Genomic DNA, 72,089 nt, shown 5'->3' on the forward strand with positions numbered 1-72,089 from the left:
CTATATTAAAAAAAAATTAATTTCACTGAAAAAATTTTAAATACGGCAGGGGTGAGTGGGTGGGGGACATATAAGTTGGGTGCAGTGTGGACCTGATACAGATCTTAATTCAAATAAACCTTTTAAAAGTTATAACATTATGAAGCAATTGGAAATTTGAACTCTGACTAGATGTTTGATTACATTAGAGAATTATTATTAATTGTTTAGATATGATCATGGAATTTGGGGGATTCTTTAGAGTCCTTACTTGTTAGAGATACATACCAAAATATTTATGGATAAAATTATATGCTATCTGGGATATGCTTTGAAATAACGCAGGAGGGGAATGTGGGTGGGTATAGATGAAATGGAATTGGTCAGTGGGTAACCAATACATAAAGGTTCTTTATGCTATTCTGTTTACTTTTGTGTATATTTAAATTTTAAAAGGTTAAAAAAAAAAGAATGTGAGGTAACAGTAACAAGGAAATTTTAGCAATGATTTCCTCTATGCCCAGCCCCACATCTCCAGTATAGCCCATTAATGTTAAAAGACTCAAAGACTAGCAGTCTGTTTGGGCAATCAAGATTCAGTTTTCAAATTCTTCCTTAATAGAACTTTCCAGGCACACTACAGTATCCTATTAATTCTTATGAAAATGAGATAGTCTAGATTTAATTAATTATTCAGGCAACTAACAACGATCCCTTTAAGTTAAATGCTAATTATTTTATTAAACTTTTCCTAAATGTCTTATATCATGCCCTGTCATAGGAAATTGAGTTACTAACAACCTACTTTTTTTTGTTTTAATTTTATGACTCCAAGTCATTGTTGGGAAACCTCAGGCATTGTACTGGTTGTAAGGCAGCCTAGAAGGCTAATTATCTGGTGTTATTAGTGTAATTCAAAGCTCTGAGACTTTTATTCTTTTATTCTACCTGGTGATCTTCCTATTTCCTCCTTCTTGCTGTCGTCAGCATGTCAGCTTCACCCCCGCACCCCACCATGTCTGTAATTGGAATTTGCTCTCGGCTATCCCTTTTACACTCCTCATCAAAGCCTAGCAGGGTACCTTGGACACAGTAAGCATTCAATAACCACTTATTGAATTGGATTAAACCTGGGAAGAAGGGAAGTCTGCCAGAGGAAATCAAATAATTAAGCTTATTAAATCATTAACCTTCATTTTAGACACATCACTTAAACTGCTGAGTGTGTAGTTAGGGAATTCATACCTGAGCTCCAAATGGTTGAAGTTGCCAGGAGTCTGGCTGATGAATTAAATGGGATGTGGGGTGGCTAGGGCTGTATTACATATTAAAATGTATGTTTGCAGGCACCCATAATTGCTGCTAATTGTACCACAAGAAGTAGCAAGTTGATAAAGGAGTTCTATTTCTACTTCTAATATGAAGAATAGCCCTTGATTACCTTAAGATAACCCCTACCTTTATTGTAGATACCAGTGTATGAAAATATTATCTGTGAAATTCCAAGGTACTTGTTGAAATTAAAACACATTTTTATAAAAGCAGATGAAATATTTTGACTAAAACAAAGAATTAGTTAAATTATGTGGAAGGAAAAAACAACCCATAATCTTCATTTAATTGGTCTTTCCCACTAAAACATTTGATCTTGAACTATGAGATACATCTTAAGCACATTTTTAGTAGGCACTTAATTATATCTCATTAAATATAGTTTTGCTCAGGCACAAAAGCTTGGTGTCATCCTAGATTCCTCTTGGCATCCAATCTCATCCATCTCATCTTGTGGCACTCAATCCATCTGTAAGTGCTGCTGATTACCTTTGAATTACCTTTAAAATCCATCCAGAATCCAGCCACCTCAACACCTCCACTTCTACACCCAATCCAAGTCACTATGCCCCCTCGCTTGAGCTTCATTTTAGCTTCTGATCTGGTCTCCTACTTCCACCACTGACTGTTTTGGGGCCATTATTTGTAAGAACATATCTTACCATATCTCTTCTCTGCTCAGTACCCTCCACGGCTCCCAGGACACACCAGTCCTTCTCCTGTCTACTTGTGTACACAACATGGCCCCGCCTGCCTCTCAGAACTAATTTCCCTCCATCTCCCTCCTCACCCCCCCTGCTCTGATCACATAGGCTTTCTTGATTTTTAAACACACAATAAATATTTGTTGGATGAATGAAATACAATAGTGACTGAAAGAATGATTGAGTTCTATAGTAATTATAATCAATAACAATCAGTAAAAGTTGTTATGGTAGCCCAGCCCAAGGAGATGCTTTTTTACCCAACTGGTCTAAACTTGTGGTTCTCAGACTTTACCTGGGAATAGAATCACCTGGAAGGCTTGTTAAAACTCAGATGATTGGCCCCATCCCTAGAGTTTCTGATTCAGTAGGTCTGGGGTGGGCCTTAAAATGTGCATTTCTAATAATTCCTAGGTGGTGCTGATGATACCCGTTCAGGTACATACTTTGGCCTAACTATTCTAGCCTGAAAGGCCGATTGACCATTCTGAGCAAAAATTTGGCAAATATTGTCCTTGTGTTCCTGTCTGCTTATTGTATCAAAAAAATTAATTGCAGAAATGTATGAAGGGGGGAAAATGCTGGATCTCATTTTTGGACACTTAGCCACAGGGTGGCCCCCTAGCTCCAGTAATGACTCCACTGGTTCCCAATGATTATCGCTTTTGTTAAATGGAGAATTTCCAAATATCACCTCTTAAAAAAAGAGGTGAATTCAGCTGTAGGACCAGTGGTTTGCTGTTCACAAAAGGCTGACATGAGACATGTGAGTGGCTTCCTCAGCAATGTAAGATTCTGTGCTGTGTTCGAAGCCACTACTGTCACGCAAATGGAAGTGACACAGGGGAAAGGAGGTTTGTAAGTGTGAGAAGACATGCCAGAAGATGAAAAGAGATTTTGTTGTGGCCACCAAGAAAGGAAGCATACGCAGCACAAATACCCACCTTAGAGTCCACCACGGCATCCTGCACACAATAGACACTGCATATGGTGGTCAGCCACTCACATCCCTTCACAGCCCTCCAAACCCCTCAGTACTGCAGTGAGGAGCAGGGGGCCTTTCCTTCAGCTGCCAGCTGCACTTCCATCATCTTCACCTCACTCACAGCCGGACAAGGGGGCCCAGACCCAGCAGGAATGGAGGCAAGGAGGGAGGAGGATTGAGGGCCTGGGCTTGCTTCCTTCCTGGGTATGGTCTTGGCAGCTGAGGAGGAGCTGGGCTGACAGCTGATGGGACAAAAGCGCGAGTGCTGAGGAGCTGGAGGGTGTGGGGAGGCAACAGGAGTGGACTCGATGTGTAGCTCTTCCCTCTTCTCCCTTGCACAACTGTTCTCTGGCTTCTCTTTCTTTGTAGAGTGAAACCTGACTTTATACATTAATAGTGTCTGGAAAATGCATTCAAGTGAGAATGCGCAAAAGTTACATGTAAATATACTCATAGCCTTCCACATTTTGAGGGGGTTTCCATTCCCACAAAGATAAACAAGACTACAAAATTTCTGACGACACATTGTCCATCAGACATATTATTAAATAATATAGTTTTAGCAGTTTAAATGTGTTCTTTCCATGTGAATAGGCAGTTGGTCTTTCTTCACAATAAGGGTCTCATTGAGGCTATAGATTGATTGCTTTGGGTGCTATTGGTAATCTTTAATCTTTGTTTCAGTTTTATTAAATTTTTGAGACCTGTGCTTCTTATCACAAATATCATCACTTTCTCTATTTTCTGCTCATTTGAGAGAAAAAAGGAAGAAGGGCAAATCAATAAAATACGCAAATGCCTGTAAAACACATATTGCTGAGCAAAGATAGTGACACGACAGAAACAGAGCCATTGGCTGGTGTGTAGCACTGTTAGAGGTTTTGAAGTATTCGTTCACTCATGAAAGTCTGCATTTGTCATGTGACAGACATTTAGGGGAATCCAGACCTTGTCTGGAATAGGGGGATGTGTCCTGTAAATGGGAGCTGTGACAGACCCTGCCCTCTGGCCTCTCAAGGCCCATTCTAACTCCTCCACCTTCCTGAGCTGTAGAGGCTAAAGAGCTAGAAAGCACTTTCCCAGACTTCCTTGAAGCTCTGCCAAACAGAGGCATCTGTATGAAACTCAGAAGAGAAGTCTGGGTAGGTGGAAGTGAGGAATATAGGGTAGAGCTACATTGGGAGGTCAGGTGGCAATGGCCTGGGAGGTGAAGGGGTTGGGTTCCACTGCCAGGTTCCTAGTGTCCCAGCTGTGCAGTGGTGGGCAATGACGGCAATGGAAATTCTGTTAGTACAGTTCTGGAACTCAGAACTCTTAGCTGCATTGTTCCTGGCTGTTAGCAACCCACCTGTTTCCCTATCCTTCTCAGAAATTCTGTCCAGTCCTTGTTAATACCCTGTAATCAATGCTTTTTTGCTTGTCGCAACTAGAATGGATTCTGTTGAAAACTTAGAATCCTTACCAAAAGATCACTCTATCCAAATCAAAACCCTTCAGCCCGGGCTCAAGGAGATCTGTTGTGATATTACTTTCTTCAAATCCCCTGAAGTTGTGACCTGTCTCCGATATATTCTCTTTACTGACTGTTCACAGTTTTGATCTCTTCCTTTCATGTTTGTCAGTCAGAGGGGTTCCAGCACTCCCTATCCAACTCTGACTTTTGCTATTTCCTCATCCGGTTCCTTGAAGGTCTTTATCTTGACATTCAGCCTTACACTCTTCCTTGAAACTTTTGTGGCACCTTCAGCACTGTCACGTGGATGTTTTCTGAGAGCTGTCACCATGAGAACACAAACACCATGGGGAAGTAAGCACAGTGACTTGCATAACTCAAAATAGGAAAACAAAGCACAAGGGCTCATTGATCCAGAACTTACAGTATGGCGTCCTATGAGCGGTCTCCTGGCTAAGGGCATGCGATAATACTCCATCTTCTGGCTAACGGGTACTGTAAAAAACAACTCCTCTGGGTGGTGAACATACAATGGGATTTATAGAGGATGTCATACAGAATTGTACACCTGATATCTATGTAATTTCACTAACAATTGTCACCCCAATAAATTAAAAAAAGAAACTAATATAACGTTACATGTCAATTATATCTCAATAAAAAATAAGTCAAAGTTAAAAAAACAACTCTATGTTAACTTTATTCTTCAATACTGTAATTCCTCATGTTAATGGCACTACCAGCTTCAAGTGTAATACTAGGGTAGTATACTTTTATTGTACAAAAAGGCAGATGGCAAGAAAGTAAATACAGCGACTGAAAGCCACCTAGAGGTGCTTCTTGTCACTAGCACTAACTAGACAGTGAGAGAAGGCACCGGTGTTAACAAAGGACCTAAAGTGGCTAACTGCAATTTTATCTAACACTACCAAACTCTAGTGTGTGTGGGAAACCTCCCACATGACCACGCAATTCTCCGACATCAACTCAATTCTGACACTATCTACCGGTAGGTATCACCAGCTCCCTCAGGTTAAGGGCTCCATCCCACAATACTGCCTCCACTTCTCATGCCAATTGCAAGCCCAGGTTGTCACCTGTGCTTCTGACTGACTGGCTACAAATCATGGGTTCCCACAACCCCATCCTTGGGTTCGATTAATTTGCTAGAGTGGCTTACAGAAATCAGGAAACCTGTTTACTCACTAGATTATTGGTTTATTATAAACCATCCACATGGAAGAAATGCATAGGGCGAGGTCAGGAAGCTTTCACACTCTCTCTGAGAGCCCCACTCTCCCTGCGTCAATACGTGTTCACTCACCAACTTGGAAACTCTCCCAGGCTCATCCTTTTGGGTTTTTTATGGAGGCTTCATTACATAGGCATGATTGATTAAAGTATTGGCCATTGGTGATTAAGCCAACCTCTAGCCCCTCTCCCAAGGGGTCAAGGGGTGGGACTGAAAGTTCCAACCCTCCAATCGCATTGTTGGTTCTCCTGACAACCAGCCCCCTTCCTTAGATGCTTTCCAAAAGTCACCTCATTAACAAAAACCCAGTTGTGGTGAAAAGGGGCTAGCTGCGAATAACAGGACATCCATTTCACCTTTATGGCTCTAAGTGATTTTAATAACTGAGGACAAGAGAACAAATACGGTATTATAATAAGAGATGCTACCATTGCTCTTATCATTCAGGAAATTCCAAGGATTTGGAGAGCTGTGAGCCAGGAACTGTGGACAAAGACCAAATATATATGAAAAGTATATTTTGGTCACCTGAGTGACCAAATATCTATTTCTTATAAATCAGAACATTGCAATAGCCCAGTGGTTCACCTGGGACTTTTTTAAAAATGTAAATAAACAGGCCCCAAAGTAGGCCAATGAAACCAGAATCTCTGTGGGTGGGGCACAGGCCTTTTTTAAAATCTCCCGTGATTCTAATGACCCCTCCACTGGGTAAGGCTTTCTTCTTTGCCCCATTTATACTTGTGAATTTGGCTTTTTCTCCTCTCTCCGACGGCATCTGAGGATTTAAGATCAAGTAACCACATAGGTTTTTCTAGTAAGTAGATTTGTGGCTGGAGACCAGCTTCCAGTTAGACTGTCTGTCTCACAAAGATCAGGCCTTTTTGATGTGAATGGGAGCTGGACAAGGTAGTATGAACACTAGCAGTCAGGGATCACTGGGGGCCACGTGAGAGCCTCCCTCAGACACGTGCCTTAGTTTGTCTTCCAGCTAATAAACATTCCAACCAGCCAACCAACAAACGTCAGGCCCTTGTCCTAGGATTGAGATGGCTGAGCTCCATATCCTGGGCTGAACATTACAGCACGGTTTACATGGCTTCCCAGTTTCCGCCAAACAATACTGTGGCAAATGGATCAGGAGAGTGGGGAATTATTTTCTTTACAGCAGGAGTTGGCAAAATTCTTCCATAAAGGACCAGATAGTAAATTATTCAGGCTTTCTGGGACAAGAGGCAGAATCAAGGATATCATGTAGGTTCTCATACCATGTTTCCCTGAAAATAAGACCTAGTCAGACAATCAGCTCTAATGCGTCTTTTGGAGCAAAAATTAATATAAGACCCGGTCTTATTTTACTATAAGACCGTTTATAATATAATATAATATAATATAATATAATATAATATAATGTAATATAATAAACATAACACCCGGTCTTATATTAATTTTTGCTCCAAAAGATGCATTAGAGCTGATTGTCCGGCTGGGTCTTATTTTCCGGGAAACACCGTGTAACAGAAAAGAAAACTCTGCTCCGCCGCACTTACCCAATTTGCCTAGGGTCGGCCATCCCCAGTGATGGACATGCCTGACACCCAGTTGCCATCAGATGGAGACATTCTCAGGACAAAGAGCCACTGGCCTGATGGGCAGGGGCTTGATGGACAGTGTGGGGAGGGGTTGGCTCTCACAGTGAGTTTCACTCTGCTAGTCCACCTAGACCCTAGAGGACAAGTCCCGTCAGCTCACCTTGGGCCACTGGCCAGAGGGGAGGCAATTTGTCAGGTTGCTGACTCCTGGACTGGGATTCCACTCCCTGGTCTGCAGCAGGTGCCAACAGCAAAGTCCCCAAAATGGAGGTGGTAACCAGCATGAGCCCCGGGCAGGGAAAAGATGCAGCCACCAACCAGGGAGGCTGGTGCTGGGAGGGAAGGCAGCGCAGAGGCCAGAGCCATATATGACTTTCGTGGGCTCCTTGTACTTTTGCCTTCGTGGGCCTTTCCTCTATTGAAACATATAAAAGATTACGTTTTATAACTGTGTTGGTATAAAGACAAATATAATTCAGGTTGGAGTGCATTCTTTACTTCTGATTTTAAAAAATATAATTTTGTGGGCCCCACGCCCTGTATCTACTGTGCCTAATGGGTAAGTCGGCCCTCCACCTAATGGGTGGAGGGGGCCCCCAAAGCTTGGTCTAGCATGTAGTCTAGATACATAAACCTTCATCAATTTTACGTGTTTGGGGAAGAGGGTCTTCAAATTAGTTAAGTGTTTTGGTTAACTCATTAACCAGAAATCTTTTTCCCCCCCAAAAGGCAAAAATCATTGTCTGTATTTGGTGATTAAGGGTGCGTGTGGGAAGAATGAGTGTAGTGGGAAGGTGGGTGATGACTACATTTTGAACAATTTTCCTTATCTGGGATGTATCTATAAAAGGAAATATCTATGTCCATGTATGTGAAATGTCCAGAATAGGCAAATCCATACAGACAGAAAGTAGAGCAGTGCCAGAGGTCCTGGGTTTCTTTTTGGGGAGATAAAAGTCTTCTGGAATTAGAGTGTGGTGATGGTTGCACAATTCTGAGACTATACTGAAAACCACTGAATTGTACACTTTAAAAGGGTTAATTTTATGTTATGTGGATTATATTAATATCTCAATAAAGCTATTATTTTAAAAAGTGAGGATAAAAAAAAGTGAGGAGACACTGAACCTTCACTAACCTCAGGACACCCCTGAAACTGTCTTTTCCAAAAGGAACACTTTTGAACTCTGTACATGATTTTCCTTTTCTCCTAAAGGCAGAGCCTGGGGGCAGTTGTGCCCTAGGACCTGGGGCAAGTTCACAAGTTCAACCACAAGAATCCCAAAGCTGTCATCTGAGTCTCACATCTTGCTCCAAGTAATCCTGAATCTGCTCAAAATCCGGCCCAACACTGATATATTGTTTCTAAAACAAATAATTCAGGTTTGAGGCTCTGATTTGATCAATTTTAGGATACTTAGTTCCAATTCACTGAAAAGATGAAAAACCAGTGAGGACTCATGGCCGTTTTCCTTTAAGAGGGAGAAGTGTTCTTTCAAATGACTTAAGATTTTCCCTTTTCCTATGTACTCTCACTCACTGAGAGCCCCAAGTAAAGGGGCCTGCAGGTGGGGGGCCCTGAGACTGGGAGGCAGACCAGAGCCCCCACACCCCAGCCTACCTTTGGCTCCCCTGAGTGTGACAAATAGGGGTTGAGCTTGAGCCAAATTCCTCTCTAGAAGGCAAGGTATTGGGGAAGCTGTCTGCATCCTGAGTTGCAACTTGGGAGGATATAGTTGAAGAAAGGAAAGCATAAGTGGAGGCCTTCTTTTGTGAATAAGGACATTCAAGTGTATCCTGACAATTGTTTACAAGGCCTGGTTCCTTTTAAGCAGTTGTCTAAATATTTTTAGAACAAATATTGGAAATGGGCCTTCTCCCATACGACACAGGCACGGATCAGCAGAGGGGCCCATGAGTTGAAGTAGATCTTCCTCTCTGTCAAGGGGAAAAGGGATCACATATAAACATGGCACTGTTGGGCCTGGACACAAAGGGACACAGGCTGGTTGGGAACCTACCCGCCACGGTGTCTGATCTGAGAGGCAGCACTGACAGACCATGTCCCATGTACCAGGCACCTTTCTGACCACTTTGCATACCAGGGGTGCCAAAAAATTGTCTACAAGTGGACACTTTGGTCAGCGTTGCTCAAGCAGTAGTTCGCTGTAATCAGGAGTGTCTGGAGGCTGATAGTAACTACTTTGAGCTCCTCTTATCACTGCAGAAGTCAAACGTGACTTGTATTCATATTTTGTTATCGGTATATATCAAGCATTACAATTTTAATACAGTTTTTTCCTTTCTTAAAATGTGTATACATTTTTTTTCGCACCCTCTGTATATTAACTCCTCAACTTTTCACAATAGCCCATGCCATTGGTACACTCATTATCCCCATCTTAAAGATGAGGAGACTGAGGCATGGAGAGGTTATTGTGCCCAGGATCACACAGTAAGCAAGCGGCAAAGCTGGGACTGGAACCCAGACAGTGCACTCTCTTCCTTGTTCCGCGGTTTATGCCATTCATGACGTTCTTGGACCGAAGCGTCCTCTGAGAAGGCTCAGGTAAACTCCAGCACTCTTACTGCTCACTTGGAAGAGTCGGAATTGCTCCTCTTGATTTGGCCACATTGAACTATGGACTCACTGTGTACTAACCTCAGCCTCCAAACATCCTCCATAACAGACAATTAAGACAGCCACACTCCAGACAGGAACCTAAATGTCATTAGTAACAGGCCCCATCAGGCCCTAGATCTGTGCAAACTCCCTTCTCATCCCTTCGAACCTTGCCCAGAAATCAAAGCCAGGTCCTGTATGACATGAAGAGCTGAAAATGTCCGGGGCAGAACAGGGACTTGTTCCTTCAGAAGCCCCAAGGAATGGAAACTAACCTTCCAGTGTGAGCTTGCAGGATAATCTTTCTATAAAAGACTCCTAAATTCCCTAATTGTGCTGGAATGTGGTGTTGCTGGAAACAAGATTATATAAGAGAATGGGCTGGGTGTGGTGGTGATGATGGTAGAGCGATGGGCAACTGCCTTATACTGGGACTTTCTCAGTAATTCTATGGAGCTTGGCTCTTGGCTTACAGTAGATGCCTGTTGTAGTTGAGGCCTGTTGACCTAGTTGTCCTAACAAGACTTAACTTTATAGATGTAGGTGGCAATACTACTCACCGTTTGCAAGAGCCCTGCTGGTTTTGAATGGGAGAAGCCCAGGAGCAGCTGGACTTCACCAGCTACAGCCTCATCAGTGACCAGAGCAACTTTACCTACCAGCGGGTCTACTCCGCCTCAGAGGGTCATGCTGGCTAAAAGCCAGACAAAAAAATCAGTTGTTACCCACAGGCCATCCCCTGGCAGAGCTCCACCAGTAAACGCCACTTCAAAACAAGAAAGGAATAAAGGAATATGTAGATCCTAGTAGAAATACTGTATTTTGGAGGACTGCTACGTTTAAGGCAAATACCACGCATACAAAACAGAGATGAACAGTATTTGAACAGTTTTTACAATGTTTTAGAAGAATGAGGGGACATCTTCAGACAATGTGAAAGTGGGATTTTCCCCAACTGGGTCACTCCTGGTCTGATTCCATTGGTGGATTGAGAAACAGGAAGAAAGCAGCACCTTCTCCCTCCCACGGGAAGGGGAGAGATCACCATCAGGGTGGTACACGGAAGAATCCTTCTCCAGGTCACAGCTCTCTCCTGGCTGTATTTCCAGGTCCAGGATAGAGGATGTGCAGGCACTGGGTCTCACTGTCCAGCTCTCATTTCCATGTTTTGTGAAATTCACCACTAGAAACAGGAAAATCAGGATGCCAAAGACACACGGCTTACAGTTTGGTCGTGTCCATCCAAACTCAGACTTGCTTTGATTGGAGCTAAAACAATATACATACACACACAACGTAGGCGTGTGCATACATAGCCACATGTATGTGGAAGAGGGAAAGGTATACTAAAGCCTGAAAAGCAGTGAATGCTCATTTACAGTTTGGAATCAAACAATGTGATTGTTTCCCTTTTGAAAACAGAAGGGTATTAGCAACAAGCTCTAGCCAGAGGGTAAAGGATTCCAGGCATTTCTCAGCTCAGTTCATGGTCATTCCTGACTTTACAGGAGAAGGGAGTGACTTAGCTGGTATAGAGTTTGGAGGGAGTTAGGCCTTCGCACTGGCTGGTCAGCTCTGTGCCCCACAGCTCTTTCCCACCCCTTTCACTCAGGTACAGGCCCCTAATTTTAAAATGAAGGAATTTGACTGTTTCTGTCCTGTCCACCCATTCTCATTGCAATGGGACATACAGCCTAATGGTGTGTTCCCATTCTCTAGGGCCTGAGTGATGGCAAAACCACAGCAACAAGGCAAACAAGGGAATGAATAAGATGGAAAGTTGGGAGCTTTGATGGCCTGCTGTGGGGCAGCAGACACGGTGCCTGTGCCTGGGAGTCACAGAGGAGTCAGGTACCCAGAAATGCGATGGGAGATGGGATGGTTCACTGATGAACATTTGAAGGAATTGGGAAGAGGCTGCCTTTGATACTATCAAGTAACTACAAAGAAAGCAAGTGGTACGATGAAAGTGGCTAACGCACATAGAGAACAAAGCGCTGTCTTCACCAGGAGATCCAGGCCTATGTGGAGGAAGTGTTATATAACACCCCTATCCACATAGGGGTGTTATTAAAAAATAAAAGCATAGGGGTGTTAGTACTTGATATCCAAGAAGTGAAATGGTTGTCTTCATGGATTCACTCCGTTTGCCTCACCAAATCCCGCTGAGGTAGGAAAGAGGCAGGTGACATCAGCCCCATTTTACAAATGGGGTAAAGTGAGGCCCCAGGACTTGCTGCAGGTCACACCTCAGATGCACACCAACAGCCACAGTGACACAGCAGTCTTGTGCCTTCAAGATCTTCCCTGTCACTGGCAAGTCCGGTCTTCTCCATACAGCCCCCTCGTCTTGATTTAAGCCAATCAGCAGGTATCTGGAGGAACGTGGACATTTGGCTTATAATGTTAAACTATGATATACCGGCAGGAAAGGAAACCAAGCCCCTGGAAATCAGCCAAAGCTAGGGCATCGGGGGACCTGGGAATGGGGGCAGCCCAACCCAGTTACTGGGTAGATTTGTGGGGCTTTCTGTGTGTGCATTTTTTATTTTTTGCCAGAAAGCAGCATTTCAGGGAGGGTCTAGTTGAATTAAAAGAGATTGATAAACCAACCAGGGTCCTGAATGTGATGACCACATCACACCTCTCCAGAGGAAGAGGCTCCACTCTGGCCTATTGTCAAATCAGAGTAGATGGGGATAAAGCTATAGTGTTGTCAGAAGCCCAAGTCACGGTGCGGAAAGCTTACCCAAACCTGGGATGAGAATGGGGACAATTGTGTATGTGTTCTGTCTTAATTAGGTTGCTTCCCTTCCCCCTGCAGGCTAGACTCCCCCTCTTTCTTTGACCTCAGAATTTAAATTGTGTACTTAATACCACGGACCAGAGCACCCAGCAGTGCTAACGCTATCTGGAGTACTTCGAACGTGACAAGGTGCATTGTCTGCAGCCCACCTACAGCCAGTGAACCAGAAGTCAGCCACACCTAGTTGTAGGACAAACTCTAACATCTACAGTCCCAGCTCAGCGAATTCCAGCCAAGGCTAAGAATTTGGGAATTTTTTCCAATCACTACAGCTCACAAGGCAATGTGACAGATGACCGCAACCCCCCTGGGTTTTCCGGAAAAGCACTCAGTGTAGCGTGGCTGACTAGGTGCAATGAAGAATACATCTGCATTTTTCCAAGCTTTAACCACCAGGTCCCTGTGAGCCTGTTATTTCCCAGAGCCTGGCAGCTCAAGGGCATGTTTCAAACAGAGCCTGATGTACACACAGTTGCACCTGGATGTGGATGAAGCTAAATGTCAGTGTCCTGGTCCTCCGTAAGCAGTTCCCACTGGGAAGCCCAATGCCTGTGCCAAGAAGTGATCCTCACACTGGTGATTGGGCCAAAGTATTGCCTGGGAGGCTAAAGTCAGTGAGAACAGTGCCCAGTGTCAGTGGCAGGGCACCGCCATTGGCAAGCAAGCCTGAAGCCCAGCCCCATCACAGAACTGACTCCTTGGATTCCAGTTCTGGGGCGCTGGCCGCAGGGCCAGCGGGGTTCTGGTGTGTCACCAGAGGTGACGTCTCCTCCTCCAACTTGTAGTTGGGGATGGCTTCCACTTTCACCTCGCTCAGTTCCTGCTCCCCCTTCTTCATTGCCTTCTGATTCAGGTAGTGAAGAATGCCCGCACCCAGGGCATCCCCTTCCACGTTCACCACGGTGGTGGTACGGTCCCTGGTGGGAAAAGAACAAGGCAAGCATTATAGCCTATGCCGCCTGGAGCTACCAGGGGACAGTCCCGTCACAGGACGCTGAACCTTTGCGGAAAAGCTGTGACCCTGAGGGGCCCTGCTGTTTCCCGGAGAGCATGCTACTAAGGGCATAAGGCCTCACTTTCCTCTAAATGGATTTTCTTTTAATATTTTTTCACTCTTATAAAAGTCATAGATCCTCACTACAGAAAACTTGGGGGGGGGGGAGGGAAGAGAAGTATAAAGAAAAAGAACAGAAGTCACCCACCTACACTTCACAACTCTGAGTGAATCAGTACTAAACATTTTGATTGTTTCCTTCCGGTCTTCTTTCTATGCAAGTTTTTTTGTGTGTAATAGACACCAGCATATAAAAATCACGTATAATTGGGATGATAGTGTAGATATGGTTTTGTGTCCAGGTTTTCTTCCACTCACTGTTATACTGTGGGAGCTTCCCTTCTTTTTCTCATCTCAACACTGCATCTCTACTGAATAATAATCTTCATATGCATTTCATGGCCATTGGCAACACCACCTCACAGAAAATAGCTCTCTTTCCTGGAAGCTTGTCTCCCCATAGACGAGCCCAATAACCATCCTTTGTCTCTGGAGCTCAGAGGAAGTATTGTGCCCATTTTGAAGAGATGGGGAAAAATGTGAAATTGCCAGAGGGAACCGCAGAAGTTGAGGGCTGTGGAATCAGACGCCCCAGGTGGTGGAGGGCTCATGTGACTTCAGGTCTACACTTGGCAGCCCCCCTGGTGCCCTACTTTCCTATTCCTGGTTGAGCACCTCTGAGATGCCTGCCTTCCCCCTGGGGATGAGGAAGGACATGGGCCTGTGACCCTCAGCTTGGGTCCTGTCCTGCTCACCAGCTCAGGGACGGAGCCCACCGATGAGTTGTCTGGACAGTGCAGGTCTCTGCTGCACATTTCACTCTCATTGCTCTGAGGAGCTGTAGGATTCCGAGAAGCCCTTTTAGTTTCCAGGGCTTAAGAAAAAAGGTGGGAAACCACCAATTCCCCACCACAGTGGGCAGAGCACGAGCTCAGAGCCAGGCCCCAGTGTTTCGGCTTTCCCATGCCGGGCTCCGGCTGGCCCGGCCAGCAGTGCCTTCATTCCCTCAGGCTTACTGAATGCCGCACGTGTGAACTCATTTAATCTCCACCATGACTCTAGTGTAGCTTCTATTATTCTTCCCATTTCACAGGTGAGCAGACAACGCCCAGGACAGTCCTAGCACACTAGTCCAGGTCCCTGGGCTCCAGGGCTCCTTTTCTTATCCATATGCTCTACTGTCCAACACTAGCACCTCAGCTGACCTTCCCTATAAAACAGGTATTGTTTATATCTGAAAATGTTATCATGCGCCTCACGAATCAACACTTAGAAACTGTTCTGCCTTTTCAGGAACCTTGGTGATGGCACTCTCCATCATACCTCCTTCCTAATCCTCCCCTGAGCCTAAGCCAAGGCACTCACATTCGCTGAGTTCCTCTTCTCTCCCCTCACAGAAATCACTCTTTGGGCTTTCCAGGCTAAGGACAATCATTCTTGAAGGCTCACTGCTCCAATGGCTATGACTCCTATGCAGCCATAATCTCCACAGATGTTTGTACCCCCTTGGGCCTGTGCTGGGGGCCCAGCCTGAGCCTTGGCCGCATGCTTTCCTGGATGCTCTAAGCAAGTTGTCGATAATGACATTCCATGGTGATTCATGGGCCTTTGACACTCCTGTTGTTTAATTTTTCCTAGCTCTAAATGTTGTCTTGCCAGCACAGCTGTGGGCTCCTTCACCAGGCAGGGAGCATGTTTGAAGTTTCTCTGCATGCCCCAGGCCCAACAGAGTGCCACGCTCCTGAGGATTCAATACAGACTCTCCTTTGCTCAATGCCCTTGGGACGTGCTACTTACACAATCCAGTCCACAGCCAGGATCAGGGAGAGGTCATGAGTGGGTAGCCCAATGGCCTCCAAGATAATGGCGATGGTGAGGACCCCTCCAGCTGGCACGCCTGCTGCTCCAACACTGGATGCTGTGGCCGTCACTCTAGGGGATGGCACAGTAGGGGCAGCCATTAACACAGAACATGGAATGGTCACAGAGAAATGCACAACATGGCAGCCATGGCTTGGAAACTGAAAACCACACAATCCTAGATTCTGCCAGATGAGAAGATAATCTAGTCTCTTCAAATAATGAATTCACACTATCCTCATTTCATAAATGAGACATCTGAGTCATGGTGAGATTGGTATTTATGAGGTTTTTTTCAAAGGAAATCAGAAGATATACCTCAAGTGTGGACCTAGGCCTACAGATGAAGGAAAGAATCATGAACTTACAGAATGGTAAAAATCTGTCCTGCTTTCAGCTCTACGTTGTTGAGCTGGGCAATGAACACCGCGGCCACACACTGGAAGATGGCTGCTCCATCCATGTTCACAGTGGCTCCGATGGGGAGAATGAACCTGCTGATCCTCTTGTCTACACCATTGTTTTCTTCAATGCACTTCATCATAGAGGGAAGGGTTGCTGAGCTAGAAATGGAAAAGCAACCAGCCATGAGAACAGTCTTCCCAAGGGTAACATATTACTCAGCTCAGACCCCGGAACAGAGGAATGAGCACTGTACTAGTTTCTGGCTTTCTCTCATGAAATAAGAGAATCAGAATTGTTTCAAAGTTTCTATCACAAGGGGGGGGGTGGGGGTGGATGGGTGGAGGTGGGGGGGTGGTTGTCAACTCCCAAAGAATTCAAAATCTGACTCCCTAGATTTACCTCTTATTTGCCTGGATACACCTGCTTTCAAATTTCTCAAGAACCACACATTGCCTCCTGGTATAAAATGTTCTCAAGAGAACAAAGAAGTATTGACTCCATATGTGCATTTCCTTTCTTGAACGTCCCCCCCTTCACCCCCTCAAAGTACAAGACAAACTAGGATTTTTCTTTTTTTCCTTGTAGGCCAAGAAATAGAAATGGCTCTGAGAGTTTAGAAAGAGTAACTCTGTTCATAGATGACTAGAAAAAAACAAGACCTGCTCTCTGCAGCTGCCTCTGCAGGCTTTGCAGAGGGTGGCCGACACAGCTGAGACGTAGGTTTGTTTCTCTCGAAGTCAGAGAAACTTACCTCCCCGATTCTTTTTACCACCATCACTTTGTTATATAAATAGTACTTCAGGATGGGAGGAAATGTGCAGTAGAGAGGCAAAAACTAAATGTGAGTATGAAACGAGGTGCTGCCATCCTTTGAAAGTTTTCTTTGAAAGTATTTGAAAGCCCCCTTTTTTTTTTAAAGGCTTTCCAGTAACTACAAGGTGTATCTTTTGCACTAACTTACATAATCCTACACTACTGTGGACTCCTAGAGAGCTGAGCATGTATCCTTCACCATGAGGCCATGGTCTTATTTTCTAATTCACACATCCAGAGGGAGAACTGGGCATGTGTCATTCTAGAAACTTCCCTGCAGTGAGTTGTGAGTGAAATGGCTGCCTTCTTTTACTCAGGCAAAGGCCTTATTAATTAGGGTGAGGACCCACAGTTCCTATGGGCTAAATAATGAGCCAGAAGAAGGAGAAGGAATGAGGTAATTTCTCATATGGGCAATCCCAGAAATCTGCTTCTGTAAAAAAGGGTTGTGGAGCTGGTAGTACAAAAAAATCAGATGAGGTCAATTTAGAGTTTTCAAAGAATTAAAATGTCAAGATGCCAGTTGTGCATCTGCCACTGGGCTTACCTGGTTCCATATTAACATGGTTCAGGGCAGCCAAAGGGCACCCGAAACCCACTCACCTAGAGCAGGTGGCAAATGCTGTTGCAAATGGTGTGAGGAGGCCCAGGAGGAACCTGAATGGGTTTTTTCGTGTAAAAACAAAATATATAAGTGGCAGGACAATTCCTCCATGAATAAAATGGCCCAATATAGATGTGAAGATATATTTCCCAAGGCTGGTCACCAGCACGATGATGTCCTTCATTTCCACAATCTTGCTTCCAACCAGGAACGTGATGCCCACAGGTACATACCTAGGGCATGAGCACAGGGTACTTGTCAGTAAGGGTGATGTGATGAAGGTGCTGGGCGGTGTAGGCCCTTCCTGATACAGAACACAGGCACTTTCAACTAGGTGATCTTCATTTCTCCCTAAGATGACCCGAGGAACAGAAAGGGATGAGCCCATTTTACAGGCCATGAAACTGAGTAAAATTAACACTCTACATCACTGCGTGTAATGGAGTCAGGACCAGAACTCAGACTACTTCCTCCCTGGATGCAGTATGTTCTTGACAGATGCATGCTACCAACCATACGGGCTCCCAGATGAAAAGGCAAGGAACTCGCCTCTGGGACTGTAGCTTGACTGCTGGCTTTGCTTAGGCTTGTTCTGAGAACTTAGAAACACAAAAGGCTAACACCTATTTAGCAGAATTGCTGTGATATGGAACTGAGACAAAGCTGGGACTTTTGTGAAGTTTAAAAGTCTTTGTGGTTTGGAAAACAAGATACCGTGGGAAAAAATCATTAACAATGACTCTCTGGAAACACTCTTGGCATGTGAAGATTTTTTTAAATGGGGGATGGGAAAAAGGAAGGGAAGGAATAAACGATGGGAGCTTCAAAGAACAAAAGTCAGTTGTTTTGAATTTAATATAAATTGAGGAAGAATTTTATAACCATTGACTTTTTGGGTAAGTTTTAATTATATAGTTAATAATGTCACATAGTTCAAATTTCAAAGGGTACAAAAACATGAATAGTATAAAGTCTCCCTTCCACCTCTGTCCCCCAAGCACCCAGTCTCCTTCCCTGGAAAAAGCCAATGTTACTGGTTTCTTGAGTTTTCTTTCCAGAGATAGTCTAAGCAATATTATTAATTTTAAATCCCATAGTAACACATGAATACATTCACCTTTCAAAAAATTAAAACATGATAGATTAGGCCCAAATCCTCTCTGGGCACAACCCTTAAGCCAGGACTCCCTGTCCCCGCGCCCCAAAATAACCAATCCTACTTCCTATGCATTTAGATACGTAGGTATATATTTAACTCTATGTTTACTTTTAACCCCACGTTATGTCTTTGAGGACTTTTCATATCAATACATACACATCTACACCATTCTGCTTTTTTAATTGTGGTAAATACTCATAGGCACAACATAAAATTTACCATTTTAACCATTTTTAAGTATACAGTTTAGAGGCATTAAGGACATTCCCACTGTTGTGTAACCATTACCACCATCCATCTCCAGAGCTTTTTCATCATCCCAAACCAAAATTTTGTGTTCATTAAACAATAACACCCATTACCCTCTCTCCTGTCCCGGCAACCACTGTTCCACGTTCTGTCTCTTTGAATTTGACGACTGTATGCACTTCTTATAAATGGAATCATACAACATTTATCCTTTTGTGTCTGGCTTATTTCACTGAGCATAATGTCTTTAGGCATCCATGTTGTATCAACGTGTCAGAATTTCATTCCTTCTTATGGCTGAATAATATTCCATTGTATGTATATACCACATTTTGTTGATCCATTCGTCAGTAGACATTTGGCATTCGTCAGTAGACATTTCTACCTTTACCTCATTATTTTTAACTATCATCCTCAGAACCAAAATATTATAGATTACTTTGCTATTGCCCTGCTGATGGACATTTAAATTGTCCCCAGATTTTCATCATTAAAAATAATGCTGCAAATAGGTCTCTTTGTGCCCATATGCCTGTATGCTCTAGGTAGAGAGACCAAGAAGTGGAGCTGAGTTCCGGGGTGTGCATATTTTACATTTTAGTAGATACCAACCAATGGTTCCAATTCACGTTCCTTTCTCTGTACCAGTGGTTCTCATTCATGCATAATTTTGCCCCCACAGGATATTTGGCAATGTCTGGAGACAGTTTTGGTTGTCACAACTTTGGGGAGAGGTGCAACTGGCATCTAATGGATTGGACGGCAAAGACACGGCTCACATCCTGCAGTGTACAAGACAGCCTCCCCCCCCACAACAAAGAATGACCCAGTCCAAAATGTCAATAGTGCTGCTGTTGAGAAACTATCCTCACTCTTACCAATGCCTGATGAAACCGAACTTTTTTTCCCCTGATTTCTAATAAGTTGGGCATCCCTTAAAATGTTTATTGGTCATTCATGTTTCTTCTTCTATAAACTGTCTGCTCACATACTTTCTCCATTTTCTAATGGTTTCTTCAGTCTTTTTTTTTTTTAATCATCAGAACTTTATATTAGTGCTTCTCGAACTATCATTTGTGAAAGACTGGTTTATTTCTATCCAGTTGATGATGGACCAATATTCTTATAAAAGAGAACACAAATTAAATATGAGAAAAATGATCATGTGCTTGGATGGTGCAGCAATATGAGATTGCGATAAAAGTTTCTAAATACTTATTCTCATTTTCCCTATAAATCTCACTGCAGACAGAAAAACAGTTTGTGAACTGGTACCAGTCCTTTGGATACTAACACTTTCAGATTGTGTGTGTGTGTGTGTGTGTGTGTGTGTACACGCATACATACTATATTCAAATATGTATCAATTTTTTTCCTATAAGTTTCTTGTCTTTTAACTTTGTTAAGGTAACTTTTGCATGCAAACATTTTATATTTTGATATCGTCAAGTTTAGCAGCTTTTTATGACTTTTACTTTTTGTATTTTGTTTAGGAAGACTTTCCCTACCCCTATATTGTTTTTCTAATACTTTTAGAGGACTCTTTCCTTCTTTCTCCTTCCTCCCCAGATAGTTTAATGCACGGGTTGGCACTATGAGTTTTACTGGCACACAGCCACACCCATTTGATTACAAATTATCTATGGTTTCTTTTGTCCTGCAATGGCAGAGTGGGATAGTTGCCATAGAGGCCCTATGGCCTATAAAGTTTGCTGGCCCTCTATTCAATCCACTGGGAAGTTATTTCTGTGAATAATGCAGGTGAGGCAGGTGCTTTGATGTTGGAGTAGGTAGTTAGTGACAGAAAGAAAGCAGAAAGAGCTACTGCTGAAGTTCCCTCCCACACCTGGTTGAGATCCTTTAAACAGTTAAGGCATATTAAACCCCAGTTCTGTGTGAGATGCACTTTCTGGGCTACAGACCTCGCACTGCAGTTAGACAGCAGGGGCTGCCTTACTGAATACCTGCTTATGTAACTAGTACATCACCTTGAAGAAATGACTGTAAATCGGTCTCCAGATTGAAAACAAGTGTCTTCACACAGAACATCACTTTCCTGCACAGAGTTTCCTTTAATCCAAGCTTTGGGAGGACTTTAGACTAAAAAAATAAACCAGGAAAAGAACTTAACCTGTGATGAAAACAGTTTTTCCTTTCTGTAATTATTTCTCTCCCCAGAACAACAACAGTCATATGAAGTGTCATGTTTACAATAAGAGTCAGACTCTGGAATGTTCGGTTGAGCAAGAAAATTTGTTTGAGCAAAATAAACACCAGTGGGGGCTCTGGACTTGGCCTCCCACTCAATTTTAGTTTCCTACCAAATTCCAAGCTTCTCTCCTAAAATTAGTCTAGCTGCCACCCCAATGCCATCGGAGAGAGAAAGTTCTGGAATATTTAAGAGTTGACGATTAGGAAAATTCTTTGCACATGAAAAGGATAAACTAATTTCTCAACAACAAATGGGTGGAAGCTAAAACCCACAGAAGTTTGGCTTGAGTAAAACAGAATAAAGCTTATGAGGGATTGCCACTGAAATTGGTATAATTTCTGAGAAGTTACTTTAAGGGATCTGGTCCAATTTTTACCTTTTTGCCAAAAATTAATCTAACAATTTTTATTAAACAAGTGCACTTTCATTGATACTATATAAAGAAATATTTACGTTAAAAAAAGAGATCATTCTAAGTTTATAGATGCGTGGGGTGAAATGGATCGGTCCTCCAAGTTGTGAAGCTCTATAGCAATGGGCCCCTTTGAAGCTGAAGTCTATTGTTTTAAGATAAATGAGTGTTATTTTACGGAGCAGACAGCAAACTTACAGAATTCATTGTCCCACAAGATTATATGGGCATCCTGTATGATATGGAATGATGGTTGGAACCCATAAATAGATCACCGATGACAGAACCGTAAGGAGTCACTGAGGGTGCTGAGGAAGTACGTGGTATTATAATTATGCTACACGCCTGAACAAGAGGAGAAACAGCCTCCACCTCCATCACCCCCTGTACCAGGACCAATCTGTGGTACATCAACCACAAACAAGGCCCTGGGCCAGGTGGTCCCACAGGGGTGACCTAGAACAGAGTCAGGTTCTTTTCTGGATGGCAGGAGAAATAAGAGGGAGAGTAGGTGGCAGGGAACACTCACCACATAATCCATGACACCAGCACCATCGTTGCCTCATTGAAGGCATTGAAGAAACGAATGAGCTCTTCTCCTTCAGAGCCTAGTTTCTTTAGGGCCACTCCTAACACCAGGGCAAAAAGGACCAATCCCAAAATGTTCATCCCTTCGATCTCGGTGCCAATGGGGATCTGTAGGATCAGAGAGGACAGAGGGTCTAAGTTTACACCAGGGGAGTGAGAACTAAAGATGCGTTTGCTTGGTGTCTCCACCAGACTGAAACACTCTGCCCGGAATGAGAAAAAGTTTGTACGTGTATTTCCTTTAACCTGCAGCAGTTTCACAAATCAAGCAATAGGAAAATCAAGGGGAGATGGCGTCTAAGGATATGGAAAGTCAACAAACAAACATTTCACCTAGTTGTTAACTCTAAAAGCTGTTCAAAACTGGCATAGGTTGAAGCAGAAAGTAGTGAGCTCCGTGTCACTGGATACTATTCAAGTAGAGGTTGGGCAATCACACTTCAAAGGGTTGCTTTTAAAAGAAGAGCTGCTTGATGAAGAATGCTTTCAGATCAAGGGTCAATGATTATAACTTTGTCTCCTAAATGTCAACAAATTCTTTGTTGCTAGGCTGTTATGATGGCCTCCTCGCTGACAGATTTCAGAAAAGATTTTTCAGGATCAACACGGATATTTTCGGGATATTTGTTTCTAAACCACTGAGTTAAAATATATAAATATGAGGTCGGACAATTAAGTTTGCAATCTCATCCTAGAAAAAGTGCTACATACCTCATTGCTGAATATCACTACGGTCACCTTCAAAGTACTCCCCTTGGGAAGCTATGCACTGATGCCAGCACCTAGTCCACCCTTCAAAGCAATTTTGGAACTGTTTTTCTGGAATGGCCATCAGAGCTCTTGTCGTATTATGCTTGATGTCCTGAATGTCATCAAAATGTCTTCCTTTCAATATTTCCTTTCTCTTCAGGTAAAGAAAGAAGTCATTTGGGGCCAGATCAGATGAGTAGGGAGAGTGTTCCAATACAGTTATTTGTTTACTGGCCAAAAACTCCCTCACAGACAGTGCCTTGTGAACTGGTACACTGTCGTGATGCAAGAGCCATGAATTGTTGGTGAAAAGTTCAGGTCGTCTAACATTTTCATGCAGCCTTTTCAGCACTTACAAATAATAAACTTGGTTAACTGTTTGTCCAGTTGGTACAAATTCATAATGAATAATCCCTCTGACCTCAAAAAAAGGTTAGCAACATCGTCGCAACATGTTTGCAAATTTAATTGTCAGACCTCACATAATGTGTTCTTTATTTTTTTCCAGTGATGCTGAATCTCATACTGCAAGCATGTATTAGACAGACATTTTATTCCATCAAAACACATTATGAAATTCTCAACAGGAACCATATGTCAGCACGGTAAAAAACAGAAAGAGCATTTTTACCATAGTTCTAGTCCCAGCTCTGATATCAAATAACTTTTCTGAACTTCAAGTTCTTCATCTTCAATATGAAGTGAATTGGACTAAATTAGTAGTTTTCAACTATTTTTTAAAAAGTGGAATGTTTCCTTCAAAGAAAGGATGATAGCACTCAGAGCCTCTCAGCTTTGGGGAGGTGAGGTGTATGTTTGGGGTTGAGGAAAGAGCCCCATTCCTCCTTCTTCCCATGACAGTTCTGGGGCTGGAAAAACCCTTGAGGTTCCCTGTCCTTTCCAGTTTTATCATGAAGGCTGGGACCTAGCCCAGTGTCTGGCAAACAATAGATACTCAAAAAAATAAATAAATAAAAATGTGTGAATAAATGATGACTAGAGTAAGTTAAACCCCTAAGACAATTTCTATATGTAGGGGTAGATTAAATTACTATTAATTATATTTCAGGATAGCAGAAGGAGTGTTATAAAATATTTTTGAAAACAGGGGATGTTAGTTCCAATTTGGTGAAATGGATCCATTGCTAAGTATTCCAGAGCTAGGGACACTGGTCCTTGGCAATGTTGGTATATAACCAAAGGAGCAAACCCAGCCTGTGTGCTTCAAACAGTCCATCCAAACTCCAACATTTATAGTATTGTGTATGCTCCTTCAATTAAGAAGCATTATTTGCTTTGTGAGTATCTGTCACACTGACTTTATAAAGAGCTTTACCTTTTCACGGGTTACGTTTCCAGTGCTCGTGTTGTGGACCACCTCTCTATAATCAGTTGCATACTGTGAGCAAGAGAAAAAAAAACACCCACTGTCAGTTCACAGGAGAAGATGGACCCAGCGGAACCAAGAGCTCTGTTGGGCCTCTTGCTACTCCGTCAGTATTCACTCCAAGTTTTCTGGGCATTCCTCATGTGGTTGGCCTGACAAGGCCTCTCAGAACTGTACAAAAGCAACTACAGACCCAGGCAACATGCACTCCAAGAGGCCTCTGGGTTATTTAGGAACCCAAGGAAACAGGGAGGATTTCCTGATGTCCTTTGGACAGTGGTTTGGAGGAGGAGGTCTGCCCAATTTCGAGCTGATGGTTGGATATTTCAAACAGCTGACAGTTCATATTATTTGGAGAACCTCGGTTATTAATTCCATAACGCCGAAATTCACTTTTCAAGGTGTCATTTATTTTCATTCATTTACTTATGGTCCATTTTGTTTCAGAACTTATTTGAACGTGACTGCTTTCCAGCATGTTTCTAATCTGCCTTAAGCTTCCACTCACCAAAGGATGACAGGCAAGACGGCATTTTCTGGCTGAGTCTTCAGGGAGACCCACTTCCCAGAGGTGAAAACTCTCCAGCTTTGGCCCTACACTTGACTTCACAACGCTGCACAACGCACACAGGTGTCTCCCTGTGGCATTGAACACTATCAAGTGGGATTGGTTGACACACCTTCCTGACCTTTCCTAAGGACACCTGACTTCTGAACTGTCGAAAGCCTTAAGGAGCTCTGATCTCTCTAGCTTTGATTTATCAAGCTTTCAGACAGGCACAGGTGTTCAGCAGGCCTGTGATCAAGGGTGGCAGGAGACGCAAAACTCACCCCACAGCTTCCATGACATAAACCTTTTATTTCTCTGTTACTTCACATTATATACTCAAGCCTCAGCTGTGCTTAAATGCAGATTTCTTTTTTTTCTTCTAAGAGAGAGGTTGTAAATAGAAACAGAAAAGTGTTTGCTTGAAAAGGGCAATCAGATGAGTCCACCTAGTCTAGACTTTTATAGTCCTACTCTGTGTGAAGCATGGCCACAGGGACATTACTTGCAGCACTGGTAAAATTAGGGAAAAACTTGAAACAACCTGAATGTCCATCAACATGAAACTGATGGAGTAAAATTATGTATGCTCACACCGTGGAATATAGCAAATAACACTATGCAAAAGGATATTTACCAACATGAGAAAATGACCACAATTTACTGCCTTAAAAAAAGTGCAGGTCACAAAACAACATGTGTAGTATGTGCACATACAAACAATATATGTAGTATCATTATTTTTAAAATGTATGGGCATGCATAGAGAAAAACAGATTTGAAGCACGTACACCAAAATAGGTAGCTGTAGGTAGTGGTTATGGGCGATTTTTATTTTCTTCCACTATTTTGTACTTTACTGTTTTTGCAAATGAGTATGTATTTAACCTTTATATTCAGAAAAAAAAAACATAAAAGTGTATTTTTAAAATTCTAAAATATTTAAGAGCGCTCCAAAATGTAATTTGATGGTATTTCTCAGGTGATTGTGAAAAGACACTGGAACTAGTGAGATATTTTAGAAACATGGTGTTTTTTGTTTTGTTTGTTTTTATTTCAGGAGCCTCTCTATAAAACTTTAGACCAGTGTTACCAAGTTTTGTTAACAACACTATCCCTTCCTATTCCACCTTACCTAATTCTATAGCAGTAATTCACATATCCCCCACCCCATCAAAGTTTCATATTTTTATCAAAGCATTGAGACTTACCGTTCGAAAAACTGCAACCACAAGATTTGAGGGAAACAGGTTTCTGTTGGAAAAGAAAGTATTTCGTCAGTATTCTTAAAATTCAGCATTTAAAGTGTCCATTTTAGGATGCCCATTCTTGACAGCCTAACATACAGTGTTCCCTCTCTCTCCTCCTCCTGTAATTATTGCAGTCTTCTGCTTCATGCAAACAGCCAACCATGCCAGCTGCTGGGCTACAATAGATACTTGAAGGCACTGATTTTTATCTCCTTCCCACATGGTACTCCTTGATATTTAAGCGTAACTGTGTCCAACCATACCAGAATAACTGCATCAGTTTCCTTTCCCTGAAAGGTTAAGCTCTATTGTAGTGTTTTTCAATGAGGAGTGATGCTGCCTACTAGTGAAATCCATAGTGTTTTTGTTGTCTCAATAATTGGGGGGCATTCCTGGAATTGAGAAAGTGTGTGTAGGAGATAGTGCCAGGTCTCAGCCATTTGTTCTGCTAAGTGCAACAAAGTCCTGTACAATAAATGGTCTCAAGGCCCTCATGCTTTCCAAAATCCTGTATGACACACCGGTAGATAAAAAACCTCATTATAATTACCTGAGCCTAAACTAACTCCAAAACAAGCTAGTTTTTGCATAATTTGATCATATACAGAATTTTCTAGGAATAAAACTATTGTGTAAAATGTGGGATGATTATTTTTTTGTTTTGTTCAGAATGTTTTCAACAACTGTTCATCTTTCTGGAAAAAATCATATCACCAATGACAAATTGTAGGGTTTGGGTCCTTAATTGCACACACCAGTATCAAATATCAGTTTGTATTTATAGCTGTGTCATGAATGGTGAATCTAAATTCAAAAGCAAGCACCTAACCACTTTGTTTTAGAGCATGTATACATTGAAGCACCTTATTTTTATTGTAAATTTATCTTCTTGTTTTTTATATTACAGCTATGTATCACATTGATATTTTAAAATTATGTGTGGAGGTAATTTCTATTTATAGATTTTGTTTCAGGGTAAAAGATATTATAAAATATTTGTTACAAAAGCAGGGCAATAGAGCTGATCGAGTTGAGCTATAGTTTGAAACTGAAGTATATTCATGCAAACAGTTTTTACTGAGGGTCTCCTTTGGGTCAGGCTCTGTGCAGGATCCTGGGAAAATCCCACTGACAGTCCATTAGTTCTACACATTTCCTAAAAGAATAAGTCTAGAAGAGTAAAAGACTCTGCATCATCCTTTCCAATTTATGCCAAACATATGCACTAATTTTTATTTCTGTGGTTGAGTTGTTCACCTAGCACTAGAATCTGTAGGCAATTATTTATAGTGTGTTTAGTTTCAGAGGTAGGCAGGTCTAACTGCAACCCAGCATGGCAGGAAGAGTCTAAGATGGCCTCATGGAAGCCACACCTTTGTGTCATAACCTCCCCTTGAATGTGGGTGGGGACTACGATTTGCTTCTAGCCAACAGAATAGAACAAAGGTGATGGGATGTCACTTTTGTGATTTGGTTACATAAAATTGTGGCTTCCCTCTTGCTAGAAGACTCTCTTGACTGCCTTCTGGGCTTGCATGTTTGATGAAACAAGCCGCCATGTTGGAAAAGCCCATATGGCGAGAAACTAAGGGCAGCCTCTGGCCAATAGCCAACTAGGAACTGAGGATCCCAGTCTAAACTTCAAGGACTTGAATTCTGGCAACAACCATGTGACCTCACAAGTGACTCCTTCCTCAGTCGAGCCTTAAGATGAGACCCTAGATGTGGCCTTGTAAGAGATTCTGAAGCAGAAGACTCAGCTAAGCCATGCCAGGATTCCTGACCCCACAGATACTGTGAAATAACTAATATGTGTGACTTTAAGCTGCTAAATTGTGGGTAATTTGTTGAACAGCAATAGATAACTAATACGCCAGGCAACAGGGTTAATTAATGAGATGCAAAAACGAGTTCTTTACACTCAGGGTGCTTCCATGAAACAGCTAGCATGTAGAGACCGCAACATCGCATTTTCCAAACCTACTTGTCTATGAAACCAGAATTGCTTTTAACGTATTTAGAGAATTCCAGCAAGTACATGCCTGTATGTTAGCAGACAAAATGTGATCATCAGTTGAATTAACCGTTACAAAATGGTAATCAGAAATTTGAGTTCTATCACAAGCATACGTATTTAACAAAAAAGGCAGAAACAGACTAGCAATGTGTATTGGCTATTTTTCAGTGTCTAGATGAACAGCAACTTACATTTGCCTATTATTCCATTACAAGGCACCTCTCTTATATATTTCAAATTTGTGGGGTAGGTTTGGTATTTCATTTCCATTTGCTATATTAGAAGCAGAAATAGGTCCTGAGTCCAGGTTTCCCTTTTCTACAACCACCAAAAGTCAACTCTCAATAGTTCCCAGACTGAGCTGGCCACTGGGTTCTCTCCCTAAGAGGGCAGGGAAATTAAGGGATGAGCTGGGTTGGAAAGCCTCCATCTTCCCCACAGGGAACAATTTCCCCTGCAAGTACCTGCATCCTTCAGGAATTAGCAGTTTTCTCAACTGGTGCAAACATAGCCTTTCCCACAGCCTTGAAACACACTCTCTTCCAAAGAGCACACACTATTTGTTTAAACCCTTCCCTCTGGCCTGCCTGGTCTCTTGAGCATGAGCTGTCTCACCCAGAATGGACCCTGACCCTAACCCAATTGTAGACCAAGTAGCCACTGACATACTGACCTGTGTTCAGCCAGTCTACAGTATCTAGTCTACAAAATCCAATGGGAACAGAGAGGTATAGACAATACTAGAGGCAAAGCAGCAACTCCTGCCAAACAAAACAAAAAAATCAACTTTCTGAGAAGAACACAATATGTTCTGGCAGTTTCTTATAAAGTTAAACATACACTTACCATATGACTCAGAAATTTGATTTCTGGATATTTACCCAAGAGAAATGAAAAGATATGTCCGCAATAAGGATCTGTATATATAACAGCCTTATTCATGATAGCCTAAAACTCAAATGTCCATCAACAGATGAACAAACAGGTAATGATAAGTCCACACGATGGACTCCTACCGGGCAATAAAAAGGAATCAACTACTGATAACACGCAAACCAAATCATCTCAGGAATATTGTGCTGAGCAAAAGAAGCCAGACAAAAACAAGTATATGCTGACTGATTCCATTGATATGAAACTCTAGTAAAAGCAAACCTATAGTGCTAGAAAGTGAAACTTTTTATCCAAAACTGCCTGGAGCCAGGGGTGGAGAGTGGGGATTGCTGAGAAGGGTCATGGGTGACAGTAATGTTCAGTATCTGAACTGTGGGGATGATCAAATGAGTCACCTTTTTGTTAAAACTCATTGAACTGTACACCTAAAATGAGTGCATCTTATTATATGTAAATCATATCTCAAAATTGCTTTAAAAGTTTAAAAAAAAGATACAGTACTAGCTGCCAAGGAGATTTTACAACCACAAAAGTACATACAAGAATTTACTTGAGAGGACTGAACTTTCTTTAGGTCGGATAGCTCCGCTCTCAGATATTAATCCCTGGGAAGGGATTGCCTGGGGGCAGTGAGCTGAAGCTCATGAATCCACAAAACCACACTCCTTTCCCTTGGTCCCTCTGGTTGTCACAGAGCAGGAGCAGGAGCAGTCAGTCCCCTTCTGCCTGCACCAAGAGGCAAGGAGCTGAGGCTTTGTGGGTAAAGCAAAGCATTTGACAGACTGTGCGTTTGGTATTGTAATAACTAAAAAGTCATTGGCATACCCAAAGTCACCAAGTTTTTTCTCCTTTTATCTTCTGAGAGTTTTGCATTTTACATTTAGGTCTGTGATCCATTTTTAGTTATTTTTTATGAATGATGCAAGGTCTGTGTCTAGAGTCTCTTTTTTTTTCTTTCCAACGTGGACCTCCAGCTCTTTTGATACCAGTTGTTGAAAAGATCATCTTTCTGCCATTATATTGCCTTTATTCCTTTGTCAAAGATCAGTTAACTATATTTAGGGGGGGTCTGATTCTTGCTCTCTACTCTGTTCCATTGATCTATTTGTCTATTATTTTGCCAGTATCTCAATGTTTTGATTACTGTAGCTTTATTATAAGTCTTATAGTCAGGGATTGTCAGTCCTCCATCTTTGTTCTTCTCCCTGCACTCTTCTCAGCCCTCTCTCCTGTGGCTTTTAAACATACATGCTGCTGTGAGCTCTGGAAGTTTCTTACTCCTGAACTCTCCAGCATTCAAGGATCAGCTGCTCCTCATGGAAGCAGTTCTGGTCCCCGGAGCTCTGTCTTCAGGCATTTTCCCAACTCTTCATATTCTCAAGTATTTCCTTTTTCTGTTATTTGATCTTGAGAAATTTACTTGAAGTACATAATACCAGATACACATTAGACCAAAGTTTCTGAAACATTAGTAAGCCATGAAATTAAATATACTTCTCTAACCAGCATTTTATAAATTGTACTACATTGGACAGAATGGAAAAGATCAGCATGTATCACATTTTAAATATTTTGTGGAACTCATGTTTCAGGTTGTATATGTGGGGTAGGGGTACATATATGTAGATGCAATAATTTCAAATGTATTTCTTATAGTGGGTCAACGTCAAAAACATTTGCAAAAAAATGCCAAGACCATATTACTAAATCCAGAGACCCAAGTCAGACCAAATTGGGAGCAAATGAATGGACATGCCTTTCCAGTGCTATAGGAATCTCTGGATACATTACTTAAGACAAAAGGAAAAACTGGTATGAGCAGAGATTGACCTGACCTGGTGACAGTAGAATTTGGGTTAGTGGTACCGTATAGACTCATGCAGCTTACACGATGAAAAACTTTCAAACGTCCCTTCGTTATACATCTGGTACTATTTATTCTTCTGATCCTATTGTCAAGGGTGGTATGCATTTCGCTGTTCTATATGAGAAGAATGTAAAACAATTTACTTTTGCTTAGGTATATTTTTTTCCCAGAAATATTTCCTTTTATTTAAGTTCAAAAATTCTTTACTGAATTTATGAAAATTTCAAAGACTCTTCAGAACAGGATATGGCTCACAGTATGTACACCTGATATGTATTATCCCTGGTGTTTATTGTTACAGAGTCAGTTAACAGGGATGTGCTCCTTCTGATCTTGCTATGCAAGGGCTGGGGGGTGGGCTCACACTGTGGTGACAGTGGGGAGCGGGGGAGGAAACTCCCTTCTTTTTAAGGCCCACTCCAGTTTTAGATTCCAGCTGGAAAGGTGCCAGGCCCCTGGAGTGGGGACTTTTAAGGAAATAAGGCTAAGAACAGAACCCATTTTCTGTATCAAGTAGTCCCCAGCTGTCCCTAAGAGGCTGGGACATTTTAGAATATTATGAGCAAGACACTCAAATATTAACTCATTTATTTCTCATCACAAGTCTAGGTAGTTGATACTATTTTTAGCCTCATTTTACAGATAAGGAAACTGAGGTAGAGAGAGGTTAAATGACTTGTCCATATAGCCAGTGAGTGGGAGAGCTGGACTCAAACCCGGGTAGTGCCTGCTCTTAATCACTGCCCATCGGGCCTCTCTGGGTGTATGTTCCTTTTAGCCTCTGAACTATTCAGGTATTCTCTGGGTGGTAGAAGGAATCGTGTTGTCGTAAACCTTTTTGTTTTTTTTAAATTACAAGCTGCCATTTTTTCCCCCTGTAGTGACTAGTTAGGCTGAGAAACCTCCATTAATTTGGATCCTTGTTAGATTGACTAAGTCTTCATCTCGCCTATAGAAAAGGAAGACATAGGCATAGGCCAACCAAGCTGCCATGGCCACCGTGTAAAAGAAATTATTCACTATTCACTCTTTTGATTGTTCTCTAGGGGCTATTGTGTTTTCCTGAAAATAAGCCCTAGCTGGACCATCAGCTCTAATGCGTCTTTTGGAGCAAAAATTAATATAACACCTGGTCTTATTTTACTATAAGACCCGGTCTTATGTAATATAATATCATATCATATAATATCATATCATATAATATCATATAATATCAGGTCTTATGCTAATTTTTGCTCCAAAAGATGCATTAGAGCTGATGGTCCGGCTGGGTCTTATTTTCGGGGAAACAGGGTAACATTAGATCCCAGCCTCCGATAGGTTTCTTTGCACCTATTAATGTGTTCTTTGCAGCTTGACAGGCATCATATTCACACTAACCCTTGGGAAGGAAAGTAAGTCCCTCACGCCTCCCTTGATGAAAGGAAAGGCTCATAGCACACTGTCCACTGTTGGGAAAATGCGCACAAGAAAAAACAACAAAGCGGAGAAAATCAGGCAATAGGCAAAATCTCAGTTGTGCTTACCAGACACAGGGCAGCACCGCTATGCTTCTGCAAGACAGCAGCCCAAGGCCATTCTTCTGGCTGCCAGGGCAGATAGAGCCCTGGCCCAGGACTTCTCCCTACCTGCTCCCTTTGCAGATACACCTCTGGTTTTCCATTCAAAAACTATAAATTTTAGCATCCAGATGAATGTTTAGAAGCCAGTTGCCTCAATCCTTTCCATTCACAGCTGAAGAAAACTGAGGTAAACTCTGGAGACCATAAACAGGTAACGTAGGGGGAAAAGGAATTGGAATGTCAGGGACGACAGGTGAGGATTTCTGCCCCATTTCAGAATGGACGGCTCTTGTATATTTAGTTTTGACTTCTCTCCTTTGTCCAAATTTCCCATAGTGTTGATTCCATTAGTCCAAAATAGTCAGTCACTGTTCACTTTATCTCCAGGTTCCACGTGGCTTCCAATACACCTAGAGACTACATTAGCTGAAATCATCTCGAGTTCCCCTAAACATTCATTTTCTTCCCATTTACTCTCATTTGTTTAAGAATATGAAAAGAACTAATGGGTCATCCCATTAGTTCACATGAACCGGAAAAACCCAATCACTCTTTTGTAATATTGCTCCATTTATAACAAGAGCAAGCATATATTGGGCCAGTCCTGTTCTAGGAGCCTTACAGACGTAACTCATTAAACTCTCAAAACAATCCTGTGAGGTAGATACTATCATGATCCCCATTATACAGATGAGAAAGCCAAGGCACAGGAAGTTACAGACATGCCCCAGGACACACAACCAATAAGCATTGTTAGGGACCAAGAACTTCCACAAATGACTGGGGTCCTGATAACCTGTTCCTGTCTCTTTGGTGCCCAAATCATTTTATTTTGGATGAAAAATCACAGCTCAATCGCTTGGGTCACACCCAGTTTTGAGAGTCCGGGACTGTTCCAGGTCCCCAGGGATAAAGCTCTGGGTGCAGGAGGAGCTTGTCTGTGACACTGCCACCTGCCACCTGCTACCTGCCGTCACTTCTCAGCTCTCAAAGGCCCTGCTCCTAGTGCCAGCGTCTCATACCCAGTCCCTAGTCTACTGTGTTATTTCTAATCCATTGTGTGGTAGGAGATCAAACCACTCAGCAATGGCATTCTGAATTTTCTAAAAGGCATAATGAATATCTATGGGCTTCATCTCTTTCCAACTTGTAGTTTCATCCTGAAAACACAAATGGGAAATCATGGAGGAGTTCTGGGGCATTTCACCACCAGGAAAGGTCATGGGCTTCAGCAAAGTCTTGGTGGCAGCTGCACTACATACAATCATCAGAGACTTTCCCCACTCCGTCCAGGTGTTTAAGTTCTGGGCACTTACCAAGCGAGGGCCTGCTGGATAATTAAGGTGTTTACTGGCAGAGTCTCATTTCATTCACATGCCCACAGGCAAAAAGGACTGTGCCCTGCCTTTGTCAAAGAACACACCAAGAGTCACATAAGATCAACATCTATGAGGTTTCTTTGAAGGAAGCAATTAAAAACTGTCTACCCAGAGACTCCCCAGACCCAGGAAGTATTTCCATGTGGCTCAAGACCAACACGAAAGCCATGTCTGAACAGCTGCACACATACTTTCCTTCACCCAAGGGGCTCAGCCTCTCTGTTTAGAGGAAGTGGACATCTGCCCTGACCCAATCATACTCTGACCTGGTTCCTCTTTTGGCCCAGAGCAAACATTTCTGAGACAGACAAGCAGCATGCTGTCCTTACTATGGCATGTTGACTTTGGGGATGGGAGAATGGTACAAAGAGAGCCCTGCACTGTGGGGCACAAGACCCATAGTTCTTCTAATCCCTTTTTTGATAAACCATTCTGTGACCTTGAGCAAATCTCTTGATGGCTCAATTTCCTTAGTTGTAAAATAGGATCATACCACCTACACCACCTTTATCCATGAGATGCTGGGTTAAATGAAGTTTGGCCGCTGGAAACATTATTAAACACTATTCCCAACAAGCCATGACAAAGGTTCTCTTAGTCCTTCCCTGAATCTGCAGCCTCAGTCACTGAAAAGTCTGCCTCTACACTGACCGCTAGGCCATGATGCTGGGTCACCATTTACTTCAGAAGCAGGCACTGACAGGGCTTGGATCTACAACTAGAAAGCCAAGATCAGGATATAAGAAATCCCTTCTGGGGGCGGTGGTAATGTGGTAACCCCTCACCTCTCCCTCACCTGTTTGTTGGCCACTGCCCCTCTCTTAGAGATAAAAGAGTGCTACTGAGCCTCCCTATGGGAGTACAATCAGCGCATCAGAGCTAGACAGCCACACTCCTTCTCTGGGCCACTGATCCCTGCAAAAAAGAATCCTTTAACCCCATCACCGCCTTCCCTCCTGGGACAGCTGACAGATATACTGAAGGTAATAAGCCAAAGTCACTCTCAACCTTAGTAGGCTGTTTTCAGCACCCACCTAAAAGTGAGTCCCAAAACTTTAAGGATCTCTAAAGATTCCAAATATCAAGCTGCCAGACACTAAACAAAGGTTGTGATTTCATCGAAGTCCTAATAGGCCACTTCCACCTGCCTTTTTGGTAAGAAGTTTTGGTAAGAACTTTACGGACTGCCTCATCAGATTTTTTTTTTCAATGCCTTGAACTTTTTGTTGTTGTAGTTTCAAATGAACCCTCTTCTCTTAAGTGGCAGACAGTCATCACATTTTCCAGAGGGAGAAATGGAAACAGCAGGAAGTCAGGTCACTTTGCCCAGGATTTGCTGTTTTTCACAGCCTCAGCAATGAGGAGTTTTGCCTCAGTGACTCAAGACAAAACATACCTCTCCAAAACTCCGAATCCAGAATTATTGGAAACCTAGAGGGGGAGCCAGCTGAGCTCCTCGCTCAGCTGCACTTGGCCAGGTCAGTAAAAACCGTCAGGCTGCAGGTTTTCCCATATGTGAACTCTGGGCTAATGGAGAAACTAAGAGAGGCAGGTTTGGGTAATCCACAGAAACTACACTAAATCTCAAGGGATGAAAAGCAACTTCTCAGAGTCACAGAAAGCAGGCAAAGCTAAGCGAAGATGCTTTTCTTTCTCTTTCCTCTAGAACTCACACCTTCCCACAAATAAAACCCCTTGGAACTCACAATACTCCACTGTGGTCCTGACTATGGGGTGGACAGCAACCTGTCCCAAGCCTCTAGCAGAGGCTTGTCAGGGTAATGGGCCTCACACAACTAACCCCAGCCTCGTTATTCTTGGGTCCACTGACAACACTTCCAACAATCACCAGCTTCCTCCCAGCCAAAGGGCTGAAACAGAGAAGGCCATAGATTACTGGCCAGGATGGCTCAACAGGCAAAATTTAACCAATGCTCCCAGAAGCTTTTGGGCACCGTGGCGAGAAAATGGGGTGAAAATACCTGGGAATGCTTAGAACGTAGCCAGACAGTATAGAGTAAAGCACAGGTAAGACTGCCTGTCTCTGCCCTAACACGCACCGACACACACCTAACGGTAGGACTGGCTCTTGCTAAAGGATGTAACCCTGCTCCTTGATATTGTCCGATGCGATCCCGCTGATGTTTGAAAAGGTGTGGTTAGCATGCAAAGACTCCAGATGTTACTCTGATATTTTAAAAAATGTTAAAGATCACCAGCAGGCAATTAAGAATTAACTGAGGAGTATATGGAAGTTGTGTGTGAATGCGAATGAACTGGAGTGTATGGCAGGGCTGGCGTCTCCACTGCACACTCAGAGAGGTGGGGGATCGTTACCTGGTTAGGTCGAGGAAAGAATCCACTGTCTCTTTGGGGATTGGAGGGGGGCCCGACTCCTCCAGCCCCAGGTCGCTGGACTGAAGGGTCTGCGCGCCAGACCCAGGCTTGATGATGAAGGCCAAAGCAACAGCGAGTGCCGAGGCGCCCAGCGTGGTCAGGCCAAAGTAGGCGACGGCGATGCCGCCCAGGCGCCCGAGAGAACTGGCGTCGAGGGAGGCGGCCCCCGACACCAGGCTGCAGACCACCAGCGGCAGGATGATCATGCGCAGCATGCGGAGCAGCATCTCGCCGGGGAAGGCCAAATAGGTGACCTGCGTGCGGTTAAGTCGGAGCCCACGGAGCGCCGCGCCCAGGCCGGCGCCCGCCACCACCCCGGACACGGTGAGCAGCACCAGCGCGTGGCGCCGCAGAAAGCCGGCGCACCGCCGAGCGCGTCCCGCTGCGGCCCCGGGCGCGCCAGGTCCCGCTGCAGGCCCGGCCTGCGCGCTGGTTAGGTAGCCGTTGGTCTCGCTGCTCTTTTCCATGGCGCTGCGTGCGGCTCGGAGCAGGAGGAGGAGGAGGAGGACTTGGACTCTAGTAAGAGACGGGGCTCTCAATGAATGGCTCGGGCGTGGCTGGCGAGGTCCACCAGCTGCGCTCCGCGGGTTCTGGGAGCCGGCCCACGGGAAAGTCCGGGCCTACGCGCAGGAGCAGGTGCGGAGAAGGCCGGGAGAGGCGCTGGAGAGCGGCTGCAGCCCGGGCTAAGCGGATCGCGCCGCGCCCAGCCTTCCCACGGCAGCCGCTGGCGGGAGATGATGCAACGCGGAGCCACCAGGGAGGCCGCCGCTGGGAAGACGGGATCGGCCTGGGCCCGCCCCCTTCACACCCGCCGCCCCGCCCCGCGCAATTCTGGCCAATCAGCGCCCGGAAGCCGCTGCCGCCGCTCGCCCCACTGTCCCACTCCGCCCCCGCGCTGCTCAAGGCCTCGGAGCGCAGGTGGAGCCCGGCGCTTCCCGCGCCCGCAGCCGCCTCGGGGCCACCCTGTTGGGGGCCGGCTGCGGGCGACCGCGGGGAGGCGCGGCCTGAGGGTCGGTTCCGGCTCGTTTGCACCTGCCGCGTCTGGGCCCTCGGGGTCAGAGGGCCGGGGCGAAGGTGGCACGCAGCCGCGTTCCTTGTCCTGGGGGTTGGGGGCGGGGAGGGGTTTCCTTCAGGGTTGCTGCTTTCGCTCCGCACCGCCCACGGTCGCCCTGAGAACTCGCGGGCCTCGCTTGCGAAGGGGTCACGCTCATTGGGGGCCCCAAGGGCGTCCTCCTGCCGCGTCCTCCTTCTGCGTAAAGTCCCCTTCTCCCATGAAGTCCTGCGGGGTTGCAGGCGATAAAACACGCCGGGATGCCCAGCGCAGACCCTGGCCCTGAGACAATACATGGATGGATGGATGGATGAATTGGAAAATCTTAATCACACGCATTTTAAGGGCTCTGACAAAGCTACACCCCTAAGTGAAACGAGGTTCACGGTGGCACCAAACCCAGCGCCCGGCCCCGCCACTGCCACTCCGAGGAGCATGGCTTGGGTCCTCCCCCTCCCTGGTAAAGACGCAAAACTCTTCTAGAAAAAACAGGAGCTCTCACGCCACTACTGCCAATTGCGTTTCAACCAGGTAACCTCAGCTGAAACATACAGGCCACTGGATTTTAACCTCTTCCATCCCCCGTCTCACGAAAACGGTACTGACAGTTGTTTAGCCAGCCTGTAAAAATGGTTCCTTACTGCTCACATTTCATTCATTTCCTTTGTATTGCAACTTTTATTTAATATTTGATCTGATTACGGCTAATACAAGAGAAACCTCTGTAGAGTCGTTTTACTGTCGCATTTATTAGGTTTTTATGTTTTCTCATTCTACTTTTGAAAAGATTTGTTCAAGAGTTTTGGGAAAGGGAAATCTTCTACATGTGGCTAACCTGAATTAAGGAGGAAGGCAATTTACTATAGATCTCTTGTTGAATAAGAGTCATCTTAAAACATGTCATGACAGATTTGTGCAAATCAAAATGCCTTCTTAAGGAACTTTAAGGAGCTGTCCAAAATTTGAGACAGTGCGAATCTCGTTGCTTAAAGTCAGCCAGGCAGCCACTGGCTGGAGCTTTTAAGTCTTTTTGAGGGAAGGAGAGGGGTACATGTCAGGTGAAGAGCTGAACACATTTTTATCTGGTTTTGCACAACACAGTTTATTTCTCTGTGTGCACTGAAGAAAGAGGAAATTCTAGAGACGCACTCTCTATTTAACCGACCAGACTTTCCCTTTACTTTGACTACCATGTTTATGCAGAAGACTCTCAAATCATTCTCCAGATATGAATTTCCAATTGCCTACTTTACATCTCCACCTGGATATCCCACAGGAATCCCAACTCAACATGTCTGAAACCAAATTCAAGGTTGCCTTCCTCAAGCCTGCTTATCCTTCTGACCCCCCAATTTCTGTTACCAGCAACATTGACCTCCAGTCACCTCTGCTTGAAACCTCAAAGTGACCTTTGATTTTTTTCCTTCTCTAGTGTCTCCTCGTATCTGATCAATTGCCAAGTCCCACAGACACTCTTTTTGCAATATTTATCACATCCACCCCTCCCATCCATTCCCACTGCTACCATACTTGGCTCAGTTCTTATTTCTTCACTTCTTATCTTGACTATGGAATTGTTCTCCTAATTAGTCTTCCCACCTCCAAAACTCCTCTTGTTCCAACCATCTTTTACCTTGCCTCAGGCCAATCTTCCTAATAAATAATATACACGTTAGGATAAGGTTCAACTTCCATCCAGCAGGAAAAAAAGAAGGAGTAATGCCCTCTCCCTTTAAGAACACTTCCTAAAAGTTGCATATAATATTTCCTTTATATTTCATTAACTGGAATTTAGTTACATGACCACACCTCGCTGCAAGAGATGCTAGGAAATGTAATCTTTATTTTGCATAGGCATATACCCAGTTAAAAAGTAGGGCTTCTGTTACTACAGAAGCAGGAAAGAATGATACTGGACAACTCCTTCATATTATTTCTTGTTCAAAAGCTTCCAGTGGCTCTCACTAAATTAAGAATATGCTCTTCATCCTGTTATTCAAGACCCACCACGATATGGCCTTAGCTTACTCTCCAGCCTTGTGCCCTCTATGTATGCAAAAAAAGTGGGAGTGTGTGCTGCTTTCACATTTTCTTGCTTCTTCATTCGGTCCCAGTTCAGATACTACTCTCTTCCAAAACCTGTCTTAATCCCCCTTGCTCCAACTCTGTTTGCTGCCTATAGCTTTTTGTGCTCTTCTTGTGCACCCTAGCCCTGTGTTAATTGTTAACCTTCAACTGGGAGTGGGGCACTCCCTGCGCCGTGAGCACTTTCATTGGATATAAGTGTGGTGCTGAGTGGGAGAGCAGTGTTTGAGGGTGCCCCGTGCTATGCTGAATGTTATCTGCTATTGAACTAGCAAAACCTCTTCTTAAAGAGGACCTGGTCTCGGGGCTTCTTTCAGGGACTGACTGCCCTGTACTTGCTCTGCTTATATGTGAGGCAAATCGAGAAACAGGTTTCTGCTCCTTGCCTTCCCAACAATGGGTAAAGTGTTTCATTTTCTGCCTTCTTTTTCTCTCCTTTCTTTTTAAAATTCCTCTCCTTTTGCTCTTCTATTACACTTTTTTTTGATCTTTTCATAATTTTACATGCCTCATCCATGTTGGTATTTAGTACAAAAAATTTATTGATTCCTGTATTTAGACACCTCCCCCACCACAACACTTATATATGTTCTGTCTGGGTTCTAGATGTATAAGTATCAAATTATAGAAATACCTTGAAAGTGGTTCAGTCTGACACCACTCACCATCACCACCACCACCATCTGAGACTTGAATCTCTCCATAGGTTGGAGTATTGTTCAGCAAGTCTCTCCTCTCTTCTTCCTCCCACTTGGATGGGAGGATACTTACTCACCCTTTTGACTTTGAGCTTGACCATGTGACTAACTTGGCCAATGGAGTGTATGTGAAGCCAGCAGAGGTGTCAAAATGTTTTTCAGGGTTGCTCTTGGGCTTCTGCATACACGTGACCTAGCATGCCCCCGATAGATGCCCCCCCTTCATCCTGGCACCAGAACAAAGACAGAGGAGTGTATCTGAATCCTGCCTGCAGACTTGAGCAAGCGCAGCTCCCTCACAGCCTAAGGAAGAGCTCCTCAGGCAATGCACAGACCCAGGAGTGAGAAAAATGAATGCTGTTGTTGAGACCCACCAAGTTTTGAAATCAAGTGTTATGCTGCATTATTGTGGCAATAGCTCAGTCTTTGACGTCTGTTCCAGTTATCTATTACTACATAACAAACCACTCTGAAATACAGTGGCATAAAACAGCAACCATTTTCTTATGTTCATGATTTTGTAGGCCAGAAATTCAGAGAGGACACAGCAGGGGGTCTCATTTCTGCTCCATGGTGACTGGATCCTCAGTTTGGTGGCTTAATGGCTGAGATGACTGGGATAGCTTAACTGAGGCCATTTGCCTGTGGCCTTGGTCCTGGCTATACTGTGGGATCCTTGGTTCTTCTACACACTGCATCTACTGAGGCTGGAATGCCCAATATGACTCTTTTTATACAACTGGTGCCTGGTCTAGTGTGGCTGAAATAGCTGTGGCTGGCTGGGAATCTCTCTCTCTCTCTCTCTCTCTCTCTCTCAGTGTAGCTAGCTTGGGCTTCCTCACAGCGGGGTGATCTCAGTATCGTCAAACTTCTTACCTAGTGGTTGACTTCCCTCAGAATGAATGTTCTAAGAAATCTAGGTAGAAGCTGCAAGACTTCTTTTGACCTGGCCTCAGAAATTCTAGAACATTACTTCTTTCACATTCTGTGTTAGTCAAGCAAGTCACTAAGGCCAGCCCAAATTCAAGGGAGGAGAAAAAGTAGATGCCATCTCTAAAAGAGGGGAGTAGCAAAGAATGTGCAGCCATCTTTGATCCACAATAACACCTTTAAAACTTAAATGTGCATACGTTCTAGATCAGAGCAGCACATATAAGTCACTACTTCCAGAAGTGCCCTTGCTCTGGTGTCTCTTTGGGTGACTGATAGAAAGTTCCTTTGGCATCATTTAGTCAAGTTCTTAAAACTATGACTGCGCCATCCATCATGAAGGAGAATCAGTTTCCCTCATTAAAGCAACACTATGGATTTTTTACTAATGAAATGATAACAGTGGTGTTTTTTCTACCTTGTCAAAGCGATTATTTATCACTCCCAATATACTTATGTATTGGTGGATAATTTTTTAATTAATTTTATTGCAGTGACAATGGTTAGTAAAATTACATAGGTTTCAAGTGTACAATTCTATAATACATCATACATATATATCCCATTGTGTGCTCACCACCCAGAGTCAGTTCTCTTTCCATCACCACATATTTGATCCCCTTTACCTGTTTCTACCATCCCTCCTCTCCCCTTACGCTCTGGTAACCAGTAAATTGTCTGTGTATGAGTTTTTGTTTCTTTATTTGTTTGTCTTGTTCCTTTCTTGCTTTCAGTTTTATATCCCACAAATGAGTTAAGTCATACGGTTTTCAACTTTTTCTGTCTGACTTATTTCGCTTAGCATAATAATCTGAAGATCTATCCATGTTATCACAAATGGCAGTATTTCATCTTTTCTTGTGGCAGAGTAGTATTCCATTGTGTATATATACCACATCTTCTTTATCCAGTCATCTATTGCAGGACACTTTTGTTATGTCTATGTCTTGGCCACTGTAAATAAAGCTGCAATGAACGTCAGAGTAAATATATATCTTTATGGGTAAATGTTTTCAAATTTTCTGGGTAGATACCCAGGAGAGGGATTGCTGGGTCATATGGTAATTCTATTCTTAATTTTTGAGGAATCTCCACACTGCCTTCCATAGAGGCTGCACCAGTCTGCATTCCCACCAACAGTGTATGAGGGTTCCTTTTTCTTCACAGCACCTCCAACACTTGTTGTCTTGTTGATAATAGCCATTCTAACTGGGGTGAGGTGATATCTCATTGTAGTTTCGATTTGCATTTTCCTAAAAGCTAGTGAAGTTAAGTATTTTTTCATATATCTATTTGAAAATAGATATATGTCTGCATATGAAAATATGTTTATGTCTTTTTGGGAGAAGTTTCTGTTCATGTCCTCTGACCACTTTTTAATTGGATTGTTTGTCTTTTTGTTGTTGAGTTGTATGAGTTCCTTATATAATTTGGATGTTAGCCCCTTAATTGAAGGACGTGTTTGCAAATATCTTGTCCCATTTGGTTGGTTGCCTCTTTGTTTTGTTGATGGTTTCTTTTGCTGTGCAGAAGCTTTTTAGTTTGATATAGTCCTATTCATTTATTTTAGCTTTTACTTCCCTTGCCTTTGAGGTCAAATTCATTAAATCTTCTTTGAACCCAAGGTCCATAAGTTTAGTACTTATGTTTTCTTCTATGCAGTTTATTGTTTCAGGTCTTATGTTTAGTCTTTGATCCATTTTGAGTTAATATTGGTATATGGTGACAGCTGTCTTGTTTCATTCTTTTGCGTGTGGCTTTTCAATTTTCCCAGCACCATTGATTGAAGAGGCTTTCTTTTCTCCATTGTATGTTTTTGGCTCCTTTGTTGAAAATTATCTGTCCATATTTATGTGGATTTATTTCTGGGTTTTCAATTCTGGTGGATAATTTTTATTATGCACACATGCTATCTTCTGCTAGTAAAGAGACTATCCCAGTTCTAACTTCACATCTGGTGACAGTTCAATATTTTCCACATTATTTCGCTGGAATTTCTAGTGGCATTACTAGAATCACACAACAGGAATTACTTTCTGTCATGAATGGACTGAAAAAGAAAATTGTATCCTTTATCACAGGCAAATTTGGGTTCTAGAGTACTTTTTTATCTTTACTGAGAGACACCAGATAGTTTAACTAACAAATTATATTAAAAAGGTTAAACTTCAGTTCAATTTTGCCCATGTCAGCCAAACACAGCATTGTAGAAAATGCAGTGTGATTTTTAAAAAAGAGCATTTGCTTTTTGAATAGATCGAATTACTTAGCAAACAGAGCAAGCAAGGTGAAAATCCAAAGTAATACGTAAGTTCTTTTTCTTCCATGGTGGATGACTTAGTATGCAGAGGCATACTGGAAGCAAAGTGCTGGTGACTTTGCAATCTGTATTCCTCCCTCTGGCCTACCCTCAGTTTCATCTCTACTCACCAAAAAGGAAAGAAAGAAAAAAGAGGGGCCATAAAGATGCCCTTAGAACCAAAAGGTCAGGCACAGACTCAGAAAAACAATTTGAGTCAATACTAAAAGGGAGTTTGGTCAGAGTGGGAATAAAAGGCAGGATGAAACAGAAATAAAATGTCTGTTTCTATGGTTTTAGAGAAGAGCTAAAGCTCTGTTAACTGTCATTTCTTCTTAGACAGGACTGGTGAAACAGGAGCATTGAAAGAGATGAGTTAAAAGATGGGAATATTAATTTGGTATCTGTGTTTTGTGGGAAAGGGTTCTAAGAGTAGGGATTTAATTCAGTGACACAACCAGGTGTTTACTGAGTTACTTTGTAAAAGTAAATCACTTTGCAAGGCCCGTATGATGATACATAAAAAAGGGAGACTGGATTACTTGGGGGTGGAGGTGATTAAAATGCATATTCTGAGCCTGGAGGAGGGCTAGGAACCTGCATTTCAACAAGCCAATCCTTCCCTCCCACATCCTCCCTCCCACCCAGATTATTCAATCAAAAAGTATTTACAAGGGCACTGAATTAACAGATTTTAGAATTAAAGAGAAGTCCAATGTAAAGTGTAGGACTAGACCTTCAAAGCCTGTTAGTCAAGTCCTTCTGATTTAGCACAACACTAAGAGGTGAGAAGCAGGTGGGATTAGAGGGGAGGAGGATTGGATAGGGTAGAGAAGAAATGGATAATTATAATGAGTTATACTTCTCCCCAAATTTATTATGCCCGGCACAGAATTCACTGAAGTCTGTTTGGGAAACAACCAGGGACTCCTGCAAAGATAATTACCATTACAAGAATAACTCAGTGATCCCCAAACTTGACTCCCATCAGAATCATCTGGAAAGAGTTTAAAAAGGATAGATGCCAGGGCTCCAACACTGGAACAATTTTTTGTAGCTCTGAGGTAGGACTCAAGCATTTATATATTTTTAATTCCTCCAGTTAATAGATTAATGAGATTTAATAACCAAATGCAATGGAATCCTGATGAAAAGAAATCTAAAGCGTAATTTTGAGACTATTAGGGAAATTTCATGTGGACTGTATGTTGAACTTTTAAAAAATATATCTTTATCAAAAATATAGCTAACTCGGGCTGGCCCAGTGGCTCAGGCGATCAGAGCTCCATGCTCCTATCTTCAAAGGCTGCCGGTTCGATTCCCACATGGGCCAGTGGGCTCTTAACCACAAGGTTGCCAGTTCAATTCCTCGAGTCCTGCAAGGGATGGTGAGCTGTGCCCCCTGCAACTAAGATTGAACACGGCACCTTGAGCTGAGCTGCCTCCCGGATGGCTCAGTTGGTTGGAGCACGTCCCCTCAGCTACAAGGTTGCCGGGTTCGACTCCCACAAGGGATGGTGGGCTGCGCCCCCTGCAACTAGCAACAGCAACTGGACCTGGAGCTGAGCTGTGCCCTCCACAACCAGGACTGAAAGAACAACTTGAAGCTGAATGGCACCCTCCATAACTAAGATTGAAAGGACAACAACTTGACTTGGAAAAAAGTCCTGGAACTACACACTGTTCCCCAATAAAGTCCTGCTCCCCTTCCCCAATAAAAAAAAATCTTTAAAAAATATATAGCTAACATACAATATTATATGAGTTTCAGGGGTACACCATGGTTGTCAACATTTATAGACCTAAAGAAGTGATCACCATGATAAGTCCAGCAACCATCTGATATCGTATCATCCTATCACAATATTATTGATTACATTCCCCTTGCTGTGTGTTACATCCCCATGACTTACTTGTTTTAAACCTGGAAAATTAGACCACTTATTGCCCTTCCCTTTTCCCTTCCCCTTTTTAATTTTTTAAGTACAGTTGACATTCAATATTATTTTATATTAATTTCAGAGGTACAGCATAATGGTTAGACATTTATATAATTTAAGAAGTGATCCCCTTGACTAGTCTAGAACCCACCTGGCACTATACCATATTATTACCATATTATTAACTATATTCCCTATGCTGTGCTTTCCATCCCCATGACTATTTTGTAACTATCAATTTGCATTTCTTAATCCCTTCATCTTTTTCACCCAAGCCTCCACCCAGCTATCATCCCAACAAATCTAGTACTCATCTGACACTTACATAGTTATTACAATATAATTGACTGTGTTCCTTATGCTATACCCTACATCCCCATGACTACTGTGTAACAACTAATTTGTACTTCTTAATCCCTTCCCATTTTTTTCACCCACACCTTCAAACCCCCTCCCATCTGGCAACAATCAAAATGTACTCTGTATCTATGAGTTTGTTTCTGTTTCGTTTGTTGTTTATTTTGTCCTTTAGATACTATATATAAGCAAAATCATATTGCATCTGTCTTTTTTTGTTTGACATACTCCACTCAGAATAATACCCTCCACGCCCATCCATGCCGCCACAGATGACAAGAACCCATTCCTTTCCATGGCTAAGCAATATTCCATTGTGTATATGTACCACCTCTTCTTTACCCATTCTTTCATTGACCGGCACCCAGGCTGCCTCCACGTCTTGGCCATTGTAAACAATGCTGCAATGAATTGTGGGGCAAATTGGGCAGTGTTCTGCTACGGTCTGAAACTAACCGCCAGGTATATTGGTTCTGGGGCCTCTTGGGAGGGGCTCTGGTGCAGGCCCAGGTCACCCACTGTCTGTGGCCAACTGGAGACTACCTGGCGGGAGCTACAAAGCAAACTGCACTTTTTCACTGCCTGTGCTAAATCTGGAGGCACGTGGGAGAGGCCATGCTGCAAACCGAGGACAGCTGCCACCAGTACCAGGCTTGGGGTAGCTCTGAAAACAAACCAGGACATCCCAAAGCCTGCAGCCCCCTGCCAGCTCCCTTAAAGTTCAGCCGCTGATAAAGCCTCGTGTGGTATGCAAGCAGGAGCTCAGGGAGTCACTACAGTGGGAAGGGTTGTGTTCATCAGGTTAATGTAGATTCTGGTTTGGTGCCAGTGCTGAGCCTGGAGCTACTCAGGAAAAGTCTCACAGCACACCGAGGCCAGTTGTTGGCCAACTGGAGCCTGTGGACTCTGATAGTTTTCCAAGAAAGAGTGCGATGGGGTAGGGCTGGCTGCTCACAGAGAAAGCGCTTCCAGCTGGGGAGTTGGATGGAGTGGGGTCTCAATGAGTCAGCAAGGTGGAGCCCCAGAGTTCATTAGGCCAATCAGATTCAGGGGGCGGGCCCAACACATTAAAGATGGCTGCCACAGGCCCAGCTGCACGGGAGAAGGTGCCCACACAGGGTAAATGGCAACTTCAGCCTTGGCTTCAAAGCCACACACCTCAGTCTGCTCCCCATATGCCTTTGATGCTCCCCCGATCACTGTCCCTCCGCTGGAACCCGAGGTCAGTGCCTGTGAGTGAATGAGTCTGTGTGTGGACTGTTTAAGAGGATGTCTGGGTTTCCGGCAGCCTTCTGTCCCACCCAGATGGAATCCCCACTGTTTTTCATAGCCAGATATTGTGGGGGCTCCTCTTCTGGGCACCAGTACTCTGGGCTGAGGAGCCTGGAGTGGGTTTGGGGTCCTTCGCTTCTCCAGGGGGAACCTCCGCGGCTGAGGTATCCCTCCCTATTTTCAGCTGCCACATGGAGGTTTGGGACCAGCCCGGTTTGCATCTCTGCCCCTCCTACCAGTCTCGATGTGGCTTCTTCTTTATACCCTTGGTTGTAAAATTTCTGTTCAGCCAGACTTCAGACGGTTCTCCCGGTTGATTGTTCTATTTTAGTAGTAATTTTAATGTGTTCACGGAAGGAAGCAGAGATGGTGTTTACTCCACCATCTTGGATTTCCTCCTGTATGTTGAACTTAGTGTTGAGTTTTTTAGGCGTGGCAACAGTGTTCTGGATGATAGGACATTGGCCTCATTCTTGGGAGAGGATGGAGAAGTATTTAGGGATGAAGTGTCATGGTGTCTGCACACTGTTCTCGAGTGGGTTGGCAAAGGGGAAACGTACGTAAGTATAAAGGGAGTGATGCGTGGGGGAGGCAAGATGTTAAAGGCTGGTGAAACTAGGTGAGGAGTAGGTGGGTGTTTACTGTTTTCTTCTTGAAACTTTTCTGAAGGCTAACAATTTCTCAAAATCACAAAACATTAATTATTTTGTAAGAGAGAATTAATGTGGGGGAGAGTTTCTATTGTTGATTTTGTTACACAACATAATTGAGCAACCTTAGTAGAAAGGTATGGATTCCAGAAGTTTGGAGCAGAGAGAGACTACTATGGGCTAGAACTGTGGTTCTTCACTCATTTTCCACTAGGACACACACGATAAATGGTGCTTATACAAAGTACCCATAGCTCAAGTGGACCTAGGCTTAGATGTAATTCCTGGCTACCCACCTGTAACACAACAGATTTTCCTCTTGCTTAAGAAAGAATGTTGGTCTTCAAGTAAGTGATGTTATCATAGAGATACCTTGAATTTATTCAAGTTTATTTTCAAAGTAATGATGTCCTAATTTCTGTACTTTTGTGTGGAAGGGGTTTAAAAATTCAATAAGTCTCTCTGATATACAAAGAAAATGTAGATTATTTGTTTTATGTAACTGATCTAATCTTTGTCATGGGCAGTCATAGCCCTGGGTCACTGTGGGGAGGAAAACATGGCTTTGACAGTGAATGTAATAAAAGTTTTTTTTTCCAGTTTCAATAGCCTCATGTGGATAACTCAGAGTCTTTTGGTAAATACTCAGCATGTCAGACTTCTTTTCTATTAATAAGTGACTCAACAATGTTATGATTATAGAAAAATTTAAGAGAGGTTACAATTTTTTAAAAAACTGAGAAAGAGTGGTGCTTCACTAATAAGAAAAAATACATGGACATTTTAATTGATTATGAAAATAGTTCCTTACTTGATCTATCCCTGTATACCAACCCTTGTCATATTACAGGACCCTCCAACTCAATTTGGGCTCAGTCATATGATTTTCTTTAGCCAATGGCTATAGCTTACCTGAGGCAAGCGGAGGTTTGAAATAGGATTATACATTGGACTTTTCTCTTTTCCCTGTACTATTGCCATCAAAGCATACCTGGGCTAACCTGTTGAAGGATGAGACACATGTGGGGCACAGATGACTTCTCAGTGGTCATAGCAGAGGTCATCCTAGATCAACCATCAGCTAATCAGCCCCAGATATGGGAGCAAGCCCAGCTAAGATCAGCAGAACTGTCTAGTCACCACCACCTTAACCCACCCCGAAACGTGAGCAATAAAAAGTTATTGTTGTGTGCTATGGAGGTTTTGTGGTTCTTAGTTACTGTGTTAGTCCAAGTCCTCCAAGAAACAGATGCCAAGATGAGATAAAACATACAAGGATTTTATTTGGGAATACCTATGTGAGAGAAAATAGGGAGGGAGCTGTGAGCTCGGAGAGCTGTCAAAAGGCAGAGCAAATCTGACCCCAAATAAAGGAGAGAGGGAAGGAAGGTTGTGTAGAAATTTCCTAGACGGTCCTGAAGTCTAAGGAAGTTTCATGAAGGCTACTGGGAACCTTAAGCCAAAGTCAGCTGTTAGGGGAGTCTTGAGGCTTCTAGGAGCAGGTCTACTGAAGTATCCCCACTGCATTCAGCCATTGGCTGGGAACAACCTGTGGGAAGCATGGCCTTGGCAAACACTTGGCAGTGGATTCCAGAGTACTCTAATCGGCCAATTAGACTAATAAGTCTGCAAGGTGTTTTTCTTATGGCGGCCACAGTAACACAGTGTTATCTTCGGAAGACTTAACTGATAGAGGCACAGAGACTACTTATTTGTAGAACAGCCGTTTTTGTAAACAAAATGTGTGTGTGTGTGTGTGTGTGTGTGTGTACACACACACATACCAGGGGTGCCAAAAAATGTTATACACATGACTTGTATTCATCTTTTGTTATCAGTGTATATTGAGTATTACAATTTTAATACAGTTTTTTCTTAAAATGTGTATACATTTTTTTGTCACCCTGTGTGTGTGTGCGTGTGTGTGTGTGTATGTGTGTGTGTGAATATTAAAAAACATTGAGATGAAAGGAAATTCTGACATGTGCTACAACATGGATGAACCTTGAGGACATTATGCTAAATGAAATAAGCCAGCCACAAATACAGGTACTCTATGATTCCACAAATTTACCTAGAGTAGGAAAATTGGTAGAAGCAGAATATAGTTGCTGGGGGCTGGAGCAGAAGGGATAGTGAGTTATTGTTTCATGGGTATAGATTTTCAGTTTTACAAAAGGGACTGCACGCCTCATCCGGGACCAATCGCGCACTGTGGAGAGAGGTGGGGGCCATCAACTGTGCCCAGCCTTCCTCCCAAGTCCTGGTTTCTGGTGACAACATCTCTTCCCTTCTGCTTCCCAGCTCAGTGGTAGCCCCGACCCTTAGCTGTTAATCTCTGGTTTACCTCAGCATTCCTTTTTTTGCTTTCCTCCCCCGAGCTATCTAACACCTTTGTAATCGATTGCCTGTATTGTAACTCTTCCAGTGAAATTCACAGTGTGATTTCTGTTTTCCTGACTAATGAAATCTTTTCAAGATACACATCCCTGTGTCAATAACGAGGTCCGATAGCAATGCTGCCTCCACCTGTGTTTCTAGGGCACAAGCGGGTATGGATCTCTGCATCGGCCAGATTTCTGCCTCTAATGGAACCAGGGATCATTGGAGAGTAGAGGACTCCATGACTCTATATTTGGGGCAGAGAACATAGAAATGGGTTAGAAAACAATATTGTTGTGAAAAAGCAAAAACACTTGTAAAGATCTCAGGGACTCCCATTGGCCAGATTGTGACAACTTGAGCATTGAAAAGGAAAAAAACCTTTCCTTTTTCCTTCTGTGGAAAATATGAGTACATAATGATACTCAAAAGAAGTAACTAAAATACAGCACATTCAAGGAATGACAAGAGCTTCAAATAGCATTTGCAGAAAATGCTCTTTATGCTAATCCAAACATCCGCAGTCCGATTTAGTTAGCACCTAAGTACCATCCGTAATAACCAGGTAGTGAAAATGCAGCTTAGCCCAACAAATACTAGCTTGGGACAAGATTTGCCCAGAAAGAGAACTCTGATCCTGTGTTCCAGTTCCAAATAGTAATTCACGTATTCAGTAATTTATCCAATTATTTCAATAAATATTTATTGGGTGCCTATTTAGGTGCGCTATTCCAGGCACCTGGGATAAAACCGTGAAGAAAAAAACACACAAAAATATCTGTCCTCATGAAGCTAACATTTTAGCTGAGAGAGGTCAGTATGCAATAAACTTAACAAAGAAGTAGATTATACAATAGGTTAGAAGGTGGTAAACACTATGGAAAAAAGAAAAAGTGGAACAGGGTAAAAAGAACAAGGAGATCCAGAGGCGGGCAGTTCGCAGTTTTAAATTGGTAGGTCTCATTGTGAATGTGAAATTTGAGCAAAACCTTGGAGGAGATGAGAAGGTTATCTGGGGAAAGAATATTCCAGGAATAAAGAATAGCCACAGCAAAAGCCCTAACTTGGAAATACTCCTGGAGGGGTCAAGGAGTAGAAGAAGGCCAGCGTGGCTGGAGTGAAATGAATAAAGGGGAGAGTAGTAATAGGAGCTGTGGTCAGAGAGGTATCGTGCAGGGCCTTGTAGGTCATTATAAAGACTGCCTTTTATCGGGAGTGAAATGGAGAACTGCAATAGGGTTTGGGGTATGATTTGGCTGTTTTAAAATGAGCTGCTGTGTTAAGAATAAGCCTTGGGGGGGGTACTAGAATAAAAACAGTGAGATCTGTTGTGAGAAATGATTTTTGGTGAGAAATGGTCCAGTTTTGAATATATTTTAAAAACGAGGCCAAAGGTATTTGCTAATGGATTGGATATCGGATGTGAGAGAAAGAGAAGAAACAAGGATGACGCTGAGTTTTTTGGCCGACGTGCTTAGAAGGATGAAACAGACATTGAGCTGAGGTTGGGAAGGTTGAGGGCAACACGATTTTTAGGAGGGAAGATAAATTCCGTTGTGTACCTCTTAGGTTTAAAATGTCTATCTAGATATCCTAGTGGAGCTGTTGAGTCAGTGTCCAGGATCGGTGTCTGGAGTTCAGGAGAGAGGTGTGGGCTGATAAATATTAGTCAGATGAGCAAGGCTAGGCTACAGCAACAGTTGCAAGATCTCACTAGATTAACAGGACAGACGTTGATTTCTTATGTGTAGGGCTCTGCTTCATTCATTTTCACTCTATGACTCAGACTAATAGAGGCTTGACTACTTGGACTATTGCAGTCTCAACCTAGCAACAAAATGCTTTCACCTTGAAGGGGCCCATAGCTTCCATCCATAGTTCCTTGGCCAAGGTAAATAGGTGGCCACAGTTAACCTCCCGGGGTAAGGAAGTATAATTCTCCTATGTTCCTAGAAAGGGAAGAACCAGAAATGCGGGCGAGCAACATTAATGTGAGAAATACAATAGAAAGCCACCGGCATCGTGGAACTGGATGAGATGACCAGGTAGTGAGCGCAGACAGAGAAAAATAAAAAGTCCAACTGTTAAGTCCTGGGGACCTCCAATATCCACAATCCATGACCTCAGTTGATATCAGGAGCTGAGATGACAATTCTGTTCCCCTTGGTTTGTAATTTGTAACTCCAGGATGAAGCAATGAATCAACAGCACTGATACCTTAGTATAAGTAAGTAAATTGGGCTTAAGTAAGTACAAATAGCAAGTTTAAAAATTTTTGTGCTACTTGTATGTGGTTTGTTCTTTATGATGCTTTCAGTGATTAAGTTAATCTGATTTGTTTATTAAATTTGTAAATCTGCTTTTGATTTATAAGAGTCAGTTGAGTGACTGGGAAGATTTCACTTTTTAGATTCATAAGTCTTCTGTTTGGTGTTTGAAGTTCTTGGAAGAATCAGATATGTTATGTTTGTGACTGGTTTGAAATCGCTAAAGGAAATTAATCAAATTTGAAAATGCGTTCAACGTATAGGGAGAAATTAATCTGTCAGATGTATAAGCTTGTTGAGAATAAATCAAACAGCAAGAGAAAGTGAGTGTTGTCATTTTAACACAAAAATTACTAGACTTATAAATAAATAAAACCTTTCTGTTGAACTTAGAGGCTTTAGAAAAAAATTAGGTTTCTAGGTTTATAAACTGGTACAATATTAATAAAAACATAAGTAATATCTAGTGTTCTTTTCCACATACAATAATTCCTATGATGCTGAAAACCCAACCATCCTCCCCTGTTGCTTGTCATCATGGCGGAGGGGCACCTATGTGACATGTGTGATGCAGGGACCCCTCCAGCGCTTGCTGCTGTATCTCCGGGGGCTGTCTCAGGGTCAATGTCCAGTCCCTCCCAGTTGTTCTAGCTGCCACTGTTCTGATTGGCCTATCCTCTATCTTGATGGGTGTACGTCTTTTCTGATGGGTTGGGAAAGAACTAATCATTCAGCGTTTTGAATATTGTTAGTTATTTGGTGTCAAGGTCATGTTCCATGCCATTTGTTTTGATTTCAACATCTACATGCTGAAGTTCTTTATCCCAACTTTAGATCTCCTTTAGAAGCCAACTGTCCCCATAACCCCCGAGTCTGCTCCTGGGCCTGTGGGAACTTCTGGGAATACGTGCTCCAACAGTGAGATCCTTCTGGCCACTGTTTGATTCATCTTCCTATGCCCAGCACCTTGCGAGTTGCTGGGAGCATTTCAGACACGACTGTATAGCATGGGCACTTGTTGAAAAGTAGCAGTATGGTGTAGTGGTTTATTGATGAGTAGCTGTATGGTATAGTGGTTTGCTGACTTGTGTGGCAGCATGGAATAGTGGTGTGTTGATGAGTAGCTATACGATTTAGTGTTTTGTTGAACTGTGTAGCAGTATAGAGTTGTGGTTTGTTGAATGGTACAGCATATGGAGAGAGGAGTCAAACTGTGTTTGTATTTTTCCTGGCCACTTATTTGCTATGTGATCTTTGGAAAGTTACTTAACCTTTCTGTGCCTCATTTTATCTTCAAAAAATGGAGCTAACAACCTGATCATGTTGCTGAGAATTGAATGAGCTATGTACCTAAAATAATGAGCACAGCTCCTGATACATGGTAGAATGCTTAATAAATGTTAACTAAAATAATAATTATATAACATATATTTGTTATTATTTTATGTGGTCTACTTCAGTTACTTGAACGAGTTCATGTGTCAGAATGAAGAGGTGGTAGTGGCGGGGGGGAACAAATCTCCAAATCCTAATTCCACCCAAGGAAAAAGAATTTGAATGATTAAGTGAATATTGCAAGGAAGAATCCAGCAAAACCTTGCAGGGGAACAGCGGAGGAGGTTAGATATTTTCTGGTGAACTTGTTTTCTATTTCTTTTGCCTCGTGTTCTGGCCTAGCTTTCCTGTACTGGGAGTGAGTCACCACCCACAGGAAGGCACTTGCAGAGAGGGTATTGGAAAATCCAAGCTGCACCATGAAAGATCATCTCCAGTGAACAGGAAGAGGACTGGGCAGTTGGCCCTGCTTGGCAGCTGACCCTGGCCCTTGGCAAGCCTTCCCCACCGGTTTGGCATGTTGTAGGAGTGGGGAGGTCATCCTGACTCCTGTCTACTCTGTACCCTCCTCCCACCTGAGGACCAGTGGGAAGGTCACACATCTCTGTTTTTGAATCATTGCCGTGTTTAGACTGCTGAAGTCCAAGCTAAGTGGGGACACTGACTCTTATGAACTGAAATCAGATCTCTGTCTTGACACGAAAGGCAGAAGGATTGCATTGGTCAGTGTATGAGGAATGGTAAAATCTGCATAGGAGCCAACGTCTACATCAGCAGTGATAAGTCATATAGGTAATATATACCCTTAATATGATATTTTGTGTCTTTTATATATTTGTGTTTTAATTACTTTATGTCTTTTAAAAATCCCCTGTCTCTCTATTGGAAACAGCTTTGCTGTGGCTGAGAGGTACATGAGGCCCAGCCTCCAGTCTGCCCTTTCAGTGCAGTGTGCTAGGAAAATCTCACCGTGCCCAGACACATCGGAACAAAGGGGCAAAGAACTTGTGACAGGGAGTCCCCTTAGATTAGGCTACTCCAAATAGTGTTCATCCTTTCACCTTGGGTAATACACATCTACATGACTTTTTTCTTTTAGAAAGTTAAAGCTCAGATTGCTCACCTTCACTTTAAAGTGTTCTAAATTTGCGTTTGGTTTAGATACCATTTAGAACGCTAAGACCCTTCTTTACATTTAAAGCTTTCTTATTTTGGCCATAGATCAAAGTGAAACACGTTAGTGTTGTGTAATTGTTGAATATGGAATACACATTGCTTAATATCATGAACATATGTTGAAGTTATGTGACAAGGTATGTGGTATTAGTGACAATCCATCAACAGCTGATGTACATGGGCGTAAAATAGGATTGCACTTAGCTGTATGTAATAGGAACCTGAGAATAACGGCTTAACTAAATAAGGGTTTTTTTTTTGCCTATAAAAACAAATTTGGCAGTGAGCAGAGCAGGGCTGGTGCGGTGACTATGATGTTATCAAGAATCCAACTTCATCTGGCTCCTTGCATCACCATCCTTAGCATGACTGGTGACCTCGGGGTCACAAGGTGGCTGCTGCAGCTCCGGATGTCAGATCTGTCCTAGGCAAGAAAAAGGAAGACAAAAACAGAAGGCAAAAGGTGCACGGCAGCTGAATCTTTCCCTTACACCAGGAAAACGTCTTTCTGGAAGCCCATGCAGGACACATCTCCTTACATCTCACTGACCCAAACTCTGTGACATGGCCACTACCAGCTGCAAAGGAGCTGAGAAAAGCCAAGTCTTGTAGCTGGGCCGTGGGCACGCTCAACAAAATCAGGATTCTACTGGTAAGGAAGGCAAGGAGAGTGCATGTTGTGTAGGCGACTTCAGTATCTGCCACTATGCACTAGCAAAACCAGGTGGTAATTGTTGCCCCTGTCTCAAAGCAGACAGCAAATGTCCTTCAGGAATCGCTCCAGCTGTTCTGCTAAAGGCAGATTACTATATAATTAAAATATTTCTTTAGTTGAGTTTTTTACGTATATGTTTTTCTGGAATAAATTTTGATAGAAAAAATAGCATCGACATCAGTTATTTTCATGGAACATATTAAATTTCTTCAGAGCATAGTTTAGGAAATTCTGGCCTCAGTCATGGAAATAACCAATTCCAAATGACAGATATATTTTACATTAAGAAAACCCAAAACTTACTTCAACATTTCTTTAAATCATATCCTCTCTTAAATTTTTTAAATTTAATAACCTATTTACATATACTTAGGACTACAAATTTTCATTTCAAAATTTCAAATGGATAAATAGTAACTCATCGATGGTGTAAATCTGAAAACAATAATGTGCACTTGTCAATCTGGATCGTTTTAGTATCTGCTTCATTGTTTTGGCATTCTCCCTGCCGTAGTCACAAAGACTTCTTTTACTCCTTCTACTGACACTGGTCCACATCTTGAGTGAAATTAATCCTTCTTTCTTGTACTCAATTCTGGACTGCATTTTTAAATGTAAAAATAATGCCTGTTATGAGAATACAAGCTCATTGCAAAAAAATCCAAAATACCCCCACAAACATTTGTCTTAGCTAGCATAGTTATAGATAACTATTAGCATGATTTATATTCTTGCAGTGTTTTAGAATGCATATATATTTTTGAATATGCAAAAATGTGCATATAAAAGATGTGGTCAACTGCCTATGCAACCTCCACTCTTGTTCTCTTCGAAACAATTCTATTTTATTGAAGAAATTCAAGCTATTATTTAAGCCTTTCAATCAAGAAAGACACGTGATGAAATTCTGGCCATTGAGACATGAGAAGAAGTCGCTGGGGGTTTCTAGGAAAGACTCCTCCATCACCAGGCAACAGCAGCCGCTTTTCCCCCACTGATGTTGTCTTATCTGCCCAGAGCCACAGCCACCATATGTCCATGAGGGAGTGAGCCAGAGGACCAAGGTGATATGAATATGGACTTCTTGTAAGGGCATCATGGTAAATACCCTCATTGTTTAAGTCAAACAGGCCAGGGTTTTCTGTATTTTTCCACTGAATTCATCATAACTGATAGACTATCTACAGAGGGTACCAAAAAGTATATACACATTTTAAGAAAGGAAAAAACTGTATTAAAATGGTAATACTCAATATATATCAACAACAAAAGATAAATACGAATTGTGTATACATTTTTTGGCACCCCAACATTTTATTATTATAGAAATGGAATCTCATTATCTTGATTATCTTGTCCTCATTCGCCTGGGGCTTTCCAGGTCTGAAAACTGAAAGTCCTACATGCCAGGAACCCCTTAAGTCCTTGGAAAACCCAGAATATTAGTCACCCGACATTATAGATACTTCTGCAACTTTTTCTTCCCTTAAAACCAGGGTGCCAAAAAAATATATACAAGCGGACACTTTGGTCAACGTTGCTCAAGCAGTAGTTTGTAGTAATCAGAAGTGTCTGGACACTGATGGTAACCATTCTGAGCACCTCTTGTAATTGCAGAAGTCAAACGTGACTTGTAGCCATCTTTTGTTACCATTATATATTGAGTATTACAATTTTAATACAGTTTTCCTTGCTTAAAATGTGTGTATATTTTGGGGAACCCTCTGTATATCTTGCATATCTTTCCATATTAATATACAAACAATTATATTATTAATTTGAGAGCTATTTAGAATTCCTTGGATGCAGCATTTCGCTAACTTTTTAATTAACCTATCCCACTACTTTTGTCAGTACTATTATACCTTGTTGGTTTTAAAAGAAGAGCTATATAAGCATTCTGGTCTCAACTCTTTTCTTTCTTTGCTTCTAAGATTTTACAATAAAATGACCTATGAGTAGGCAGCAGAATCCATTAAAATAAATAAAAAATATCCCAAGGCACTGTATCATGTTTTAACTTGCTCATCAGCCCCAGTTAATGGAATTATGAGTCTGCCATTTTCATTCCATGTGTCACTTTCTCATTTGTTCTGTCCTCCTGGGGTCCAAGATTGAAGGAGAATTTGCTGATGTCACCACAGAGGTTTCCCAGTCCTGCATTGCACTCCAAATGAATGTTTCCAGTCTTTCAAACTTGAAATGAGTTTGCTGGAATCTAGGTTAAACTTAACTTTGGTAGCAGAATGAACGCATATTTGAGTGAATGATTAAATCAAAACCATTTTTGTGCCTTTTTCTTTCTTTCTTTCTTTCTTTCTTTCTTTTTTTTTTTTTTTGCCGCATCTACTGCGAAGATGAAGACCATCGCTGTGCACTTACACTTTAGAGGAGTTGCAACAGAAATTCTGAAAACTCAAGTCTCTTGCCTCCTGGGAGAGGGTGTCCTCACCATGTCATGCCTCTCATCCACTATGTGTTAAAACAAATAATACCTATGGTTTCATACTTAGTCGTTAAAAGTCATTACAAAGAATGCATTGCCTCTCTTTGCTGCACCTACTGCGAGGATGAAGACCATTCTCAGCAATCAGACGGTGGACATCCCAGAAAACGTGGACATCACTCTGAAGAGATGCACTGTTATTGTGAAGGGCCCCAGAGGCACCCTGCGGAGGGACTGCAATCACATCCATGTAGAACTCGGTCCCCTTGGAAAGAAAAGAAGAGGCTCCGGGTTGATCAATGGTGGGGAAATAGAAAGGAACTGGCTCCTGTTCGCACTCTCTGTAGCCGCGTAGAGAACATGATCAAGGATGTTACATTGGGCTTCCGTTACAAGATGAGGGCTGTGTGCTCACTTCCCCGTCGATGTCATTATTTAGGAGAATGGTTCTCTTGTTGAAATCCGAAATTTCTTGGGTGAACGTACATCCGCCAGGTTTGGATGAAGTCAGGTGTTGCTTGGTCAGTATCTCAAGCCCAGAAAGATGAGTTAATTCTTGAAGGAAAGGACATTGAACTTGTGTCAAATTTAGCTGCTTTGATTCAACAAGCCACAACAGTTAAAAACAAGGATATCAGAAAATTTTGGATGGTGTCTATGTTTCTGAAAAAGGAGCAGTTCAGCAGGCTGATGAATAAGATCTAAGTTGTCCAGCTACCGAAATGCCAAGATGTTGAGTGATTCCTCAGGCTTATTTGTGATATTTTAAAAATGCAAAAAAGTAGTATATTGGAAAAAAAATTGTGATAAGAACATTTCTGTGTCAGAAAATTTTCAGCATATTTTTCTTTTGGGAAGTTGAATAATGAATTACTTAGGATCATTTTTATCATAAGTAATAGAAAACCCATTGAAAATTGGCTTTAAGATTTTAATAATAAAATTGGTCTTTATTATTCTCTCTTATAACAGGAAGTCTGGAGATGGGGGTAGTGTGGGGTTTAGCTCAAAAGTTCAGTGACACCATCAAAGGCCATGTCTCTAAGCCTCAGTTTATTTGTCTTTAAAATGGGCCTAATAAATCTCCCCTCTAAGGGTGTTGGGAAGTCTGGAAACAATGAATGAAAGCACTTAGAACAGCTTCTGGCACTGACTGAGTGTTGTGTAAATATTTGTTATTCTAATTTTTGATGCAATTCCAAAGTAAACTGTCTGGTTTCCTAAGCTGAAGTAAATCAGATAAAAACAGCAAATGAGAAAGTATGCTTATATAATTGTTTACAGGCACCTTGTTGTTTTAAGTTCATTCTGAAAGATGGTGGGCAAATGTGTGCGAGGGAAATCAAAACTATTTTCCAGATGCCTAAAGAACGAGTGCGTCTGGGGTCGAGAATGGGTTGTGTTATTGTTCCCCTCCACTTTGACATCACTGTAGTTTCTAGTGTTTTTTTTTTAATTTAAAAAAAAATTCACTTTTTAAGATGCTTATCATCAAAAAGGGGACTGTGGTAAACTGAATTACAGCCCCCAAATATGTCTGAGTCCAAATTCCCAGAACGTTTGACTACTTTAACTTCCGTGACAGGGTAGTTGTAGCAGATGGAATTAGATTGCTAATCAGCTCACCTTAAAATCGGGAGAGTACCCTGAATTATCCATGTGGGACCAATTGATCACAAGGGTACTTCCATGTGGAGGAGAGAGGCAGAAGCCTCAGTGTCAGAGTGGTGTAACATGAGAGGACCCTACAGGTCATTGCTAGCTTTGAAGCTAGAAAGGGGTCACCAGCCAAGAAACGTGGGCGCTTTTAGAAGGTGCAAAAGGTAAGAAAATGGATTCTCCCCTAGAGCCTCCAAAAGGAAAGCAGTCCTGCTGACATGTTGGTTTTAGTCCAGTGAGACCCATTTTGTACACTGACCTTCAGAACTGTAGGATAATATATCTGTGTTATTTTAAGCCATGACATTTGTGGTAATTTGTTACAGCAGCAATAGGAAACTAATACACGGAAAGAATGTGATATCAACTCATGATGAGGAGCCTAGGATATCCTTTCATGTCAAATCTCAACAAACAGAAAGGCAAATACTAACCAGTTATCACACTTATTGCACGGCTGTCATCATGGGGCTGGGGATGGGCTCAAACCTCACTTCTATATCAGGATCCCGGAGTCTGTCATGATCCTGGAAATACATCTTCAGTGGAGAAGAACAAAACAGGATGTCACCATTTAATGGAATAAGTGAATGGGGTGGAGTGAAAACCAGGGTATTGGAAAGGTTTCTTAACGGAAGCAGAAAATAACTGGTGTGTGTCAACAAATGAGGAAACAGTGAAATGGTAAGCATAAACAAAGGAAAAGGACGTCTGAGCTAACAGAATTCGGGTGCCATTTGTAGGGAAAATAATCTTAATAATCTCACCTCTTGCTCTTATGGCATGGACATTCAAGGAGATCATGCAGCTTGTGGGCAAAATTCCTCATTATTATGCTTGTCTCCTGATTACCATCTCTATGTGCCGTCAAAAGCCAACTCTTAACTATCCTGCACCAACCTATATAAAAGAAGTACCTGTCTCTCCAGTTTACTTTTATCCAATCCCAGAGATTTCCCCCTTCCTTTCTCCCACCCCCTTAATCTATCACAAGTGGATTTCATGTAACCTTGCTCCTTTGATTCTATGCATAAAATAAGCTGCAAACCGCCATTTCGCGGAACATTTTCTCCATCCGTTGAGATTTTTGCTTCCCGGCAATTGTCGACAGTCTGGCTCAAATAAACTCTCATAAGCTTTCTCTTAGGCTGGATGATTTTCCTTGACAATCTACATCAAGAAGGGATTGAATAGCTTCCTTATGGCATATTTAAGATGGCAAAACAATAGGCAAGACATTTGAGGAAAAAATTTGCATTCAAAAGCACTGAATTTTCTTTTTAAGCATTAGAGCTTTACAAAGAGTAAACGTGATTATCCAAATTACATCCCTCATATCACATCCCTTCTCCAAATGAGCGCCAAAGGAGGCATGGTGGCACTGGGGTTGGGTTTGTGGGTTAGCGTGTTAGTGGGTTCATTCTAGTTAGGCGTTCAAGGCTTAGTCAATCTTCCGTCCGCCCCAGCACTGTGCCCTGTGGGACTTCTGGAGGCCGTGCCTGGCCCGGGTGCATGGAAGCCTGCCCAGTGGTGAGGGGCTTCGTGCAGGAATGGAGAGACATCTTCATAGTTGGTTCCTTTTATGTAAAGTGTTAGCATTAATAATATCAGACTTCGCTGATGATAGGATGTGACTCCAAGTGGAGTGATATGTTGACCAAGCTTTGTATTTCTTTGCTTAACAGTTACAAAAGACTGATGGCATTTTTAGTCAATAAATTTCTGATTTCCATTGTTGATGTTTTGGTGCTTAGCTGCCCTGAGAAAGTGCTACCAAACCATTAAACATTTTTTTCAACTATTATCTAATTATTGTCCATAGTTATTTAACAAGAGTAAAGGTCCATCATAACTTACTTTTCTTTGTTACATATTTATCATGTCACATGCATTATTTCATGTTGACGTGGAGTCCCCTAAAATAGCAAACCCTTAGCCATTTTCCCAACATGAACCACACATCAAAGTTATTAATAACAATGACTACCTTTCGCTAGGACCTTACAATGTACAAGGCACCAAGTTTTATGCGACTTAATTTTCCTAGTAATCCTGGGTGACCAACACCTTTAAGATCATCATATTACTGGTGAGGAAACTGAGTCTTGGAAAGGTCTATTAACTTGTTCAAGTCACACGGCTAATAGATGGTGGAGCCAGGGTTCAAATCTAATCCATGTGATTCCAGTTTTAAACTCTTAAGCACTCCTGCTAACGATGCAGAATGTATCCGAGCTTACGAAAACCAGCAAACTATAGCTCATGGGCCAAATCCAGCCTCACGCCAATGGGGACGGCTAGGCCGGTTAGCACTGCATTCCCTCTGCCCCTATTTCCCAGTCTTCTCCCCTGGCTGGTGGCCACGTCTTGCTGTTGTCCAGGGCCCACTGGTCACTACCTACATGTTGGGGACTCTATCATTGGTAATTGCTGGGCAATGAGCAGTAGAATGTCAATCTGGGAGTTGATGACTTGGCAAGTTGCCTCACTTCCCATGAGGTACTCCAGGTGACAAGGCCAGGTTCTCCAAGAGGCAGGAGTCTAGGTGTCACAGGATTAGAGTAAAACTGACTGCAGCAACTCTACTCCCTTCCCCACTTTCAGATCTCTCCGCCTTGGTTCAGCAGCTCTTCTTTCCAAAATGTCTACACTGAACAGGCAAATGGACACAAAGCTGCTCACCACCTGGGATCCACCCCCACCCTTCACCCCCCACTCCAGGCAAACTGCGAGGGCTGAAGCAGGAATTTTCCCTTTTGTTATATAATGATCAGAGGACCAGTTAGGATCGGAAGGTGGGAGCAAGAGCATCTCCGTAGTTTGATGCTTCTTCTTTCCTGTGGGGGATTGCCACATCCCTAGTTGATGGCAGACTTGATAGAGAAACCCAATGAGCTGAGGGAACACATAGCTGGCTACCGTTATGAGGACACTTGTTCACCACTCCTCACATTTCCTGTGGCAGCATCTACCTAGAGCCACACTCCTGGCCTTTCTCCTTTCTTTCCCTTAATCCTCCTCTCAGAAGTGACATCTGGTAGGTAACTCTGAGAGAGAGATCTGGGTATGAGCGCCCCAAACCCTTCCTCTTTGGGGATAGACCTGTGTTTTTGTAAACATCTCAGTATAATGCATTCATCCAGCTGGGCCTTAGGCCTGGGGAGTGTGTCTAATTCAGAGGCTAACCCTTCATAAACCCGCCTGGCCACAGACCTTAGCTATGTTATCTTAACAGCTTTATAGATAACAAAAATAATGTTTTCATTTCCATCTGCCAGATTTCTGTGTCTGCATCTCAAATAGTTCAAAACTCAGAAGGGAGAAAATAAAAGGGTATTATTTCTAAAACCCCATTAATCTCTATGCATCAAAAGTGTCCCCATTCTTCAAGGCCCAGAACAAATGCCATGCCTGTACCCCATCCCCTGAATGCAGATGTGTCTGTCCTTACCCCAACCTCTCGCTGTACTTCTTTGCCTCCCTTTCAGTCACTTGTCAAATTTGGCTTTAGGGTTAGCTGTGTACTTGTTATATTTCACTGCTCCATACCAGTAGCTTAGGTTGTTCCCAACTTTAGTGGTTGGGCTTGAAAACAACCTAAAGTGCCTGTTTACATTCTAACTGTAACTCCCAAACTGAGGGTTGTATGCCAAATTCAGAGTCTCAGGCCTCAGCTGACAAAATGAACATTTCCAGCTATCACACAGTGAAGTTGTTTGCCAGACAATTGCTCTGTTCTGCAGTTTCATCATTTTCGTTAGCATGGCAGTTTGGGGACAATTATTTCAATATTTTATTATATTTGCAGTAGTTGTTTTATAAAACAAATGTGAAATGGAAAAGTGAAAACGCTCACCCTGGTGATAAAAAAATAAAGAGCTTAAACTCGATTCAGTTCAGGAAAGATGGAAACTGTTAGGCATGCTGAATGCTACATAGAATTAACCTTGATTTGGATATGTGGTTTATTTATGGTCGTTGACTTTTGTGTTCAACTGTGAAGGAAAAGTCTGAAGGCCATCTGCTGGCAGAATTCTCTCTTGCTCAAGGAAGATCAGTCGTTTGTTCTATTCAAGCCTTCAACTGATTAGATGAGGCCGACCCACGTTATGGAGGACAATTGGCTTTACTTAAAAGCCGCAGATTGCAACGTTAATCTCATCTAACAATACCCTTACAGAAACATCCAGAATAATGTTTGGCTACATATCTGGGCACTGGCTCAGCCAAGTTGCTACATGAAATGAACCACTCCATGCGGTGGAAACACATCTTCAAAATTATGTTCAAAAGGCAAGAAATATGATACTTTTTACGTCTCTGGGAGTATTTAAATATTATTTCAGCACATTATTTTGCTGCAGGGTGTGGCTGCCGAGCTGGTCCTACCACTTGCTGCCCTGAGTGTGTCCAGAGAAACGCGTCATGACTTTTGGGGCTCACAAGGAACTTCCCACAGGTCTTAGAATGTGCTCCCACTCTAATGGGGGTACATGCAGGCCTCACTACTGTGGCACCCTCTCGTTCCCAGCGTGCTCCATCTCCAGAGGGCTTGTCTCCCTCTGGGATGTTCAAATCTACCTTTTAATCTTTAGTCTCACCTCACCCCTCTGTGACCTGAGCCTGAGCTTCAGAAAACAAAGGCCTATCCATTGTCCCATGAGGTGAGAGAAGCTCCTGCTTCCAGGACATAGGCATGGGGTTAGGGGTAGGTGAAAAAGTGGGTTGTTCTTTGATGAGCCTTGAAAACCGGACACCATTGATTTTGCCATCAGGAGAAGCTGCCAAAGTCACTCATTTGCACAGCTCCTCACAGTTTTTTCCACCACAGAAAAGATAGGGAGGCACCCACCCAGATCACAGACGATACACTTGGAATGGGAAGACCCCCACAGAGTACTTCACACTAGACATCACCAGGCAGCAGCAGTGTTAGGGCGAGGACACTCTCACTATGCAAATTGCTATGGGAAGGAGTGACCATGAGAGGGTTTTTTTTTTTGTTTGTTTGCTTTTGACAAAGAAGCAATGCATTCTTTTTTTTTTTTTTTTCCAATACATGACTTTTACTCCATCTTTAAAATATCACAAATAAGTCTAAGGAATCACTGGACATCTTGGTGTTTCGGTAGCTGGACAACTTACACAGATCTAGTTCATCAGCTTACTGAAGTGTTCCTTTTTCAGAAACATAGAAGCCATCCCCAAATTTTCTGATATTCTTGATTTTAACTGTTGTAGAATCAAAGCAGCTAAATTTGATACAAGTTCAATGTCATTTCTTTCAAGAATTAACTCATCTTTCTGGGTTGAGAGGCTGACCAAGCAACACCTGACCTCATCCAAATTCGGCAGATGTATTTTCACCCAAGAAATTTCGGATTTCAACAAGAGAATCATTCTCCTGAATAATGACATCGACGGGGAAGTGAGCACACACAGATCTCATCTTGTAACGGAAGCCCAATGTAACACCCTTGATCATGTTCTGTACAGGACGACAGAGTGCGAACAGTAGCCAGTTCCTTTCTATTGCCCCACCATTGGTCAACCCGGAGCCTCTTCTTTTCTTTCCAAGGGGACCGAGTTCTACATGGATGTGATTGCAGTCCCTCCGCAGGGTGCCTCTGGGGCCCTTCACAATCACGATGCGTCTCTTCAGAGTGATGTCCACGCTTTCTGGGACGTCCATTGTCTGATTGCTGAGAATGGTCTTCATCCTCGCAGTAGGTGTAGCAAAGAGAGGCAATGCATTCTTTGTAATGATTTTTAACGACTAAGTATGAAACCATAGGTATTATTTGTTTTAACACATAATGGATGAGAGGCATGACATGGTGAAGACACCCTCCCCCAGGAGGCAAGAGACTTGAGTTTTCAGAATTTCGGTTGCAACTCCTCTAAAGTGTAAGTGCACAGCGATCAGCATCCTGTCTTAATCATGTCAGTCCCCCCACTCCCACGCAGACACTAGAGGCCTCCGTCGTGATTCAGCGCATTAATTTCTTTCTACTCCGGGTTCTTCACTGAAGTGCCCAAGTGAAGATAAAAGATAAAACCTTTGTCCAACATTTCGCGGTGGACCGGTGGAGGAAGTCCTTGCGATGTCTGCATCGGAGATGAGGCCAGGGTAGCACCGCTGCCCGGAGAATTTTGTGAACAAGTGAGTTGGAACATCTCTAATCCTTCTAGGGAGAGGTGTTAGCTCCAGAAGTGAGCCTGCTGGACATGGGCAGGTCCAGGATTGAAGCCAGCACCCATATGTCCAATGGAGACGTTTTCCTCGAAGAGGGAGACCCACTGTTTCTCTCCATCATCAGATATCCATCACCATCTGAACTCTCACTGTCCAAATGTTTACTATAAAGACTTGGCAGCAGTTTTACTCAAAATTCACATGTGCGTCAAAAATCATTCTAAAAGTTTTCTGGACTCCCAGGTGGAGGGTGAGCCACAACACGTCTCAGCTCTTCTCCTGGTAGAAACACCTCTTATGCTTATAGTGTTCATACCTACTGTGAAGCTGTCTCATAAGAAAGTTGAAAAGCCTCTGAGTTGAGTAGTTGAGCCTAGGAGGGACCTAAAAAACCCCCAAAACTTAGAAGAAAAAAGTTTCAGAAGTGATAAAGCGAGAGGTAAAAATATCAGAGACATATAGACAGCCATATACATCTCCCGTCTACTATGTGTGCAACTTATTTCTGTGCATTCGGTGCATTAATTTTGGATCTTTAACAAATAAGTTTCTTATTTCTTTATATTACATTGTTGTGATGGAGAAGGACAGTGCAATTCATATCCAATAATCCAATCCAGTATTATTATTATGTTTTGCATACAAAGGTACTCACCAATGAGTTCATTAAATGTTAAATAATTAGTAATTGTTGAATGCTTTCTCAGTGGTTCCTAGACCTCAGCAAGCATGAGAGTCCCATGGAGATCTTGCTAAAACTCAGATTCCTGGACCCCATCCCAGAGTTTCTGATTCAATAGGTTTAGGATGGGATCTGAGAATTGGCAACTTTAAGTTCCCACAAGATGCTGATGCTTTTTGGTCCAGGATCACGCTTCAGGAACCACAGATTTATATTAGTTAGAACTCCCTGGTGGATTGTTTGTAAGTGTTTGAGTTTTAGTGATTAAAGGGATATTGGTTGGGGTTTTTGTTAGGTTGCAAATGCATTGTCATTTCCCCCATTCTAACTATTGAACTATAGACAACTCCTATCCTAAAATCTCCAGTATATTTTTTAGGAACAGATTAGATTCAGGGAACCCATTATGGCTATGCCCCCAGCTTGAGGTGGCCTGGGGAGTTTGTTGGAAGCCACCTTCTCACCTAGCAGGTCCACATTTAGGACCGGACACCTTCTGATGGGTGGACTGTGCTGGGAGAGAACAATAGCCTGGAAGGGACTTCCCAGCCCTACAAGAAAAGAGAGAAAAGCCCCTGGCATTCTGTGGCAAGACTAAAAGCCCTTTCATTGCTAATGAAAACTATGTGGAGAACTTGGCCAGAAGCCTGGAGCTGAGGGAACCAGGACCATGGGCAAATTATTAAGTGCCCCATATAAACCCCACTGGGCAGTTTATGGAATTCCAAGCTCACTATTGGATGGCATTGATGGAAGAGCCTGAAAGGCCACTGGGCCCTCTGCAGGACCTGAGAAAATGTCAGTACGTGAGCCTGGATGAGGTTGCAGGTTGGTGTCCTGGGGGCCGATACCAGGCCAGGGAAAAGGAGAGAGAAAAGAATGAAGAGAGAGAGCCAGTTACAGCTTTTAGGATGCCAAATGGGGATCCAAACGCTCTGGAGAAGTGCAGCAAGGTAGGGAGCATTTATTTGCCCAGGGAATCAGGAATCCTTACCTCTCTTACCCCAGTATCATTTTTCAGAATTCATCCCCTGCTGCTTGAGTCAGGTCTGGAAACTAAGGTTTCTTCTTGGTATTAAATTAAATCAGAAGATGCACACATTCAAGTTTTCCCAGCCTGTGAGACGAGCTGGATAGAGGTTCCAGGAAGGGAGATCTGGGCCTCTCCACCTCTGTTTCTTTAAAGGCTGCGACATTTGTGCTGATGCTCCTCTCTCCTATTTATTAGTTCTTGGTCTGCCCATTTGGAAAAGGGGGCTAGGAACACCTGTCCTATCTATTGGCCTGAGGGTGTTGTGTGGGAATCAATTCACTTTGAAAGATGAATGAATGAGTTAGTGGAATATTGCTAAAGAGCAGAAGTCTTTGTGTTTTCAGACTGTAAGGATTAACTCCATGAGGCAGGGGTTTATCTGATTTTTCACTGATATCCCCAGCTCTTAGAACAATGACTGATATAGAGCAGGCTTTCAAAAAACGTTGAATAAATAAATAAGAAAAAGAAAAAAAAGAGAACTATAGAATTTAACAACTGGAGGGGTCTTTAGGGCCATCTCAAATCTCAATTTCTAAACCCTAACAAGGTTTATACTTCTCTCCAAGCTGTTGCAGCCTCAGGGGTGGCAGAGCCCGAGCTCCATGATGGAGCTCCAATAAGCTTCACATTGAGCTTCTTTTACAGCTTTGCAGTAACATGAAACGCATTCTGAAAAAAATTAAGAAGACATTTAAGCTCTAATTATTGGCTCCTTTTTTTTTGGCAAGGAAAATAAAAATTCCAGTCCAATGCTGAACATAACATGCCTGGTCTTATTCACTTTTAAAAGGTTGGGGGGAAAAAACAAAAAACACTTGGAAATTTTCTTGACAAGCTATGTCCTCATTCCAGATTTATTGAGTGGTCAGAAAAACATATCATCTGTGAACCCCTTCTTGGTCACAGCTAAAGCCAGCCTGGCCTCTCAAAGGTCTCTCCCACAGCTCACACTCACCAGTGGGCCAGCTCTTGGCTAGAACAATCTGAGTGATAATCGTCCATTGGAAAGGCCTGCGGAGGTCTTGTGGTCCCTTCATTACAGAGGTTACATGGCTTACCATGGTCACCCAGCTGGACAGTGGCAGACCTTCCTCATGTCCCAGCCCAGGGACACTTAATAGAAAGAACACTGCTCCTCAATTGACCACGAACACCCTTCAGACCACAGCGCCTGTGGTGAGAAGAGTGTGGGTGGCGAAACCTGCAGGCTGTGGCCTAACATTCAGGGAAATTGCGCACCTCCCTCTGCAGCCCTTCCTGCGACTGCCCTTTCTCTCACTACAGCACCAGAGAGGCAATGCCTGTTTGCTTCTCCAGCCTGTTCTCAGCCTTTGCTGGCCCTTCCCTCAGCACTGGAGCTTTGATGGCAGTTCTTGTACGTGTTTGTGCCAGCAGGAGGAAAGGTGCAGAAAGATGTTTTTCACTGTTAACAGTGGTTGTCTCGGGCAGTGAGATTGGAGGGGGCACACAGAGATGAGTAACTGTTTCTTTACCCACGTCTGTGTTGCTTGACTTGTTATAACCAGCCCCTATCACACACACAATTTTTAAAAGTCCAATAAATTTAAAAAGCAAGTTGCCAAAGGATGCATGTAGTATGACATGATGTATATAAAATCCAAAACTACAAAAAGAAAATACTATGTATTGTGTATGGGGCTGTAACTAGGTAGTAAAAGCCCAAACCTGCCCAAACACTACCCACCAGCTGGGGGAGCGGTTAGAGAAAGGAGGAGGGATAAGGCCGAGAGAGGCGACTTCAACGGGATCTGTGATGTCTTGTTTCCTTAAAAACACACAACACAAACAAACAAACAAAACCCTCAAAGAAAATATGGCAAAAGGTTAATGATCATTGGAGACAGTGATGGGTATTTGGATGACTGTTAGGTTATCCTTCGTAATTTTCCACATGTTTGAAGTATTTCATAAACTCATTAACTAAACGTAGTGAAAATTCATCCACATAAAAGATTAAAGAAAAGGACTAAGCTTACCTTATTTGTAACTTATCATCTTATTTCAACTCCCTCTACATCTTCTAGGTAGAACAAAGGAGGGAAGGAAAGAGGAAAGAAGAAAGAGAGGACCCAAATGAGTTTGAGAGAGCTCGTTTGCTTTCCTTGTTCTTTGTCTTGTCACTTTGGGCTGCAATAACATACCATAGACTGGGTGGCTTAAACAACAAACATTGAAGTCCAAATCAAAGTGCCAGGAAAATCTGTGTCTGCTGAGGGTCCTTCTCCTGCTTTGCAGACAGTTACCATCCTACTGTATCCTCTTCTGATAAGGGCACTTATCCCACCATGGGGGCACCACCCTCATGACCTCGTGTAAACCCCATCACATCCCAAAGGCCCCACCTGCAAGTACCATCACATCGAGGATTAGGGCTTCAACCTATGGATTTTTGGGGGGACACAAACATTTAGTCCATAGTATTCTTCTACAATGTCTTATTTGGCAATAAACAAGGAAAAGAAGCAAAATCAATGTCCTCTGGATAAACGGATGGATGGAAGGAAGGAAAAAAGGAAGGAAGGAAGGAAAGAAAGAAGGGAGGGAGGATAGGTGGGAGGGAGGGAAAGAGGAAGATGGATGAATGGGTGAACCACCTAAGGAACCAAGAGCTGCCAGTTCTTTGTGAAGGCTGGAATCTTCCCTCTTCGTGAAGGCTCACAGAGGCTGTGCCCTGCAGCTGTGGGACTGCTCTCTGCTCGCTTCTGGATATAATACAGTGGCACGCATTCATCAAACTAGGTCCCTTGTGTTTTCGCCTGTGAAGCTACAAGTATCTACATGTGGTAATAAGCAGTTAGAACACAAACAGCACCTACTGCTGATTATCCCCCTCACGCCATGGGGTGAAATATTCCTGGCGTCTTTCCCCAGTCCTGAGTTGAGACCTGCAGCTGTGGCTACAGGGTCCCAAGGGAACAATGGCTCCCTTGCTCTAGGGGATGAGAAATAATAAAGAACTGTGTGACCACCCTATGTGTACTACCTCAATCCCCTCCCCCTCCCACCACCAAAAAAAAAAAATCCCTGAGAAATATTGGACAGGCCAGGTGCTCTTTCTTTTACCCCTCGTCTTCCTGGGGCTTATGACCTGGCATTGAGGGCCTGACCAGGGTCACAGTTAAGGGCATGTCTCCTGGCTTGGAGAGCAGAGCAGAGCTCAACCATCAACCAGCACAGGTGGGCTGTAGAAGCCAGCCTGGGGAGGGCGGCCCAGCCTACAAGGGCAGCCCGTGTTTGCTGAGCTGTTCCAGTGCTCCAGGTGCTGTGCAGGGTAGTATTTAATTCTCTCGGCAGCTTTGAGTTAGCTAAGCTGTGTGGCTGGGGTGTCAGGTGTGCGTAAGGGATGCACTGGGAATGAATCTGCTGAGGTAGGTTGGACTTGCTAGAGAGGACCAGACGCCATGCTAAGGATTCATCCATGGGATGATGGGAAGTTTTCAGGGGTTTTTAATAGGGCAGTGGCCTAACTGGACTTGGTTTTTGCAAAGATCACTCTGGCTTCAGGGTGGAGAATGGAGTGGAGGGGACCAGTGTGGAGGCTGAGAGGCCTTGGAAAGGTTGTGGCTGCTGTTGGGCATGAGCGACGATGGTGGGAGGGACGAGTGTGGGGCCTTGGGCAAAGACGGAGAGATGTCTCCCAGGTCTGGAGTGGAAAGCAGCATGGAGGGTCACTGGATATGAGGCAGCAGTCAGACAAGAAGGAAGACACCACTGACGGGGGCCTTGCTTAGGCTCTGCCACCAACTAGCCTTGGGACCTTGGGCAAGTCACACCATCTCTCTGGGACTCAGTTTCCACTTTTGTCAAACAGTGGGGCTGGACGCAACCTCTCTTGCTCCAATGACTCAGGGTCTTTGCTACCATGGCCTAGTGACTAGGACAGCCAGGAGCACTGGAGAAGTTGCCAAAGTGGCAGGGAGTGGTGGGCACGTGGCCGCCAGTTGGCATGGCAGCAAGCAGCACGTTAATGTTAAGGCAAAGAGCAAGCAAGCACTGCCAGGCTCACCAGTGTGGCCAGGAAGCTAATGTCATGGTGGCAGAGCTCCAGCCGGGTGTGGGCAGTGCCAGGCCGTGAACCACAGCCTCCCTTTACATAACTGTCTTCAGAGCAACAAGTGTCCTCAGTCACGTGGTGTCAGGCCTCGGCTTTTGCAATCCGCACTGTCAAGTGGAAGCTTGGACTAGGGAACAGGAAAGGGCAAACAGTAAAGTGGCCTCAAAATCATCCCAGCCCTCCAGCTTGGTCTCCTTGGGATGGGGTGGAGCTCCTGAAGGTCCGTCTGAGCCTGTGTTTTAGGAGCCTCTTGTTAGAACCCCACCTTGGAAATCACACCGAGCTAGGGGGCCCTCCCTGCCTCTGAGCTGAACCCCTGGAATGCTTTTCAGACATGGCCTCAAGTTTGAAATGGGAGGGGCTGTCAGGTGCGATGGCTAAGTGCTGGGCCTGGCTGGGTTCAAAGCCTAACTCCTCTTTATACACTTTTTATACATTTTCAGCTGTGAGAGACTTCATCTCTCTGTGACCACAGAGAAAGCATAAAGGGGCCCTCTATACCGGGAATGATAATGCTACTTACTTTGCTCTTAGGAATGTTAAGTGAGAAAATACGATTTAAAACCTTTTGCACAGAGCCAGGCAAGTGCCCCTTTAAAGGACAGTTATTGCTATAATTATGTATCTGCTGTCAGTACTATTGGGTGCCTGACGCTGTGCCAGGCTCAGGGCATAGAATGCTAGCCTATTAGCCTGTCAAGCAGGG

General features: G+C 43.1%; 1 protein-coding gene and 2 pseudogenes across 4 annotated transcripts; 1 reads left to right on the forward strand and 2 right to left on the reverse strand.

Moving 5' to 3' along the window:
* Positions 1-10,713: 10,713 nt before the first annotated feature.
* SLC1A4 (solute carrier family 1 member 4) lies at positions 10,714-36,887 on the reverse strand. 2 transcript variants are annotated; one of them, XM_081067870.1, is made up of 9 exons: positions 36,073-36,884; positions 25,978-26,020; positions 24,169-24,231; positions 22,024-22,190; positions 17,462-17,695; positions 16,009-16,203; positions 15,578-15,712; positions 13,535-13,643; positions 10,714-12,295 (listed from the first exon to the last, which is right to left on the reverse strand). In XM_081067870.1, the coding sequence occupies exons 1-9, from the start codon at positions 36,597-36,599 to the stop codon at positions 12,164-12,166; spliced, it is 1,605 nt and encodes a 534-aa protein (XP_080923996.1). In that variant the 5' UTR covers positions 36,600-36,884; the 3' UTR covers positions 10,714-12,163. The 2 variants fall into 2 exon arrangements, with proteins under 2 accessions (XP_080923996.1, XP_080923997.1); XM_081067871.1 differs by lacking the exon at positions 10,714-12,295 and having other exon boundaries at positions 12,785-13,643; positions 36,073-36,887.
* Positions 36,888-57,859: 20,972 nt separating this feature from the next.
* Positions 57,860-58,433, forward strand: LOC308505698 (large ribosomal subunit protein uL6-like; annotated as a pseudogene). Its single transcript has one exon. The product of its transcript is annotated as a large ribosomal subunit protein uL6-like (transcript).
* Positions 58,434-64,545: 6,112 nt separating this feature from the next.
* On the reverse strand, positions 64,546-65,113 carry LOC308505998 (large ribosomal subunit protein uL6-like; annotated as a pseudogene). The gene has a single exon. The product of its transcript is annotated as a large ribosomal subunit protein uL6-like (transcript).
* Between the last annotated feature and the right edge of the window lie 6,976 nt (positions 65,114-72,089).

The sequence above is a fragment of the Rhinolophus hipposideros genome (genome assembly GCF_964194185.1).
Source record: "Rhinolophus hipposideros genome assembly, chromosome: 12".
NCBI classification, from domain to species: domain Eukaryota; kingdom Metazoa; phylum Chordata; class Mammalia; order Chiroptera; family Rhinolophidae; genus Rhinolophus; species Rhinolophus hipposideros.

Bases quoted from the DNA above. Each gene is read 5' to 3' on its own strand.
- SLC1A4 (XM_081067870.1), bottom strand. From the start codon at position 36,599: ATGGAAAAGAGCAGCGAGACCAACGGCTACCTAACCAGCGCGCAGGCC. The intron at 26,021-36,072 runs GTAACGATCCCC...CTTTTCCAACAG, and splicing joins TCTTTCCTCGACCTAACCAG to AAACCTGTTTCCCTCAAATC. The intron at 16,204-17,461 runs GTGAGTGGGTTT...TTCCATTTCTAG, and splicing joins GCATTTGCCACCTGCTCTAG to CTCAGCAACCCTTCCCTCTA.